At 40.6% G+C, this 60,948-nt stretch overlaps 1 protein-coding gene across 1 annotated transcript; it reads right to left on the bottom strand.

Annotated features, from left to right (window-relative positions):
- Positions 1-252: 252 nt before the first annotated feature.
- avpr2ab (arginine vasopressin receptor 2a, duplicate b) lies at positions 253-40,667 on the bottom strand. Its single transcript, XM_063016203.1, has 6 exons — positions 40,599-40,667; positions 22,976-23,320; positions 14,135-14,380; positions 12,593-12,739; positions 9,829-10,468; positions 253-455 (listed from the first exon to the last, which is right to left on the bottom strand). The coding sequence occupies exons 2-6, from the start codon at positions 23,309-23,311 to the stop codon at positions 253-255; spliced, it is 1,572 nt and encodes a 523-aa protein (XP_062872273.1). The 5' UTR covers positions 23,312-23,320; positions 40,599-40,667.
- Positions 40,668-60,948: the final 20,281 nt, after the last annotated feature.

The raw sequence follows: 60,948 nt of genomic DNA, 5'->3' as shown, positions 1-60,948 counted from the left end.
TACATTTAAGACAGTGTAAGCAGTATTCAGCTGTCCAACACTTAACACTTCTGCCCCACTGCTTGTTCATAATACTGAGCTCACAGCATTCCATCTTCACGATGTTCCCAAATGTACACACGGTCAATCATAAAACCGATATGCTTGCACTTTGCCAGAGTCTGCACATGTCAGCATATGTGCCAGGCTTTAGACAGTGCTGTTACAGATGATGGATTCAAATCTGTATCCGTGTCCTTGGGTCCGTGGTGGTCAGTAGATGCTGTCCTTGGTGGTGGTTGAGGTGTGAGTTGCGGTGGAGTCGTCGGGCAGTGAGCCTCGGCGTGGTGTGGGCACGTGGCAGCGCAGCAGGGCGAGAAGCTCGCGCGACACACTGCTGGAGAAGGCTGTGTAGATCCAGGGGTTGGTGCAGGAGTTCAGGCTGGCCAGCAGCATTAGGATGGTGAAGGCTACTCCTGAAATACACAATAAAATACACAATACACACATTTAAGGTTGTGGAAAAAAAATGTGTATTTCCTGACATTTTTTATGGATTAACAGAAGGTCACAATTATTTTATCTCCCAACAACTGTCCCAGTGTAAAAATGTTATTACCCACTAAACTTATTATTTAGCTGTCCCACCTTTATCCAAAACATCTGTGAACAAATGCATCCAATATCTAGATTTATTGTACTCCAGAAAAGAAAAATTTCAGTCCGTCTCACCCTTCTTCGCAGAATTGCCTTAATGTAGTTACATTAAAGGGCATTTGGGAAACATTGCTTCCAAAACCTTTCCCTTTCACCTTCATCAGCTTACGAAAAAGATCCCACAATGCTTGAGGGGTCATCGAGGTTTTATTTTACTTTTTACTAGTAGACCTTTAATCCACTGGTGTATTTTCTGACAGTTTAATGGAGTAAAGTCATATTTACCATCTGGTATTTATGAGCTTCCAATGACCACATGAATACAGCATAAGGCTCACATATTTTGGGCCTTGCAACACTGTTTTGGATTAAGCACAATATATTTACAGAGAAAGTACATTCCTCGGTCTGATGTTTTCTCCTAGATCATGTGGAGAGCCGGTAACATGTGCATCAAATAATATCTTAATAATTTCCATCAAATATTTTCCTTTTTGGATAAATAAAGTATCTGTCTGTCTGTCTGTCTGTCACCCAGTGTAAATGCACCAGGATGCACTGTAGGATAATCCACATCCACCATTCGGAAACTGAATCTGTCTGTCTGTCTGTCTATTACCCAGTGTAAATGCACCAGGATGCACTGTAGAATGATCCACATCCATCCTTCAGAAACTGAATATATCTATGTCTATCTGTATGTCTGTCTGTCTGTCTATCTATCTATCTGTCTGTCTGTCTGTCTGTCTATGCACTGTGGGATAATCCACATCCACCATTCAGAAACTGAATCTGTCTGTCTATCTATCTGTCTGTCTGTATGTCTGTCTATTACCCAGTGTAAATGCACCAGGATGCACTGTAGGATGATCCACATCCATCACTCATAAATTGAATATATCTATCTATCTATGTCTGTCTGTCTGTCTGTCTACCTATCGTTCTAGCTGTCTGTCTGTCTGTCTGTCACCCAGTGTAAATGCACCAGGATGCACTGTAGGATGATCCACATCCACCATTCGGAAATTGAATCTATCTATCTGTCTGTCTGTCTGTCTGTCTGTCTGATTGTCTGTCTGTCTGTCTATTACCCAGTGTAAATGCACCAGGAAGCACTGTAGGATGACTATCTATCCATCCATCCATCCATTTATCTAGTTGTCTGTCTGTCTGATCTATCTATCTGTCTGCCTATCTATCTATCTATCTATCTGTTTATCTATTACCCAGTGTAAATGCACCAGGATTATTTTCCTGGTACCAGATACCACAGAACACCGTTAAAGGTTTTATGGAATCTCAGCCTTGGTGTTTGACTGTGTATTAAATGGGTGGTTGTAATGTTTTGTCAGTGTAGATTTCTGTGTAATAAAAATAGTTGTTTTGAGGCATGTTGGCATGTGCTGGTTTCCTTATTTTGCATCCCAGTCTGTGGGTTTAGGGGGCCAAATGTGCCAGGACTGGCTCTGACTAGTATGCATCATACGACCAGTAAGACATTTTACAAGAAAGCTACTAATGCCTGACAAACGTATGCACTTAAGCATGTCAGTGTCCATAAAACAGGACAAAATGAACCAAATAAAACACAGTCATTAAATTATTATTATTTGAAAATGACCAAACTCTCTTGTGTTTCCAAAAAAGGATAACAAAATAAGACGAAGTAAAAAATGGGTATAACTAAAGTCATGATCAGAGGTCAGTTCACATCAATTGTAAAGTGAATAAGTGAGCAGATGGCCTATGCATACATACATACATATATTCACTTGTTTCTGTAAAACAAATAGATCAGGGTAACTAGAGCACATTAGGTTGTACACAAACACCACGTTACCCATCGAAATCCCACTGTAAGCCAAATCCGAACGTCGCCAAGCCTGATTTATTCTCTGCTTACATTACTCTCTGTTAGTAACCCCTCAGGATTTTTATTCTTCAGATTTATTCCATTCTGTGTTTACTAGTCTTGGAACATTATTTATTTACTCTAAATTGACCATGTCATCTGTTGCACATTATTGAACCAAAAATATTGTTCTGTCATATTAAAGACTATATTAGCTGATTTTTTGCAGAACAGGATTTTCTCTCCCCTGTTAGATCATTTTGGATTGGGCCTAGTGCTGTAAATAACTGGCTTACTGAGCTTTAAATTATTCAGATATGTTTAAAGTACCTAGAACTTCTATAGATAGACATTAACTGCACCGGGCCAGCTGCAGACGAGCTTTATCACCGATGAATTCAGAATAATAGGTCATTAGAGCTATTTAAGAGCTTGGCCATACGGTACCAGTCATGCTGCCAAATTACAGGCCATCTGTTTGGTGAGGCACTGGTTACTAAGTGACTAGCAGAGCAAACTGTGCAAAAAGCCCACTTTAATTTAAAGGTGTAAATAATGCCCAGAGCCAATGAGATCACAATGAACCCATGTGGGGTTTTATCTGCCCGTGTGTAATAATGTATCTGGTAGTTACAATAGAAAGTGTCTTTATAGGTCAATATTTCTATATCCAGTGTTGACCATATATACATTCACATATACAGTGTATCACAAAAGTGAGTACACCACTCACATTTCTGCAAATATTTTATTATATCTTTTCATGGGACAACACTATAGACATGAAACTTGGATATAACTTAGAGTAGTCAGTGCACAGCTTGTATAGCAGTGTAGATTTACTGTCTTCTGAAAATAACTCAACACACAGCCATTAATGTCTAAATAGCTGCAACATAAGTGAGTACACCCCACAGTGAACATGTACAAATTGTGCCCAAAGTGTCAATATTTTGTGTGACCACCATTATTATCCAGCACTGCCTTAACCCTCCTGGGCATGGAATTCACCAGAGCTGCACAGGTTGCTACTGGAATCCTCTTCCACTCCTCCATGATGACATCACGGAGCTGGTGGATGTTAGACACCTTGAACTCCTCCACCTTCCACTTGAGGATGCGCCACAGGTGCTCAATTGGGTTTAGTCCATCACCTTTACCTTCCTCAGCAAGGCAGTTGTCATCTTGGAGGTTGTGTTTGGGGTCGTTATCCTGTTGGAAAACTGCCATGAGGCCCAGTTTTCGAAGGGAGGGGATCATGCTCTGTTTCAGAATGTCACAGTACATGTTGGAATTCATGTTTCCCTCAATGAACTGCAGCTCCCCAGTGCCAGCAACACTCATGCAGCCCAAGACCATGATGCTACCACCACCATGCTTGACTGTAGGCAAGATACAGTTGTCTTGGTACTTCTCACCAGGGCGCCGCCACACATGCTGGACACCATCTGAGCCAAACAAGTTTATCTTCGTCTCGTCAGACCACAGGGCATTCCAGTAATCCATGTTCTTGGACTGCTTGTCTTCAGCAAACTGTTTGCGGGCTTTCTTGTGCGTCAGCTTCCTTCTGGGATGACGACCATGCAGACCGAGTTGATGCAGTGTGCGGCGTATGGTCTGAGCACTGACAGGCTGACCTCCCACGTCTTCAACCTCTGCAGCAATGCTGGCAGCACTCATGTGTCTATTTTTTAAAGCCAACCTCTGGATATGACGCCGAACACGTGGACTCAACTTCTTTGGTCGACCCTGGCGAAGCCTGTTCCGAGTGGAACCTGTCCTGGAAAACCGCTGTATGACCTTGGCCACCATGCTATAGCTCAGTTTCAGGGTGTTAGCAATCTTCTTATAGCCCAGGCCATCTTTGTGGAGAGCAACAATTCTATTTCTCACATCCTCAGAGAGTTCTTTGCCATGAGATGCCATGTTGAATATCCAGTGGCCAGTATGAGAGAATTGTACCCAAAACACCAAATTTAACAGCCCTGCTCCCCATTTACACCTGGGACCTTGACACATGACACCAGGGAGGGACAACGACACATTTGGGCACAATTTGGACATGTTCACTGTGGGGTGTACTCACTTATGTTGCCAGCTATTTAGACATTAATGGCTGTGTGTTGAGTTATTTTAAGAAGACAGTAAATCTACACTGTTATACAAGCTGTACACTGACTACTCTAAGTTATATCCAAGTTTCATGTCTATAGTGTTGTCCCATGAAAAGATATAATGAAATATTTGCAGAAATGTGAGGGGTGTACTCACTTTTGTGATACACTGTATGTTTCTACACTCACTGTCCATTTTATCAGCTCCACTTACCATATAGAAGCACTTTGTAGATCTACCATTACTGACTGTACTCCATCTGTTTCTCTACATGTCTTTTTAGCCTGCTTTCACTCTGTTCTCCAATGGTCAGCACCCCCACATGACCACCACAGAGTAGGTATTATTTAGGTGGTGGGTCATTCTCAGCACTGCAGTGACAATGACATGGTGGTGGTGTGTTAGTGTGTGTTGTGCTGGTATGAGTGGATCAGACACAGCAGTGCTGCTAAAGTTTTTAAATACCGTGTCCACTTACTGTCCACTCTATTAGACACTCCTACATAGTTGGTCCACCTTGTAGATGTAAAGTCAGAGATGATCGCACATCTATTGCTGCTGTTTGAGTTGGTCGTCTTCTAGACCTTCATCAGTGGTCACAGGATGCTGTTGGATGGATGTTTTTGGTTGGTGGACTATTCTCAGTCCAGCAGTGACAGTGAGGTGTTTAAAAACTCCATCAGCGCCACTGTGTCTGATCCACTCATACCAGCACAACACACACTAACACACCACCATGTCAGTGTCACTGCAGTCCTAAGAATGATCCACCACCCAATAATACTCTGTACTCTGTAGTGGTCCTGGGAGAGTCCTGACCATTGAAGAACAGCATGAAAGGGGGCTAACAAATCATGCAGAGAAACAGATGGACTACAGTCAGTAATTGTAGAACTACAAAGTGCTTCTATATGGTAAGTGGAGCTGATAAAATGGACAGTGAGTGTAGAAACAAAGAGGTGGTTTTAATGTTATGGCTGATTGGTGTATGTGGACATACACCTGATCAGCTTATTGAACATCTCATTTCAAAACTGTGTGCATAAACATGTTGTTTTCCTCTTTATATCGATAACAGCTCCATCTGGAAAAGCTTTTCACTTTCACAAGTTTTTTTTTTTTTTACAGTGAGTCAGTTCAGTTGGAAATTGTGCCCATTCAGTCAAAAGAGCATCGATGTTTGATAAGAAGGCCTGGCTCACAGTGAACATTCCAATTAATCCCATATGTGTTCACTAGGGTTCAAAATCAGGGCTCTTTGCAGGTCACTGGAGTTTCTCCAAACCACATTTATCAAAACATGGTTTTATAAACTTTGCTTGTGCAGAGGAGCACGGTCATGTAGAACATGGCCCTCTTAAAACTTTTGGGTAAAGTGGGTGTGGCTAAAACACCTGAAATCAATCAATGTCTTTGTGTGGTGCTTAAACTTTTTACCTTCTGATTGGCAGTCTAGCACCTTAACCACTAGGGCATCACTGTACATGAAGAATATTAACGGATAAACTGGGTGACTAAATTGTTTTTCATTTTTCAAGCTTTATGTTGGATGTTTTTAAGATTATTTTTGATATTAGGAAACATTACAAGAAGGTCATGCTTAAAAATGTAAGCATGGTGCCCAGTGGGATAATCTGGTAGCACACCAGAGTTGAGATTCTGAACTCCCTGAGTCAGCAGTGTATAACACTAAAACCACATCCTTGATTCTACACTCACTGGCCATTTTATCAGCTCCACTTACCATATAGAAGCACTTTGTAGTTCTACAATTACTGACTGTACTCCATCTGTTTCTCTACATGCTTTGTTAGCCCCCTTTCATTTGTGTTGTTCTGGTATGAGTGGATCAGACACAGCGGCACTGATGGAATTTTTAAACACCTCACTGTCACTGCTGGACTGAAAATAGTCCACCAACCAAAAATATCCAGCCAACAGCGCCCCATGGGCAGCGTCCTGTGACCACTGATGAAGGTCTAGAAGATGACCAACTCAAACAGCAGCAATAAATGAGCGATCGTCTCTGACTTTACATCTACAAGGTGGACCAACCAGGTAGGAGTGTCTAATAGAGTGGACAGTGAGTGGACACGGTATTTAAAAACTCCAGCAGCGCTGCTGTGTCTGATCTACTCATACCAGCACAACACACACTAACACACCACCACCATGTCAGTGTCACTGCAGTCCTAAGAATGATCCACCACCCAAATAATACCTGCTCTGTGGTGGTCCTGTGGGGGTCCTGAAAATGGAGCACAGTCAGTAATTGTAGAACTACAAAGTGCTTCTATATGGTAGGTGGGGCTGATAAAATGGACAGTGAGTGTAGAAACAAGGAGGTGGTTTTAATGTTATGGCTGATCAGTGTATATATAGTGTGTGCCAGTGTTAATTTCGTTGTCGAATGATTTTCGTCATAGTTTTCGTCAACGAACCTTTTTTAATGACGAAAACGAGACGATGACTAAATAAAAACGACAAAAAAAGATAAAAACTATGACGAAATGAATCGATACTTTCGTCAACAAATAAAAACGAGACGAAAATGTTTGGCAGGGACGACATCCAATCAGAACTGATTTAGTTTTGTGGAAGGTAGGGACAAGTTAGAAAGAGATCCAATCAGAACTACTTTAGCGTATGTGGAGGGGCGGGACAAGCCGGGTAGCCATCCAATCAGTACTAATCTTTTGCAGTACCGCGGCAGAGCCGCGTAGATAGAGATAGCTCTGTACCGCGGTGAGATAAGTTAATAAGTTATGCTCAATAAGCAGGGTCAGGTAAATAAAGATGTTTGAAATAAGTTAAATCTGTTTTTGTGTGTATTGCACATTCAAACATTAATAATATTCCATACCTGATTAAAAATGTTTCATTTTGTGTAAGTGTATATAATGACTTAAATAATTTAAGGGAAGTGATAAAAAAGCATTTACATTTTACACCCTTTATATGTATTTTAGGGCGGCACGGTGGCTAAGTGGGTAGTACTGTCGCCTCACAGCAAGAAGGTCCTGGGTTCGAACCCCAGGTGGGGCGGTCCGGGTCCTTTCTGTGTGGAGTTTGCATGTTCTCCCCGTGTCTGCGTGAGTTTCCTCCGTGTGCTCCGGTTTCCTCCCACAGTCCAAAGACGTGCAAGTGAGGTGAATTGGAGATACTAAATTGTCCGAGACTGTGTTCGATATAAACTTGTGCAATGATTAACTACCGTTCCTGTCATGAATGTAACCAATGTGTAAAAACATGACGTTAAAATCCTAATAAACAAACAAATATGTATTTTAGTCGACTGAATCGACTGTAGATTTAGTCGACTATATTCTTATGATAATTAGTCGACTAAAACTAGACTAAAACTAAAACAATTCAGATGACTAAATTATGACTAAAACTAAATTACATTTGAGTCAAAAGACTATGACTAAAACTAAATCAAAATTTGCTGTCAAAATTAACACTGGTGTGTGCTAATGTGTTCGGAATTCAGAAAGATAAAAAACGACCTCTCTTTCTGTCGTTCTTTTAGTCTCTGTGTGAGTTAAAACGTGAAGCGCACTGGCTGTTTACAGAACATTCGTGAGAGGTGAAAACAAACACCAGAAATGCAACCAAGCTATTTATTACAGGCCGTGACCTGCAACATGAGCTCAGCAGTAAAGAGAACGGATGAGCACCAGGAACAAATACACTTCTGCAGTTACTAGGAGAGAGAGCAGGTGGATCCAGTAACTATGTGAAATCAATTCAAGTGTAATACAGTCAGCTCTAAAATCTGCAGAACCCTTTTTAAAGATGGAGAAAATGCTATAAAAAATGTCTTTGTGGTTAATTCGCTCGATCTTATCTTAAAAATATGATCACATAAGTGTTGGTGAACTCTAAGCAGCCATCCATGACTTCTTGTTTTATTATAGTATAAAGGCAAGGTGATACTGGGGCTGAATTCCCTTTTGACCTTTATAAATCAGGGAATGGCTAAAAATATCTCTTATTCACTGTTGGAGCAATATTTAAGTAGTTTAAAACAGCTGGAGCTGGAATTATATTTTCTGGGAAAGAATGCCAATGTGGTTTGCCCCTTGTACAGAAGGAAGACAAAACAATCTCTACAGTTTTTCTCTACAAGTGCCAGGTTTGAGCCTCGCACCTTCAATGACTGAAATTGAAGCCGATTTGCAGGATGCTAAACCAAGGTAGAACAATACTATGGCTAAGAAAAAGTCACAAACAAAAAGAACAACAGGAAATTAAAAGCACAATAACAACTGAAAGACACAAAAACATCTGCAGCCCACAATAGAGAGAGTTGATAGAAAAGGGATAGTGCAGAAATGAAAACTGCTGGTTGTCGCAATATGGCAAGCTACTCAGAGCGCCTGTGACAGTCGAATTCTTGGAAAAAAGAGGAAAGAAAGGAAACCAAGAACAAGCCGAGTACGACAATGCATGTGCAACACTGTCCATTTTATCAGCTCCACTTACCATATAGAAGCACTTTGTAGTTCTACAATTACTGACTGTAGTCCATCTGTTTCTCTGCATGCTTTGTTAGCCCCCTTTCATGCTGTTCTTCAGTGGTCAGGACACCACAGGACCATTACAGAGCAGGTATTATTTAGGTGGTGGATCATTCTCAGCACTGCAGTGACACTGACATGGTGGTGGTGTGTTAGTGTGTGTTGTGCTGGTATGAGTGGATAAGACACAGCAGCACTGATTGAGTTTTTAAACACCTCACTGTCACTGCTGGACTGAGAATAGTCCACCAACCAAAAATATCCAGCCAACAGCGCCCCGTGGGCAGCGTCCTGTGACCACTGATGAAGGTCTAGAAGATGACCAACTCAAACAGCAGCAATAGATGATCGATCGTCTCTGACTTTACATCTACAGGGTGGACCAACTAAGTAGGAGTGTCTAATAGAGTGGACAGTGAGTGGACACACATTAACACACCACCACCATGTCAGTGTCACTGCAGTGATGAGAATGATCCACCACCTAAATAATACCTGCTCTGTGGGGGTCCTAACCATTAAAGAATGGGATGAAAACAGGCTAAAAAAGTATGCAGAGAAACAGATGGACTACAGTCAGTAATTGTAGAACTACAAATTGCTTCTATATGGTAAGTGGAGCTGATAAAATAGACAGTAAGTGTATTGAATTGAATTGACCACATTTTATTTTTTATCAGTGGTAAAAATAATACTGCTGACCTTGGTTGGGTGGGTTGGGATCCCAGGCTGCCCACAGCTGGACGATAAAGAAAGGAGACCAGCAGATGGTGTAGACCAACACTATTACCAAAGTCATCCTCACTGTCTTTGACATGGCCTTGGAAATGCCAGGGGGTGGTGGCGGGGGAGGATCCGGGAGCACATCTGGCCAGAGTTCAGGAGCTCCAGTGATTTGGCCAGCCAATGAGGACGAGGATCTGGACTGAAGACATGAGTTACTGGCTGGCAGGGTGTGCATGTGAGAGGGTTCAGGCAGATCAGGAGTGAATTTTTCTAACGGAGGTGTGGCAGAGGTGAAGATTTCCGAGGATGGCAGGGGTATGGAGCACGAGTCACAGGAGTCACAGGGGTTATAGGAGGAATTTCCACACGTCGGGGAGACAGACAGGTTGTCATATGAAATGTGAAGATCCACAGAGGCTGGGCTACTGCGCCGGGGCAGATGGATGTCAGTATGGTGATGGTGGCCGCACTGTATGTCTTTATCTCTCCCGGACCTCCCACGATGCCCTTCTCTCTTAGGAAAATGAAGCAGCACAGAGTTCTTCTTATATTCAGCGGACACCATTCTCTCCGATTTCAGGTAGATGTTGTTGTGGATCTCTCTGAAGATACGTACCTGAGATGGAGGGATGAACATGTAAGTTCAGTGAGAATTCACACCTATATATATATATATATATATATATACCAACACACACACACATATATATATATATATATATATACTGTATATATATATACCAACACACACACATATACTGTATATATATATATATACCAACACACACACATATATATATATGTGTGTGTGTGTGTGTATGTGTATATATATATATATATATATATATATATATATATATATATATATATATATATATATACCGATCAAGCATACCATTATGACCACCTTCCTAATATTGTGTTGGTCCCCCTTCATAAACTCCACTAGACCCCTGAAGGTGTGCTGTGGTATCTGGCACCAAGATGTTAGCAGCAGATCCTTTAACTCCTGTAAGTTGTGAGGTGGGGCCTCCATGGATCGGACTTGTTTGTCCAGCACATATCACAGATGCTCGATTGGATCGAGATCTGGGAAATTTGGAGTCCAAGTCAACACCTCAAACTCGTTGTTGTGCTCCTCAAACCATTCGTAAACCATTTCTGCTTTACGTGCATTATCCTGCTGAAAGATGCCACACCCATCAGGGAATACCGTTTCCATGAAAGGGTGTACATGGTCTGCAACAATGCTTAGGTAGGTGGTACGTGTCAAAGTAACATCCACGTGGATGGCAGGACCCAGGGTTTCCCAGCAGAACATTGCCCAAAGCATTACACTGCCTCTACCTGCTTGCCTTCTTCCCATAGTGCATCCTGGTGCCATGTGTTCCCCAGGTAAGCGACGCACACACACCCGACCATCCACGTGATGAAAAATAAAACGTGATTCATCAGACCAGGCCACCTTTTTCCATTGCTCCGTGGTCCAGTTCCGATGTTGTGCCCATCTCAAGTTTCAAGCAGTCTCTATGCAGCCCCATACGCAACAAACAGTGATGCACTGTGTATTCCGACACCTTTCTATCAGAACCAGCATTAACTTCTTCAGCAATTTGAGCCTTCGCTCCCCACGTACATCAATAGGCCTTCCAGGAGCCGTCCATGACCCTGTGGCCGGTTTACCACTGTTCCTTCCTTGGTCCACTTTTGATAGATACTGACCACTGCAGACCAGGAACACCCCACAAGAGCTGCAGTTTTGGAGATGATCTGACCCGTCATCTAGCCATCACAATTTGGCCCTTGTCAAACTCGCTCAAATCCTTACACTCGCCCATGTTTCCTGCTTCTAACATGTCAACTTTGAGGGTAAAATGTTCACTTGCTGCCTATTATATCCCACCCACTAACAGGTGCCGTGATGAGGAGATAATCAGTGTTATTCACTTTACCTGTCAGTGGTCATAATGTTATGCCTAGTCAGTATATATATATATATATATTACTGGTAAATATCTACCATGGACAAAAACAATTTCATGGTTTTGGCCATAAATGCCAATATAACATTTGACAAATATATATAAAAAAAATAAATAAACTACATTTTAATGCTATATTGGCATTTATGGCCAAAACTATAAAAAAAAAATCTACTTTAAGTATAGCAACCACTGCTATCTGATCTATCGCTTAACTTCCTCTGCTATATTAAAAATAAATGTTCTGATATCCATCTGAGTTCAATGAGTACATCTGATATGACAACGGATGACGCAAATGACCCCAAATGAGCAAGTCTCTGCTCAAGTGAGTAGATTTGTCTCAGACGCATTTCCTCTAGCAGTGATGGAGAAAAAGAGCTTTCAGTAGAGTAGACAGCTCCGACTGCAGCATGTAATTGCTGACACTGAAAATGTACAAAGATCAGATCTAGTCAGATCACCATGGTTTGGTAAATAACCCAATATGGTATCTGGAGTTTATTTTGACTTGAGGCTTTTGTTTGTTTTGGATACAAACACAAGCACATAAGGCAGTAGAGGATGGTCCTGTATTAATCCAGCCAATCTGGACTAACTGGCGCAGGGGAGAAGTAGTGACTGCAGACATTGCTTAGCAATGAGCAGAACAGCCTTGTTAGCCCACATACACCAGGACAGAAGAAGTCTAATGATGCCCCTTAGCAAGAAAAAGGCAAAGAAACACTATTAAAGTGGAAGAACAACAAGAAACTCACCTGACAAATAGTAATGATGAATGCTGGTAGGATAAAAACAGCGACAGTCATCCAGGTGACGTAGGCTTTAAGGCCCCATGGCTCAATAAAGTGTCCCCAGCACTCAAACTCCCCTGGGTTCACTTCTGACCGAGAGAAGATAAACACCTAGAAAAAAAAGAGCTTCATCAATGCCTTATTTAGACACATAGTCACAAACACGGTGGCTTGAAGAGTATACTTCATAGAGAAAAGGCTAAATCTTTTTTTTTATGCAATTGTGAGATTTAAAATCTATATTTTCTGTAACCATATGTCTAGCTTCAACTTCATGCAGTATATTTACCAACTTAACCAACAATCAACATTTAATCTGTCAAATCGTCTGGGCGCCCTCTAACAGACAAAATTGGCCTCCAGTCTGCTGGGTGAGAAAAGACCGGACTAATACCGGGGTGGGGTTATCAATGCTGGGTAAGGACCTTGGTTACCCAGGGCGCCTGTACAGAAGTGGAGAAGAACGGAGATAGCGGCGTGGCTTTCCGTTCATGAAGCCGATCTCACGCGCAAATCCACTGAGTTATGGGGGAATAAAAAGGAATTGGTGAACTGGACGCCGGCTCGGTCTCCTGCAGTGGATTAGCTATACTAAATTGGGAAAATGCATAAAAAGGCAAAAGAAGTCAGGGATCTATTCACAGATTAAAGCCCAATTATGGAGGACCACCTTGGAGGCAATAATATACATTGCTTTTTTGAGCTTTGTGTAAAATGTGAAGCTACAACCATATGTATGAGGTAAGACCAGGGCTCTTAACTAGAGGGGCATTTTGATAGAATGGTTATTGTGACGCTACCATTCTGACCCTAGGCTGCAATTTTGAGTTGCAATAGCCTTGACTAAAGATGATCCTAAATCAACAATATCCATGGTGTTATACCAAGCAGCCTTCAGAAATGACTTATCCTTTGTCACAAAGAATTTTGAGAAACATCACTTGGAAGTCTACACAGTCTACACACCTATTACATCAGGCAGGTAACACCATTTCCACTGTAAAATATGGTGGTGGGAGCATTATCATATAGTGATGCTTATTTTGGATACAATGATGTTACCCCTCACATAGAAAGCTTAAACTGTGAAGGACATCTAAGCACACTGCCAAAGCAATATGGACAGTGGTAGCTTGGTGTTTAAGGCTGCCAAGTTGTCACTGTTGGACCCCTGAGCAAGGTTCTAACCCTCAATTGCTTAAACTGTATATAGTGATAATTGTAAGTCGCTTTGGATAAAAAAGTGTCTGCTAAATGCCACACATGTAGATATGGAAGTGGTTTAAAATTGGTGTCCATTAGTGGCTCAGTCAGAATTCTCACTGAACTCCATTAAACAGCTATGGCACAACATCAAAACTGGTTGGTAAATAGAATCAGCTCTGTCAGATTATCCAGATTATTTGAAATGTTAATAAAATATAACATAAAAAAATGACACTGGCCTTTTTTCCAAGCAGTGTGGAAATGTAAACACAAAGATGCTGATCATGCTGCCATCCTCACCTGTGGTAAACTGAGTAGCAGGGCCAAGCCCCAGGCCACCATGATAGGTGTGTTCCAGCGTGAGAGTTTGCCTCCTCGGTATGCTTGCAGAGGGCAGCAGATGGCATAGTGCCGGTCCACGGTCATGGCCACAATCATGTAAGAGGAGGCAAACATTCCTACAATCTGCAGGTACTTGATGGCACGGCACAGGGCATCGGGGCCCTGGAAGCGCTCTGTGATGTCCCACAGCAGCTGTGGCAGCACCTGGGGGAAAAGGGTAATGACATGATAAATGCCAAAGGCTCTGAGCAGATTTACTGCCCATGTGTTCCAAACGTCTAGACTGGACACTAGGTACAACACATTACAAATAAGAGTGGGATAACATGACAGACAGGGGATGAGTTAAACATGAATTAGTTGTTATGCTGCACAATGTGTACTAATGGCCTTTATGGCTTTATGCCAAATAACATATTAATGTAAACTATATGGTCAAAAGTATGTGGACACCCCTCTAAATGAAGTTATTGTTTCACCCGTATTTGTGAATGACCCTCTCCAGTTCCATTATAAGTCAGATTTTGAATCTTCTTACAGTTGACTAAACCAATACCATCCATGCAAACTGGAAACTGGTAAATCCAGATGTGCAGAGCTTGTAGAGAAGACTTTACAAACAGCAAGGTGAGTGAAGAGCATTTTCATGTGATGATGATGTGAAAAGCAGTGGTTCATCAGTGGCTTTGCGCTCAACCAAAACAAATTTTTGCTGATGGCATTAAAAAGTGAATATGATGCTGGGAAAAATACATCGGAAGGTGACTATGTAGAAAAGTGATGCCATTTGTTTTTGAAATTCTTAATAAATGGAGTTTTAAAAGTGCAGAAACTTTTTGAAGGACCCTTGTATATTCAACATTTCTCCTAAAAACTAGAAACGCTAAATTGGAGATGTTAAAAAGGCCCTTAGATGTGTTCGTGTGTTTAGGTGTGTGTGTATGTGTTTAAGTGTGAATGTGTTTATGTGTCTGCCCTGTGATGGACTGGCGCGTTACTATGTGCCCTGTGCCCATTGAGAGCTGGGATAGGCTACAGCACCCTCTGCAACCCTGATTAGGGTAAGAGACTTAGAAAGTGATTAAATTAACTTTCATGTGGCATGTTCTTGCAAGCTGTAGCCTAGTGGTTAATGCACAGTGCTAGTAATCCGTAGGTTGCTGGTTCAAGCCCCACCACTGCTAGGTTGCTGCTGTTGGGCCCTTGAGCAAGGCCCTTAACCCTCAGTTGCTCGGACTGTATACTGTAACTGTACTGTAAGTCGCTTTGGATAAAGGCGTCTGCTAAATGCTGAAAATGTAAAATGTAAATGTTCTTCACCATTCTTATTGTTTTTGGGTCACTTTATAGCCCTCCTGGTGCATCCATACCTTGATTGACCTGGCTGTATGGTATGCAGCATTGTCCTACTGGAAAAAGCAATCCTTGTTTAAGTGATATTATATTCAGGACATCAGTAAGTAGAATGTAGAGATGCTAATTTAAAAATGTGAAGTGGTCTCATAGCTTTTTCCAGAGCGATATATTTTTGGAATTTTTTAACTATCAGTTATCAAATGCATTACAAGTGGGATCTTCCCTCACATTGCTTTCCCCCATTTTTATTACCCATAGGCTGCGTCCGAAATCACATACTCAAACAGTACGTACTAAATTTGAGGCGGTGCGCACTGCCTGGCCGGTAAAGCAGTAAGCGCTTTGCTTACGCAACTCTTTTGCTCTTTGCTTATGCACGCGACCACCTTGTACGTACTACGTCCACCATCCTACCAACGTCACGTGATGCATGACGTCTCATCGCCACAGTTTTCTGCCATCTTTCTTCTTCGCTTCGAACGCTTTTGCAGCGCCAGTTGAATTATGGGATAGATTATCGGACCTTAAGTGTGCATCATTTGCATACTCAAAAACGGCTGCCCAGGCAGAAGGTCATCCGGGTACTTTTTTCGCGTACTGTTTAATGTATACTACGTATTCGGACATACTAACCGCTCTCGCATACTGCTTCTGCGTACTGTTCAGTATAGAAGTATGCGATTTCGGATGCAGCCATAGTCTGTTTTTTAAAGTAGGTACTTTAACATTTTTGTCCCCTAACTATTACTGGCACTGACTTCCTTTTACGAAAAATCGATTCTGCAACAGCAGTAGCTGAGGCAGCCAACCTAATTTCACCAGACTTGTTTCACTTGTTTTAATTTTTCAAACTCCTCACTTCTGCCTCTTTTACACTATTCTTGGTGCCATTAGTTACTTCCTGTGCTGCATCATCAGAATCTTTTGCATCCAAACAAGAAGCTGCACTTGCATCTTCACTATTTATTATTGCTGCACTATCTCTGAAATGAACACTGCACAAAGTCTACAGCCCCCCAGTGAATGTATTATTATGTCCCGGTGCTGTATGACTTCCTGCAGGAAGGTTATTATTATTGGGGTAAAAATAGTCTATCGTTATCTATTTTTTAATTAAATTCAAATGAAATGGAATTTACAGCCAAGCAGGATTTTTTGTCACACAAGTTGTCTACACAGAGAATAAAAAAAAAAAGTATAAAGACGCCTTTACTTTTTGCACACTTTACTGTGTTGTGGATTTGATGCGGAATAGATATAATTGCCATTTTTACCCATCAGGTCACAAAAACATGTTTTTTTTAATGAATGAATTCAGAATCAAAAACTGAAATCTCTTATTCACAACAGTATTCAGACCCCTAATTTGATAGTTTGTAGAAGCCACTTTGGCAGCAATTACAGCTGCAAAAGCTTACACACCTGGATCTCTACATTTCTACATATCTTGCACACCTGGATCTCTACATTTCTACATATCTTGCACACCTGGATCTCTACATTTCTACATATCTTGCACACCTGGATCTCTACATTTCTACATATCTTGCACACCTGGATCTCTACATTTCTACATATCTTGCACACCTGGATCTCTACACTTCTACATATCTTGCACACCTGGATCTCTACACTTCTACATATCTTGCACACCTGGATCTCTACATTTCTACATATCTTGCACACCTGGATCTCTACATTTCTACATATCTTGCACACCTGGATCTCTACATTTCTACATATCTTGCACACCTGGATCTCTACACTTCTACATATCTTGCACACCTGGATCTCTACACTTCTACATATCTTGCACACCTGGATCTCTACATTTCTACATATCTTGCACACCTGGATCTCTACATTTCTACATATCTTGCACACCTGGATCTCTACACTTCTACATATCTTGCACACCTGGATCTCTACATTTCTACATATCTTGCACACCTGGATCTCTACACTTCTACATATCTTGCACACCTGGATCTCTACATTTCTACATATCTTGCACACCTGGATCTCTACATTTCTACATATCTTGCACACCTGGATCTCTACATTTCTACATATCTTGCACACCTGGATCTCTACATTTCTACATATCTTGCACACCTGGATCTCTACACTTCTACATATCTTGCACACCTGGATCTCTACATTTCTACATATCTTGCACACCTGGATCTCTACATTTCTACATATCTTGCACACCTGGATCTCTACACTTCTACATATCTTGCACACCTGGATCTCTACACTTCTACATATCTTGCACACCTGGATCTCTACACTTCTACATATCTTGCACACCTGGATCTCTACATTTCTACATATCTTGCACACCTGGATCTCTACATTTCTACATATCTTGCACACCTGGATCTCTACATTTCTACATATCTTGCACACCTGGATTTTTACATTTCTAAATATCTTGCACACCTGGATCTCTACACTTCTACATATCTTGCACACCTGGATCTCTACATTTCTACATATCTTGCACACCTGGATCTCTACATTTCTACATATCTTGCACACCTGGATTTTTACATTTCTACATATCTTGCACACCTGGATCTCTACATTTCTACATATCTTGCACACCTGGATCTCTACATTTCTACATATCTTGCACACCTGGATCTTTACATTTCTAAATATCTTGCACACCTGGATCTCTACACTTCTACATATCTTGCACACCTGGATCTCTACACTTCTACATATCTTGCACACCTGGATCTCTACACTTCTACATATCTTGCACACCTGGATCTCTACACTTCTACATATCTTGCACACCTGGATCTCTACATTTCTACATATCTTGCACACCTGGATCTCTACATTTCTACATATCTTGCACACCTGGATCTCTACATTTCTACATATCTTGCACACCTGGATCTCTACACTTCTACATATCTTGCACACCTGGATCTCTACATTTCTACATATCTTGCACACCTGGATCTCTACACTTCTACATATCTTGCACACCTGGATCTCTACATTTCTACATATCTTGCACACCTGGATCTCTACATTTCTACATATCTTGCACACCTGGATCTCTACACTTCTACATATCTTGCACACCTGGATCTCTACACTTCTACATATCTTGCACACCTGGATCTCTACACTTCTACATATCTTGCACACCTGGATCTCTACATTTCTACATATCTTGCACACCTGGATCTCTACATTTCTACATATCTTGCACACCTGGATCTCTACATTTCTACATATCTTGCACACCTGGATTTTTACATTTCTAAATATCTTGCACACCTGGATCTCTACACTTCTACATATCTTGCACACCTGGATCTCTACATTTCTACATATCTTGCACACCTGGATCTCTACATTTCTACATATCTTGCACACCTGGATTTTTACATTTCTACATATCTTGCACACCTGGATCTCTACATTTCTACATATCTTGCACACCTGGATCTCTACATTTCTACATATCTTGCACACCTGGATCTTTACATTTCTAAATATCTTGCACACCTGGATCTCTACACTTCTACATATCTTGCACACCTGGATCTCTACACTTCTACATATCTTGCACACCTGGATCTCTACACTTCTACATATCTTGCACACCTGGATCTCTACACTTCTACATATCTTGCACACCTGGATCTCTACATTTCTACATATCTTGCACACCTGGATCTCTACATTTCTACATATCTTGCACACCTGGATCTCTACATTTCTACATATCTTGCACACCTGGATCTCTACACTTCTACATATCTTGCACACCTGGATCTCTACATTTCTACATATCTTGCACACCTGGATCTCTACATTTCTACATATCTTGCACACCTGGATCTCTACACTTCTACATATCTTGCACACCTGGATCTCTACACTTCTACATATCTTGCACACCTGGATCTCTACACTTCTACATATCTTGCACACCTGGATCTCTACATTTCTACATATCTTGCACACCTGGATCTCTACATTTCTACATATCTTGCACACCTGGATTTTTACATTTCTAAATATCTTGCACACCTGGATCTCTACACTTCTACATATCTTGCACACCTGGATCTCTACATTTCTACATATCTTGCACACCTGGATCTCTACACTTCTACATATCTTGCACACCTGGATCTCTACACTTCTACATATCTTGCACACCTGGATCTCTACACTTCTACATATCTTGCACACCTGGATCTCTACACTTCTACATATCTTGCACACCTGGATCTCTACATTTCTACATATCTTGCACACCTGGATCTCTACATTTCTACATATCTTGCACACCTGGATCTCTACACTTCTACATATCTTGCACACCTGGATCTCTACATTTCTACATATCTTGCACACCTGGATCTCTACACTTCTACATATCTTGCACACCTGGATCTCTACATTTCTACATATCTTGCACACCTGGATCTCTACATTTCTACATATCTTGCACACCTGGATCTCTACACTTCTACATATCTTGCACACCTGGATCTCTACATTTCTACATATCTTGCACACCTGGATCTCTACATTTCTACATATCTTGCACACCTGGATCTCTACATTTCTACATATCTTGCACACCTGGATCTCTACATTTCTACATATCTTGCACACCTGGATCTCTACATTTCTACATATCTTGCACACCTGGATCTCTACATTTCTACATATCTTGCACACCTGGATCTCTACACTTCTACATATCTTGCACACCTGGATCTCTACATTTCTACATATCTTGCACACCTGGATCTCTACACTTCTACATATCTTGCACACCTGGATCTCTACATTTCTACATATCTTGCACACCTGGATCTCTACACTTCTACATATCTTGCACACCTGGATCTCTACATTTCTACATATCTTGCACACCTGGATCTCTACATTTCTACATATCTTGCACACCTGGATCTCTACATTTCTACATATCTTGCACACCTGGATTTTTACATTTCTAAATATCTTGCACACCTGGATCTCTACACTTCTACATATCTTGCACACCTGGATCTCTACACTTCTACATATCTTGCACACCTGGATCTCTACATTTCTACATATCTTGCACACCTGGATCTCTACATTTCTACATATCTTGCACACCTGGATTTTTACATTTCTAAATATCTTGCACACCTGGATCTCTACATTTCTACATATCTTGCACACCTGGATCTCTACATTTCTACATATCTTGCACACCTGGATCTCTACACTTCTACATATCTTGCACACCTGGATCTCTACACTTCTACATATCTTGCACACCTGGATCTCTACATTTCTACATATCTTGCACACCTGGATCTCTACACTTCTACATATCTTGCACACCTGGATCTCTACACTTCTACATATCTTGCACACCTGGATCTCTACACTTCTACATATCTTGCACACCTGGATCTCTACACTTCTACATATCTTGCACACCTGGATCTCTACATTTCTACATATCTTGCACACCTGGATCTTTACATTTCTAAATATCTTGCACACCTGGATCTCTACACTTCTACATATCTTGCACACCTGGATCTCTACATTTCTACATATCTTGCACACCTGGATCTCTACATTTCTACATATCTTGCACACCTGGATCTCTACATTTCTACATATCTTGCACACCTGGATTTTTACATTTCTAAATATCTTGCACACCTGGATCTCTACACTTCTACATATCTTGCACACCTGGATCTCTACACTTCTACATATCTTGCACACCTGGATCTCTACATTTCTACATATCTTGCACACCTGGATCTCTACATTTCTACATATCTTGCACACCTGGATCTCTACACTTCTACATATCTTGCACACCTGGATCTCTACACTTCTACATATCTTGCACACCTGGATCTCTACACTTCTACATATCTTGCACACCTGGATCTCTACATTTCTACATATCTTGCGCACCTGGATCTCTACATTTCTACATATCTTGCACACCTGGATCTCTACACTTCTACATATCTTGCACACCTGGATCTCTACATTTCTACATATCTTGCACACCTGGATCTCTACACTTCTACATATCTTGCACACCTGGATCTCTACACTTCTACATATCTTGCACACCTGGATTTTTACATTTCTACATATCTTGCACACCTGGATCTCTACATTTCTACATATCTTGCACACCTGGATCTCTACACTTCTACATATCTTGCACACCTGGATCTCTACACTTCTACATATCTTGCACACCTGGATCTCTACATTTCTACATATCTTGCACATCTGGATCTCTACACTTCTACATATCTTGCACACCTGGATCTCTACACTTCTACATATCTTGCACACCTGGATCTCTACACTTCTACATATCTTGCACACCTGGATCTCAACATTTTTACATCTCTTGCACAGCTGGATTTACCAGTTTAACCCCCAAAGCATTATGCTGCCACCACCATATTTCACAGCAGGGCTTATATTAGCCAGATAGTGTACAGTGCCTGTTTTACCTGGCATTGCACTATACATGACACATTTCCCATTTTGCTCTCAATCTAGTTTTCTCTCTATTTTTTTTTACTTATTGAAATCTTGCTGATGGCGTCGCATCTGCTCTGGCTGAGGAGGGCTGAGACTTTCAAGCACTCCCTTTCAACATGCCAGCTGTCCCCGGCCATGTTTTTCCACCTGCCAGTAGTAAACTAACAGAGAGCTTAATCACATCCTGAGAGGCACGTGATGCCCTCCAGACCAAGACTGACAGCTTAAACTCTTTTAAAAAAACTTCCAGTGTAAACTGGATTGATTATTTTATATTAGATTTTAGGAAAACTACACATTTTATACAGACACATCTTCCTACATAATCTTTTGCATCCTGGTCAGTGTTGGTGGGTCTGAAACTATTTGGAATTACTGGGCATAAGGCATGAATACACCCTGGGCAGGACACCGATCAAATTCAGGGCTTCTGTCACCCTTCCTTATTTTGTCAGTCTGTGTAGACGTCCAGCCGGCCAATAGCACAGCTGAGATTTGAACCCAGTGATGGGTTAGCGTAATTGACACTTCATGAAGTATTAAAGAAACTAGAGTATTTAACATTAGGTCTTTTGGATTTTTATTAGGTTTGGCCAATTGTCTACCATAGGGTACCTATGCATACCTGGGCATAGGGTGTTTACTTACTTGAAACCTTAGTTAAGCCAAAGGCCTGATTTCTAAAATGTATGTGAATTACACACTTAAAACTAATTAGATACTATAAAGGAGCATTGACAAGATGCTTCATGTGCCACCCTAAAATGGAAGGAAGCTATATATAAATGCAAACATCACAATTTCATTATATTTTACCACTTAGGATACCAGGGTACCATCCAGTCCCTGCCCTTTTAAACGTAAACACGTCCTTACCTGGAACAAGGCCACGACGAGGTCGGCCACGCACAGATTGATCATGAAGAGATGCATGGGTGCATGATGCTTTCTTCTCCGTAACAGCACCCACAGTACAAAACTGTTTCCCAGAGTGGTGAGCGCCAGCACAAAACCAAGCACCCCAATCTCTGCCCGCGCCAGATTCTGGTCCCGTACCTGCCCCGTGTGCGGGTGCGACGTCGGGCTGGATGAGTTGTGCTCGGTGGGTAGCAACCACAGGAAGGCCTCAGTGCTGCTTAAGCTGCTGCTTAGGTTGAACAGGGAACGATTGGACTGAGCCGAATCTACTTCCCAGGAGGCTGCTGCTGTCATGCCTGAGGCCTGGAAACACAAACACAAATAGAGCGCGTAGATAAAACATCAAAATATATAAAGCGGACACAAATAGGATTGAATATTTTGAAATCTTATTAGATTAAATACGTTTCGGTGTGTTTAATTCTGGTGGATTATTTTTATTTGGAGAGTGACGCAGAAAGCCAATAAGGAGGAAAAACAGATTACATAAATCTGCTGATCTTATTGAAAGGGCAGCTTCATCATGCTTAGCAGATTAACTGTACAGCCTTTGTTTTAGCCCCATTAAATAAAAGTGCTTACAGTTCCAAATAAATCTAATCTGTCTCTCCATGCATTACCCCCCACAAACCACAAATCAATGTAATAGAAAGAATGCAGAATTAAAATAGACAGTAATGCAGAATTAGCTTTTAGTAGCTGTTTGTTGCTTTGCTCATCTGTGAGTGACCACGTGATGCTCTGTCCTGTCTGTTCTTTCCCATGGATTTCATGGATTTAGATTTAATTATGCGACTGCATGGCAGTCTGCCAATATTTGTGCTGAATTATATAACCGATTACTGAGTTTGCCTGTTTAATTGATTATTTATTTACTTTCACTTTGGTTACATTCATGACAGCATCGGTATAGTTACTCATTACACAAGATTCATCAGTTCAAAGGTTTTAATGTCGAACACAGTCACGGACAGTTTTGAATCTTTAATTCACCTCACTTGCATGTCCTTGGACTGTGGGAGGAAACCGGAGCTCCCGGAGGAAACCCACGCGGACACGGGGAGGACATGCAAACTCCACACAGGGAGGACCCAGACCGCCCCACCTGGGGATCGAACCCAGGACCTTGTTGCTGTGAGACGACAGTTTGTGGCAACAGTTTGAAAAAGGCTGTATTCTCTTCTAGCTTGACATGAGATTGTTAAACAAGTTTGACGTAGAGGAAGTTCATCGGGGTGCACAGAGCCCTGTCCTCAACCCCATTCGTCTTCATCTTTAAATGGATCAGCTTTAATTGTGCTAGGCATTCTCATTCAACATGCGTGCATGGACAAATGCTTTTTATTTACTGAATAGGCTCAAATTTCCATAAACAAATTAGGGTGAGAAGGCAACTCTGTTTATTGTACAAAGAATTATGTTGCCAACGTTCAGTGAGAGCAAAAAAGTCCATGAGAAAAAACTAAACATGACACCAACTTCAACATCAATCTACTGTGGTCAGTGGTAGACTAGTGGGTAGAGCTCTGGGTTACCAACTAGAAGGTTGTTGATTTAAATCCCGACTCTGCCATGCAGCCTTGAGCAAAGCCCTTAGCTTTCTTGGCTCTGGGGGTGCGGTACAATTGTTGCCCCTGCGCTCTGACCCCAGCTTCCAAAGAAACTGGGATATGTGAGCAAAGTATTTAATATGTTTACATTTTTGGCATTTAGCAGATGTTTTTATTCAAAGCGACTTACAGTTGTGACAGTGTACAATCTAAGCAATTGAGGGTTAAGGGCCTTGCTCAAGGGCAACCTGGCAGTGGTGGAGCATGAACTGGCAACTTTATGATTACTGGTCAAGTACCCTAACCACTAGGCTACAACTGCCCCAACTGTATATGTACACCGATCAGCCATAACATTAAAACCAACATTGTTTCTACACACACTGTCCATTTTATCAATTTTATGTCCATATAGAAGCACTTTGTAGTTCTACAATTACTGACAGTAGTCCTTCTGTTTCTCTACATACTTTTTTAGCCTGCTTTCACCCTGTTCTTCACTGGTCAGGACCCCCACAGAGCAGATATTTGTCTAGGTGGTGGTGGATGATTCTCAGCACTGCAGTGACACTGACATGGTGGTGGTGTGTTAGTGTGTGTTGTGCTGGTATGAGTGGATCAGACACAGCAGTGCTGCTGGAGTTTTTAAATACCATGTCCACTCACTGTCCACTCTATTAGACACTCCTACCTAGTTGGTCCACCTTGTAGATGTAAAGTCAGAGACGTTCGCGCATCTATTGCTGCTGTTTGAGTTGGTCATCTTCTAGACCTTCATCAGTGGTCACAGGATGCTGCCTAGAGGCCGCTGTTGGCTGGATATATTTTTGGTTGGTGGACTATTCTCAGTCCAGCAGTGACAGTGATGTGTTTAAAACCTCCGTCAGCGCTGCTGTGTCTGATCCACTCGTACCAGCACAACACACACTAACACACCACCACCATGTGGGTGTTACTGCAGTGCTGAGAATGACCCACCACCCAAACAATACCTGCTGACCATTGAAGAACAGGGTGAAAGCAGGCTAAAAAAGTATGTAGAGAAATAGATGGACTACAGTCAGTAATTGTAGAACTACAAAGTGCTTCTATATGGTAAGTGGAGCTGATAAAATGGACAGTGAGTGTAGAAACAAGGAGGTGGTTTTAATGTTATGGCTGATCAGTGTATATATTACAAATGGGGGTTGCGGAGGGGGGGTTGCATCTTTTTTATATTGTATTAATTAAACATCATGCATTTTACATCATACAACTCAGCCTCCTAAAGCTGCTTCAACAATCACTTCTGAAACTGATGTACTGATCGTAAAAAACAGGTCATGAGGAACTCTGGACCTACATTAAAGGACGCAAGGTGCATTAGAGGCACTGATGTGGATTGGAAAGAGTTCAAGTAGGATATTTAAAGAAGCAATCAGGAAGTGCTGACGAATGCTGCAGCTGTGCCTAAAGCAAATCTTAGTTTACTAACAGAGTGCATGTTAAACAGTTCAACGGTTTGGGATCTTGCCATTGTTATGTAATTGAACAAGACCGAACGAGTGCCCTTTAGTCGCCGAGTCTTTTTTTATGGCTAAAACAATATTGACACCGGATCATAAGCTTGTTGAACATCTCAAACCTTGGGTGGCAATATGGAGTGCCTCACAATCCACACCCTTATTGTGGATCCAAGAGCCTCCACTGAAATCTTTGAAGTACGTCTGTGTAAATTGATGCAGAATTGTTATCATGATTTATGTACGTTTTTATCAGAAGCCAGCGTTGTGTGTTCTCGTTTATCTGCGCCGCTGCGTGGCCAACGTTCTTGGTAGTGTTATTCAATCTATAATTATTCTTGTTTACGAGTCTGGATGTACTTTCACCAGAAGGGAAGTACGCTATGTAATTGTGCGTGTGCCGTACAGTACATGATCGTAAATATCCGGACACCCGACTCGCAAAGATTACATCAATAATCATGGTCTTTACTATGGAATTAGATGTTTCCTTCTGTAACGTTCTCTTCAGTGCCATGTTGCAGGTCACATCTCTTCAGGACATTTCATTCTACTGCCGATTTTATCTGGACTGAATGATTTTATACACTTGTAGAGAGCAGCCTGGGCTATGTAAACAATAGATTTGAGATATTTGTATTCTCATTTGTTCCTGTAATTCATTCAAACCAGTTCCCTAATGTTCCCCTCTGACTCTCCATCAAACCCTAATGAACAGTCTCACCCTTGTCCTTTTGTCCTTCTCGTTTGGACTGGGCTAGGAACGGTCCCACAACTGTTGGGACATTAGCAGATCACATGAGTTCATGAACGTACTTTGGGAAATCAAGTTATCCAAAGCTGTGATTAAAGATGTGATTAGAACCCTATCACCTCTCCCAAACAGACATCATGTATTCCCTCGTGCCTGGACACTAATTCCCACCAGTCCTCCCAACACATACTTAGTGGGAACAGGAATAAAACTTTTTTTAGTTCTGTACTCCTGAGACATCAAATCTCCTCCTCGTTACCCCCTTTAGCCCCATACACATACACACAGTTAATATATACTCTGATCAGCCATAACATTAAAACCACCTCCTTGTTTGCCCATTTACTCACTGGCCACTTACCATATAGAAGCACTTTGTAGTTCTACAATTACTGACTGTAGTCCATCTGTTTCTCTGCATGCTTTGTTAGCCCCCTTTCATGCTGTTCTTCAATGGTCAGGCCTAGGACCACTACAGAGCAGGTATTATTTAGGTGGTGGATCATTCTCAGCACTGCAGTGACACTGACATGATGGTGGTGTGTTAGTGTGTGTTGTGCTGGTATGAGTGGATCAGACACAGCAGCGCTGCTGGAGTTTTTAAACACCGTGTCCACTCACTGTCCACTCTATTAGACACTCTTACCTAGTTGGTCCACCCTGTAGATGTAAAGTCAGAGATGATCGCTCATCTATTGCTGCTGTTTGAGTTGGTCATCTTCTAGACCTTCATCAGTGGTCACATGATGCTGCCCACGGGGCGCTGTTGGCTGGATGTTTTTGGTTGGTTGACTATTCTCAGTCCAGCAGTGACAGTGAGGTGTTTAAAAACTTTATCAGCATTGCTGTGTCTGATCCACTCATACCAGCACAACATACACTAACACACCACCACCATGTCAGTGTCACTGCAGTGCTGAGAATCATTCACCACCCAAATAATACCTGCTCTGTAGTGGTCCTGTGGGGGTCCTGACCATTGAAGAACAGCACGAAAGGGGGCTAACAAAGCATGCAGAGAAACAGATGGACTACATTAGTAGTACATTAGTAATTGTAGAACTACAAAGTGCTTCTATATGGTAAGTGGAGCTGATAAAATGGACAGTGAGTGTAGAAACAAGGAGGTGGTTTTAATGTTATGGTTGATCGGTGTATATATATTTCTAGAATTCATACAACTCCAAACCTAAGTGTATTGGGGATTTAATAAAAATATGCTCACATAACATGTGCACAATGTGATTTAGCTTTGTGGCATGATCTTCTCACATTAGACTCCAAATACCGACTCCTCTGCGCACATATAAATAAATTTCATTTGTCTGCACCTATTAAAAGTACAAGAGACAGTGGTCTCCTGCCAAGGTCTGTAATAAAACCCAAACAGTCAGCCTATGTTGAGAGGAAATGTGTCTAGATGCTCAGATGTAATCCAAGAACCGCCATAAACAGGTCTGCCATAAATTCTCCAATAATCCTGTTTTGTTTTTATCCATGTGGTGGGAAACCCAATACAGTCTGGCTTTAAGGATCTGCTTTGTTGTGTAGCAGCCTCTAAGCCAATGGCAGTATCAAGACTGGCCAGCTGTAGCCTAGTGGTTAAGGTACTGGACCAGTGATCAGAGGGTCACTGGTTCAAGCCCCACCACGGCCAGGTTGCTGCTGTTGGGGCCTTGAGCAAGGCCCTTAACCCTCAATTGCTGTCTTAAAGCTGAAAATGTGAATGTAAATGTAAAGACTGTTTAATTGTAGACTGTAACAGTTGTGTTTAATACATGGTTGACCAGTTCTTGGTGATTCTTGGGTGGTATTTGAATATTTAGACAAATTTCCTATCAGCTTAGTGTGAACATTAAGATTTATTTCTCACCTTGAAAAGAGACCACTGTGCCATGAACTGTTCAGAGGGTGCAGTTAAATTTGACGTCACCAGCTAGAGTTAATTATAATAATTAATAAGAAATTATTAGGCCATACAACAAAGTTAAATAGCTTTGAAAACCACAAAAATAGTTTGCAGAAATTATTACTTCCAAGACAGGCATGTCACATACAAAATTATGTATTGTTATTATATTATATGTATATATATATAATTTATACAAGTTGTCCATTGATGTCAATAATTATACACCGATCAGCCATGACATTAAAACCACCTCCTTGTTTCTACACTCACTGTCCATTTTATCAGCTTCACTTACCATATACTGTAGAAGCACTTTCTAGTTCTACAATTACTGACTGTAGTCCATACATTTCTCTGCATGTTTTATTTAACCTGCTTTCACCCTGTTTTTTAATGGTCAGGACCCCCACAGGACCACCACAGAGCAGGTATTATTTAGGTGGTGCATCATTCTCATCACTGCAGTGACACTGACATGGTGGTGGTGTGTTAGTGTGTGTTGTTCTGGTATGAGTGGATCAGACACAGCAGCGCTGCTGGAGATGTAAAGTCAGAGACGATCGCTCATCTATTGCTGCTGTTTGAGTTGGTCATCTTCTAGACCTTTGTTGGCTGAATGTTTTTGGTTGGCGGAATATTCTCAGTCCAGCGGTGACAGTGAGCAGCGCTGCTGTGTCTTATCCACTCGTACCAGCACAACACACACTAACACACCACCACCATGTCAGTGTCACTGCAGTGCTGAGAATCATCCACCACCTAAATAATACCTGCTCTGTGGTGGTCCATGAACAGCATGAAAGTGGGTTAACAAAGCATGCAGAGAAACAGATGGACTACAGTCAGTAATTGTAGAACTACAAAGTGCTTCTATATGGTAAGTGGAGCTGATAAAACGGACAGTGAGTGTAGAATCAAGGAGGTGGTTTTAATGTTATGCCTGATCGGTGTATATCATTACAAACTAAAAATTCTAAAATTCTATCAGCACTCATATCTCAGTACACAGAGCTTGTTTTTTCACTTTCTTGTTTACTTTTTCTTTCACGTTCTGTACGACCTCCAGAAGAACAGCATCAGCTGGTGATAAGCCTTAATATATTTTGAGATCCCTGTTGTGTTCCTCGAGGTCGAAGGGCCAACACAGATTGAGGAAGTGCGGTCAGACTTTGGAGACCAGCAGCGATCTCACATGCTGCTCGTTTCTTCTGTTGTTTTTCTACTTCACTTCCCTGCACTAAATTTACTTCTTGAACCTTTTTTACAGCAATGCTAATCTTACAAGGTACATAGTGTACACGACATTTTAGAACAATTTTATATCATTTGCTACGAATTAGGGTTTTTTTTGGCTGTTTTAGTCACATCAATTGCTAACGGGTGAATAATCAAGCATACAGCCTGACAATTTTTACTCTGGCAGTGGAAAAGGTCACCAAGATGCAACCAAGAAGCCAAATTCTGCTCTTTTAAGCTGTACTGGTCAGTGAGTGATTTTAAAATGTGAATGGTAAGCTCCCAGAAGAGGACCGCAATAGCAGGACATTTAAAAATGATCTGTCCTTGAGAAAAAAAAAAAAAAGAAAGTCACTTGAGTTCCGAACTAAATCTGGAATCGATATCCGTACACTGTAGGAAGCTTTAGGGTTCAGGTTTTAAGTTGCTCCACACAAGCAGGAGATGCGATGCTGGGCAATGAGTGCTATAAATCATGCCGAACTAAACACTTTACAATCTGCCTGCCTGACAAATGAACCTGTGTTCGGTTGGTACCGGGAGTATGGGTCTGTCTGGAAACCTAGTGAGCTGCCTTGCTTCCAGTGGCGGAGGGGAAGCTCATTGTCGGCTTACATCATAAAATTTGACAATTTATTCGCACATAAATTCTGCCCTCTGTTCCTTTTACAAGAAAATGGCCTGAAATGGGCTGCAGTTTGTCTTTCGACTTCACTCGCAAAATCCGCGATGGGACTGAAGCTCCCAGTGATTAAGTGACTAATGAAGTGTATTGCTTTGGCAATACGAATGTCCCTATTTGTCATGCCAATAAAGCTTCTTTTGAGTTTGAGTTTGAGAAGTGACGGTGTAGCGCTCAAAATAGCTGTCAATCAAAATGGGATTCAGCCTTTCCACTGATCCTCCAATCATCTTGCAGAAGCTCAGCGTCCAGACCCGCCCACAGCTCCGTTCACCCCCAGAGACGCTCAGCGTCCGGGGGCGGGACAAAGTCGAGGCATTTATCCAATGACCGGCGAGTTTCGGAGCATTAAAAAAAAAAACTCAACGCAGTCCCATAGAAGTGAAGAGACGCTCAGCTTCTGCGGGTAAATGCATTGACGCTACGGGAATGTATGAGTTGAGTTAAGAAAATCGAGTCGATCTGTGATAATTAGCTGATTCTGAACGAACTCGTCTTCGAGATATACGTGTTCTAACGCATTTGTAGTCAATGAAATGTTACACAACTGTACATATTTGATTATTTAATTTTGGACATTTTAGGGGAAGCTGAGCTTCCCTTGCAGTCTTAGAGAAATCGCCACTGCTTGCTTCCCACTGCCTACCTTGGTAGCTGCCTAAGTAGAGAGGGTTTTAATGAGACATCAAACTTACAAGGCAGAATATTCAGAGGCGATTACGTCTTTGCAGTTTTCACTTACTAATCTAACACAGTTAGTCTCAGGTCATTCAAAACAATGGGCTGAGGAGACATACCTAGCTAGCATGCCAGCTAACATCTCCCTATGTGTACTGAAAATGGTCAAATTGTCACTGACAAAAAGTCCAAATTTGCAAATAATTTACACTTGTACACCTTTACACAAATTAAAATCAATGAGAATTTATTTACATTTTAGATATACATGGACAGGTGAAGTGAATAACACAGATTATCTCTTCATCACGGCACCTGTTAGTAGGGGGGGATATATTACGCAGCAAGTGAACATTTTATCCTCAAAGTTGATGTTAAAAGCAGGAAAAATGGATGCGTAATGCGTAAGGATTTGAGTGAGTTTGACAAGGACCAAACTGTGATGGCTAGACGACTGGGTCAGAGCATCTCCAAAAGTGCAGCTCTTGTGGGGTGTTCCCAGTCTGATACAGGGTCAGTATCTATCAAAGTGGTCCAAGGAAGGAACCGGCGACAGGGTCATGGGCGGCCAAGGCTCGTTGATGCACGTGGGGAGCGAAGGCTGGCCCGTGTGGTCCGATCCAACAGACGAGCAACTGTAGCTCAAATTGCTGAAGAAGTTAATGCTGGTTCTGATAGAAAGGTGTCAGAATACACAGTGCATCTCAGTTGCAGGGCTGTTTTGGCAGCAAAAGGAGGACCAACACAATATTAAGAAGGTGGTCATAATGTTATGCCTGATTTGTGTATTTACAAAATTGTACTGCACTGAATTCTGGGATTGCCTTCACCGCTGAGAAAGCATTGAATGCGCCCTCATTATTCAGTCAGATTATCGCTCAGCATTAAGGCATCTCAGTAGGCAGCATTTTAAGGCATCTTAGAAAATAGACAGCCTCGTTCTCGAGAGCGCATAGAATGACAGAAAATGCCGTCTATGTAGAGAACTCACTAGGTTTTTAGTCAAACCCATAAAGAAATTGTTTGATGACGTTGCCAACCAGACTGCCCACAACTTGACTGCCCACGTAGTAAATGTGAAGGCTTGTACAGCATGAAAAGAAGGACTTACTTTGTATTAATGAGAGCTGCACCTTTAAATGGGGTGGGGACCCATGGAACGCATTAACAGGTTTCCCATACATCCTTATGGGAAAAAATACCTTGAAACTCAGCGTCTTTAAAACTCGATGCCACTCCCAGAACCAACTGACGTTGAGTTTCAAGGTACCATTGTATTAAAATTTTTCCTACTTTCCAGCTGTTGTGTTGAAAGAATAACATCTTACCCTTACACCCGTTATCTTTCCGCGTACATCATATGTTTATGACTCTCATTTAAAAAAGCTGAATAATAAACCTCTGTACACTTTCCATCTCTGAGCATCTGGTCAGCTCTTCTGTTTGCTGACCAGCTTACACACATTTGTTCCTTTACTGTTAAACCTGTCTGGTGGATTCAGTGACTCAAAATTGCTTTCACTAGAGATGCATCAATACCATTTTTTCCCAACCCAGTACAAGTACATGTATTTTTGTACTTGCCGATACCAATACCTATTTAGAATACCGTTTTTTTTTTAACAAAAACACACTTGAGAAGTGACGAGAAGTTTAATGATACCACGTCCAAAAATGCACGTCAACAAGTAGCGAGCGATCAAAGTGTTTGTGCGCTGATGTGATGAAATCAAGGAGGAAAAATAAATGAATCTGAGTGGATTTGGCAACACGAATAGCATGTATAGTATTCTGCGTTCTCATTGGCTGTTCGACATGTCACTCATTCCCAGTCGCACATCTCAGATCAGATATCTGACGTGCTAGAAAACTCGATCCGGTCGTCGAGCGCTCGGATCAAGCTGTTGGATAGTTCACACTTAGCGATCGAGAGCCGAGTTTTGATCGCCGAGCGAACGCCGAGTTGCTCCCGAGCCGGCAAATCTAGCGCCGACCAGTCGCCGAGCGAAAATCAGGGCAAAAGTCGTGTAGTGTGAACCAGGCATAACGCAGCAACGTGCACTAGGCACACGGTATCGGATGTTTAGTATCGGAGCCTCGTTTGCGAGTACGAGTACGAGTTAATGAGCGCGGTATCGGGCAAATACCCGATACCAGTATCGGTACTCATGCATCTCTAGCTTTTACTCCTATAGGCAGACACACCCTCACGTTTCTGAGAAACTCCACGTGTGCTTGGTTTAGCAACTAAAAAGCTTTATTTTTCTTGTAAAGTCTGAACAGATTTTCTGGGTTTCTGGGACGAAACATGGTGCTTAAATGGTATGCTTATGGGAAGAAAAAAATCTATAATTCTAAAAAAAACAAAAAAAAACAATTTCAATCGATATGGTATTTAACAAATCTCAGCCTGGCTCTTCTATGCTTCTCATTGATAAAACACTTTTGTCTAGCTTTGCATGACTTCAGCCCTGCCCCCTGATGCCCATTTCAAACCATCCTTACGGGGCACTTTACCCCAGCTGCGGTTTGCTATTCTTTTTGTAGGTCGCTTGATGCCATTCTACAATTTTCAAATGAGTTGGAGACCATCCAAGTCAACGGAGAGTCATTTTTGCCAGCCTGGAGCTTTGTTGTCCTCAATGTCTGCTGCCTTGGAAATTTAAAAGATGGAAGCAACCTGGCGCTCACTGTTTCCCCTCTGCCAGTATGATTTATGAACATACACACACACACACACACATTTACACTGCCTGGCCAAAAAAAAGGTCACCACCTGGATTTAACTAAGCAAATAGGTAAGAGCCTCCCATTGGATAATTACTGCATGGGTGCTTATGTTTCAGCTGGCAACAAGTTATTTAACCCTAACTGATGCAGTGAGTAGCTTCTCATTTGTTAAACAACCATGTCGAAAGACACATCCTGTGGTCGTGGAAAAGATGTTAATCTGTTTCAGAAGGGTCAAATTATTGGCATGCATCAAGCAGAGAAAACATCTAAGGAGATTGCTGAAACTACTAAAATCAGGTTAAGTACTGTCCAACGCATTATTAAAAAGTGGAAGGACAGTGGGGAAACATCATCTTCTAGGAAGGAATGTGGTCGGAAAAAAATCTTGAATGATACTCCAGTATAACTCAGGGAAATGTTTAATAGTGAAAGTAAGAGCATTTCCACACGCACAATGCGAAGGGAACTCAAGGGATTGGGACTAAACAGCTGTGTAGCCTTAAGAAAACCACTTGTCATTATCCCCTGTCTAATAATAGTGATTAAAGGCACCATCGATCAACCAGCAGAGGTCGTAATTGCATCGGTTATGAGAAATCCACTCTTGTATCCAACCCAACAGACGAGCCGATACAGATAATTGGCCGTATAGGCGCCCAGCCTGCCGGTAGCATAACTGAGTTTCGAACTCACAAGTTTGAAATGTCAGCTCTGGTGTGCGTGCTTTAGCGTGTTGCGCTTTAATAGGACCTTACAGTACATAGTAGCACATAATAGTAACTGATGTGATAAATGGTCCCAACTGCATTGCCTTTTTAAAGAATGTAGAGTTGAAGTTGCATAGGACTTCATTTAAGACTTTGTGTTTGTCTCGTTCAGCAGCAGTGCACTCATATAAACGGAAACGGAGTTTCAATCTTTAGAGTTTATCGATTGTTTATTGAGCATTTTAGCAACTTGCTATTTTAACCATTGTGTAGTGTTGCCTATCTATAAGCCACTATATTTTTGTAGTATCTAATCGCAGCTAGTTTAGTGAACCAAGGCAGCAAACGTGAGCTGTATTAGGTATTGTTGTACTTTAAACAGTAAATACTCATCTATTTTTGTTTTGGTTTAGCGTGTGCTCGAGGACACGTGCTTTCAGACCAACAAATTATCTCCAAAGCACCAAAGTAACTAACACTAACACACAGATAGGCTCTGCACATAGAATGATTCGATTAGCATTTCTTGCCCTGTCTGGTAGATGCTGAGCAAAATCAATCACCGTTTTTGATCTTTTTTTAGCTTTACTGGTTATTGTTTATAATGGGTTTTAAGAGAAGTAGCCAGCAGGTATAAATCAATGTGTTTGATTGGTTAATTATGTTTACGAGGAACATTAGGTGAAGACCATTGGCCTGAGCCAGAGTAGTGGGGTTTATGTTAATAGTTGGGCTATATCGTTAAGGTGTTATGACCCTTGGGTGGGTTGCGAGCCAAAAAAAAACGCCCCCATGTGGAGGCTTTACGTTACATCTTGTAAAGCACAGTGGGACCACATTGCCACTATTTTCATTAATTAAGTATATATAGTATATTAAGTATATTATAAGGTATATTGCTACACCAAAGTCCTGACACTATTTGCACTGTTGATCAGTAGTTGCTCTGTACTGGTTATAAATCCGTTTTTCATTTATTCCTTCTAATGTTCTGTCTCGTGTACCAAACCCTATATATATATATATATATAAAATAAAGCAATACTGTTTCTATTTTAGAACACTTCTGTTTAAAGTCTTGTGCATTTTATGTACCAGGTTTGTAGTAAACAATTACTGGCAGAGTGCCTGTGCGAATGGGGAACCTTTTTCTAGACCATTTACTAGAACAACATTTCTCAGTATTCCCTCGTCCTTTAAGTGAAACCTGACACAGATCCTTTTTTTGTAATGCACACAACACGGCATCCGGCTAGCGTTAGTGTGATATAGGTGAGCGGCGTCCAGTGTAAACAAAGCCATGCTTAGGCTAGTTAAAATCCTGAGATATAACGGAGGAGAGGCAACGTGCAAAGAATGTTGTAAAAAATTAGACACTGGATCAACCACATCAAACAACACAACCAGATAGGTTTGTTAATCATCTTACCCTGGCTTAACCTAAGGACTCGTGACTTGACTTAGACTGTAACCTAAAGACTCATGACTCGACTTTGACTCTAGCCTAAAGACTCATGACTTGACTGACTCTAGCCTCAAGACTTGTGACTTGACTTAGACTCTAGCCTTAAGACTCGTGACTTGACTTAGACTCTAGCCTAAGGACTCGTGACTTGACTTAGACTCTAACCTAAAGGCTCGTGACCTGACTTAGACTCTAACCTAGACTCGTGACTTGACTTGGACTGTAACTTAAGGACTCGTGACTTGACTTCAACTCTAACCTAGAGTAGTTGATTAGACTAGTTTAATTAGTTTAGTAATTAGTTTAAGTGGGGCAAGTTTAGATTAGATTAGTTGACTTAGACTCTAGCCTATGGACTCATTAGTTGACTTAGACTCTAGCCTAAGGACTTGTGACTTCACTCAGACTCTAACCTAAGGACTTGTAACTTGATTTTGACTCTAGCCTATGGACTCATGACTTGACTTAGACTCTAACCTAGACTTGTGACTTGACTTGGACTCTAACCTAAGGACTCATGACTTGACTTAGACTCTAGCCTAAAGACTTGTGACTTAACTTAGACTCTAACCTAAGGGCTCGTGACTTGACTTAGACTCTAGCCTAAGGGCTCATTAGTTGACTTAGACTCTAGCCTAAGGACTTGTGACTTCACTCAGACTCTAACCTAAGGACTTGTAACTTGACATTGACTCTAGCCTCAAGACTCCTGGCCTGACTTGGACTTGTATTTTGTGACTTGTGAATATCTCCCTGACCAAGACCCTTTTTGCCTAAATGCCCAATTTGGCTGCAAAGCAAACTCTTGGAAGGTTCAAGAACGTACGCTTCTTCCATTCAAAAATAATTGAGAACACTGCGGTCCTGGAAACAAAGCCTTGCCCTGATCTATCGGTTGCCAAAATTGGACTGCAGAGATCCACAGACAGTTCCCCGGGATAAATGGCCTGACAATGCAGTGTAAATTGTGACTCTCTACAGACCCAGATTTCCATTCTAAACTATGTCCAGTCATTCAAATTGCAACAGGACTTCCCACATCTCCAAATGAGTTCTAGACACATCTCAGGGATAAAGCAAAGCAAACAGAATGCACATGACCACAATTTGAAGCACCAACAAAAAGTCTGAATATGTTTCCGTTTTTGCAGTTTACATAGGTTTGGCAAGGGATGCATTTACACAAATGTTTAAAAAATAGACAATTGAGTTTTTAATAATTTTTATTTATTGGATGTTAAAGAGGATCTGTGGAATATTAGAGTCCAGGTTATCATGGAAAAAGTTCAGGCAAAAACACCCTTGTAAAATGTTTTTTTTTTTTTTTTTATTAACAGACCAAGTAAAAATCAAGTATAAAAGTAAACACTATGACTGATGAACTTCACAACCAAAAATACACTATATTGCCAAAAGTATTTGCTCGTCTGCCTTCACACGCATATCAACTTGAGTGACGTCCCATTCTTAGTCCATAGGGTTTAATATGATGTTGGCCCACCTTTTGCAGCTATAACAGCTTCAACTCTTCTGGGAAGGCTTTCCACAAGGTTTAGGAGTGTGTTTATGAGAATTTTTGACCATTCTTCCAGAAGCGCATTTGTGAGTTCAGACACTGATGTTGGACGAGAAGGCCTGGCTCACAGTCTCCGCTCTAATTCATCCCAAAGGTGTTCTATCGGGTTGAGGTCAGGACTCTGTGCAGGCCAGTCAAGTTCTTTAACACCAAACTCGCTCATCCATGTCTGTATGGAGCTTGCTTTGTGCACTGGTGTGCAGTCATGTTGGAACAGGAAAAGGCCATCCCCAAACTGTTCCCACAAAGTTGGGAGCATGAAATACAATCCTCATTTAGCTCTTTGATTACAGGATATATTTCACCAGATATATGTTTTAAAATTCTGACTTATATAACTAGATATAACTTTAAGCAATAATTAGACTGGAAGAACTCAAGCACAGCTCATGAAAACACAGAACAGCCATAACTGTAATATAAACAATCCAGTGTGTTGTACACTCGGTGATAACTACTCAATCAGTGTGGGGCTGTCTGAAGGAAACAGGTGTTTTCTTTCATCGTACAAAAAAAACTCTGAATGTCTTATCTATCACTAAGCACTGTGTTATGTCTCTTTCCTAAAATAAAATTACCTGGACTCAGAGCCAACTACATCTGTAAATCAGATTTACTTCAAAGGACTTCATGGTAATGAAAACAACAGTAACTGATCACTTTACTGAAGCAGAATTGTTATCTGTAAAATGCTAATGAAGCCAAAATAATACTTATTTCTTATTAATTAATTATGAGTTTAAGTAAAGTGATTTATTTAGGTTCTAATTCAGAACATTGGCAAAGCAAAATAAAGTAAACAAACAGTATCAATCAAAGCTTTCATTAAGTATATAATATGATACAAGACTGATATAAGCATGACTTATTGGTAACTTTAACAAAGCAGAATCAGTGTTAAGTCATTTATTTAATGATTATAATAAAATGTTAAAAGCAAAAAAGCAAAATTAGTAGTAAATAGGAATCAGAATAAATGCAGGACTTTTAAAAAGTAGAATAAGTAAAAGCAGGGTGTCTGATTTAACAAGCAAAACTATAAATTAGGGGCTTGATGAAGCTGAATAAGAATAAATTAAGATCTGAATTTTAAAAGCAGAATAAACCGAGAACTTTAATAAAGTACAACCAGTATAAACTAAGGTCTTTTATTAGTTAGTTTATTAGTTATTATTATATGGTCAAAAGGCAAAAGGTATTAATTAGAAGCTTAATGCTACAAAATAGGTACCAAGTAGAGTCTAAATCATGATGAATCACAATGAATCAGAAGTTTTTATGAAGTACAATTAAGTTACGGGGTTTGACAAAGCAGAACGTCAAGTAGAAAATTGATAAAGAAGAATAGTTGTTAATTAGGACTTTAATAAAGCAGAAACAGTATATTTAATCAAGCAAAATCAGGATTAAGACTTTGGATTCAGATTTATTCCCAACATTCTGTATTTGCTAAAGGAAATTTACACAAGCTGAGCCAACCAATCCTGTGAGATTACAGACATTGTATTCTATTCTATACTATTGTACGTATACTCTTGTTGTGTAATAGTATTCATAGTTATTATTCTATTGTATATTCTACTGTTATATTCACTTTTCTTATAATATGTATATATACATAGCCTGTGGTGTTGCTATGATTTATATATTAACAGTACAACTTTTATGACTCCATTTTTTTTACTCTGTTGAAATTATTTTTAGTATAAAGAAAAATAAAGATTAATGTGGCAGATATAACACAACTACTACAACCACTTCTAAAACTTCAACAGTATTAATACTACTACCACTATATATATAATTTATATATTATATTTTAGTATAAACTAAAACAAATGCAATTAATTGTAAAGATTAATGTGGCAGATATTACTAAAACCCCAACAGTATATATATATATATATATATATATATATATATATATATATATATATATATATATATATATATTTAATATTTTATATATTATATATTTAGTATAAAGAAAAACAATTGCAATTAATAGCAAAGATATTACACAACTACTACTACTAAATTTGATAACCGTAACACTACAACACTATTAATACTAATGTATATATATATATATATATATATATATATATATATATATATATATATATATATATATATATATATATATATATATATATATATATATATATATATACAGTATATGTGTGTGTGTGTATGTATATATATATATATATATATATATATATATATATTTATATATTGTATTAATATTACTATTAGTATATATATATATATATATATATGTGTGTGTGTGTATATGTATATATATATATATATATATATATATATATATATATATAGATATTGTATTAATATTACTATTAGTGTATATATATGTGTATACTACTAGTGTAAATATACAGTATATATATATATATATATATATATATCTGTATTTATAATTTTTAAAGTATATATAATTAAAATATTAATTTTATGAGAGATGAATTTGTAATATGAATTACAATTGATAAAAAAATATAATGCTTCATATATTACACAACTACTACTTCTATAACCCCAATGGTGTTAATATTACTACTACTACTACAACTACTCCTACTACTACCACTAATAATAATAATAATAATAATAATAATAATAATAATAATAATAATAATAGAGATGATGGTGTAAGTGGGCAGTTTGTATATACTACAGTTTTCTGATGACAGAATACACACATTTGAAGATAAATAAGCAGTTAGTGGTTAGTAAATCTGAGTGAACAGTGTAAGTTTACTGACCTTATTCCTGTCAGGACCGGTGCAGCTCAGTCCCCGCTCTCACCGCTGCAGATTAATCCACACTGCTAATAACAGTCCTAATAATCACACAGTCTCTTCTCTCCACTATCAGCACCGACATTATCAGTACGATTATTATTAATCCCGCTTCTTCTCCACTGACTGTTCATCTCGCCATGAACCTGCTACCTGTGCAACTTTCACCAGCACTTGTACTGGAGTGTGTGACGGGCGCGAGATGCGAGTTCATTCTAGTTGTGAGCGCGCGCGTGAGGTAACGGCTGTAAATAGACTGTATTCTTCCACAGAGCTGCTGAATGTATTTACTTCATTATTTTAACGTGAGTGAGGTAAAAAAAAGAAAACAGGAGCACATGTGCACTGAAACAGCGATTCTTCACCAGTAACACTCTCTATTTATGTGCGTCCTGCCTAACATGAACCAATAGTTCCCTCAACTGATCTCCCTCCCTCATGTTACCTCTCTCTCTCTCTCTCTCTCTCTCTGTGTGTGTGTGTGTGTGTGTGTGTGTGTGTGTGTGTGTGTGTGTATTAAATCCACCATGTTATGTATTTTGGTCTTTTTTTGGCCAAACCAAAGAAGTTTTTTCCATCTGCGCTAAAAATACCTCATGATGCCACCCTGCTGCTAGCTAAGTATGCCACCTAACCATTATCTGTTTTGTGTATGGACAGGAGATGAGGAGATGAGGCCTCCTCCAAGCGTGTTGATCTGCCTAATGATTTAGAACATACAAGGCCAGATCCATGAACTGAACATATGGGGAACCAAATCGACTGGAAGTGTGTGTACGTGAGGGAGGAGAGGGGTCCTGCTGTTCTAAAACATTCCTGTCATATCAACAACTGATGGGAACACTGATAGTTCATAACAACATGCAAAGATAAAGCTAGTTAGTGGAATATGTTTATTTATAGGGTGTGTTCGAAAACCTAGTGAACTCTTCACATAGACGGCATTCTACAAGCTCCTGAGAAAAAGGCTGTTCAAATTCTTAGATACCTAAAATGCTGTCTAGTAAGGTACTTTAAATTCGAACGGTATTTTGACTGAATAACGAGCGGTGAAGGCAATCCCAGCATTCAGTGTGGCACAACTTTTGTCACAAAAAAATTACACATTACACACGAAAGCAGATCAACAAACTATTACTATTTAAATGTAAATAAATTATTATTAATTTTTAATTTGTATAAGCGTGTACAAGTGTAATTTATTTGCAAATTTAGGCTAGTCAGGGACAATTTGACTGTTTTCGGTACACAGAGGGAGATGTTAGTTGACATGCTAGCGCGTTGTGCCACCTCATCACATTGGTTTGAATGGCATGAGCCTAACTGTGTTAGCTTAGTAAGCAAAAAGTGATGTAATCGCTGTCTAAGTAGTGAGTCCGAATAACAGGACTTATAAATCGATGACTTATTAGAATCCTCTCTACTTAGGCAGATGCCAGATGGGGAGCTCCGGTTTCCTCTCACAGTCCAAAAACTTGCAGTCAGGTCAATTGGAGACACTGAAATTGCCCTATAGGTGAATGGGTGTGTGTATGTGTGCGTCTGCCCTGCGATGGACTGGTGCCCCGTCCAGGGTGTTACTGTGTGCCTTGCGCCCATTAAAAAGCTGGGATAGGCTCCAGCACCCCCCCCCGCGCGACCCTAATTGGATAAGCGGTTAAGAAAGTGAGTGAGTGGTTTTATTTGCAAATGCTAATTCTTGAAGAAACTAATAAGGAAACATAAAGCAGTTGTAGCCTACCAATTAAGGTACTGGACTAGTAAGTACAAGGTTGCTGGTTCAAACCCCACTCCTTGAGCAAGGCCCTTAACCCTCAGTTGACTAGACTGTGTACTGTAAGTCGCTTTGGATATCATTATATTTTATTTTGTTTCATAACACATAGAGCAGTCTCTAAGTTTATTTTATTTTATTTTTTGAATTTTAAATTTTTCCCACTTTTCCCCCCCAATTTTCTTCCCTAATCTAGTCATGTCCAATTACCCTGATTGCATCCTCTATACTGATTTGACCCTTCACCGCTGACTAAGGACGCCTCTCAACTGATATACGCCCCCTTCACAGTCCCCTTGTACAGTCAGTACAGACTGCATTTTTCACCTGCACGAGTCAAGTTCATACACCAACGGGCACTGTGTACGGAGGGCCACACCCCCGTCAGCATTATTCCTCAGCCTTGTGCAGGCACCATTAGTCAGCCAGCAGGGGCTGCAATTGCACCAGTTATGAGGACCTATGATCCGACTTTTTTTACCTCTAGCCCTACGAACAACAGCCAATCGTTGTTCATGCAGCCGCCCAGCCCAGTGGGAAGGCAGAGCTGAGGTTCGATACGATGTATTCAAAAACCAAACTTAATTAATAAATAATATTCTTCAATAAGAAAAAGGCATAGTTAACATTCTGTGGAACATGCAACACGTGGCAGCATTTTACTGAAGTAAAAAAAGGTCTATTGGGTGAAGGGTCGGGCTGTAGTGAAGTCATGAAAATGTTGCACCCCTAAAAAGAACTTTAGTCCAACTAATGACACTTTTATAATGTATTACCTAATGGGTTTGTGGAAAGAGTACCTGAAGTAAATCCGGGCTAAATACACACTCTCTTACCTCTACCTCACCTCTGCCTCTTACAGTATTTATTAATTTAAAGATTGGTCAATGCTCGGAATTTAGCGTGTATACTGCCTAGAAAGATTACTGACTGTAGCAATTAACCAGCCTGAGGAAGGATCAGACTACAGAGCTCAATCTTAGTTACAGAAGAACTGAACACATTACTTCTGACAGTTTTATTTGGCAGAAGAATTAATCAGATTCTACAGAATAGTGAACATATGGCAACACTTGGATCTGTAACCTGAATACACAAACATCACCCCTATTCTGTTTCTGAGCATGTTTTAAACACCTGCTCGCCTGACAAAGCACGATGAAAGAGTAGAAACAAATTCACCAGCTGTATTTTTGCTTCGAGTTATGTGAGTTTGAAACACCTTCTTTGAACCATGCTTAGTTTCTCAGCCAAGAAAAACTCTACGATTTCCACCCAGCTCCGTTATCCATCCCAGTAGGTCGCTGTAATCTCACTGTCTAGAGAAGAGATCAATGACTAAAGGAAACAAATGGGAAAAGAGCAGCATTGTTCTGAATGTTGCAACTGTGTTGTACTGGATTGGGAAACCATGAGCTGTGGGTGAGTGGGAGATCTGGGGTGTCCATGTATGCTGGATTTATTGTGATCTTTGCACCCTCTTACTCAGACCACAGAGGCACTGGTGCAGTTTGGCTCATCCCATGCATGCAGCCTACTGTCTAATGTCAGTGTGAAACAGACTGCTCTTACACTTCAAAGGCTGAATGGTTATGATTTACCCCCCATCTCTCAGATCAGCTTGTTATTAAGTATTATTTATGTCAGAGTAGATTCTATGCCTCTTGAAATAGATTGTGCAGGTCTCTGGAACTGTACTGAATGAATGGAACACTATTCTTACAAAGAATACTCCCACAGTCGTTGTTTTGATGATTGAGGTAGATAATGTCAGTGCAAAATCTCCTACTGAGATGAGATCTGGCAACTATGAAGGTTTTAGAATTTTTATCATTTACTTATTCTTAAAAAAACATTTCCCTTGTTCCCTGCACCTGAAGGCATTGTAATCCTAATAAAGAGTTCTCTAAAAAATCTAAATGTACAACCCCAAATCAGAAAAAGTTGGGACAGTATGGAAAATGCAAATGCAGTTTCTTACATTTACTTCGCCTTTTATTTGATTGCAGACAGGATGAACCTGAGATATTACATGTTCTGTCTGCTCAACTTTATTTCATTTATTAATAAACATCCATTCCTGCATTTCAGGTCTGCAACACATTCCAAAAAAAGTTGGGACAGTAAAGCATTTACCACTTTGTAATGTTGCAATTCCTTTTCACCACACTTAAAAGACGTTTTGGCACCGAGGAGACCAAGTGATTTAGTGTTTCAGCTTTTATTTTGTCCCATTCTTCCTGCAAACATGTCTTAAGATGTGCAACAGTCCGGGGTCGTCTTTGTCACATTTTTCATTTCGAAATACTCCACACATTCTGTATTGAGGACAGGCCAGGACTGCAGGCAGGCCAGTCCAGTACCCGTACCCTCTTCTTCTGCAGCCATGCCTTTGTAATGTGTGCAGCATGTGGTTTCGCATCGTCTTGTTGAAAAAAGGCATGAATGTCCCTGGAAAAGATGATGTCTTGAAGGCAGCAGATGTTGCTCTAAGATCTAAATGTACTTTTCTGCATGAATGCTGCCATCACAGAAGTGTAAATGACCTTCACCAAGGGCACTGACACAGTTCCATACCATGACAGACTCTGGCTTTTGGACTTGTTGCTGATAACATTCTGGATGGTCCTTTTCGTCTTTGGTCCGGATCACACAGCGTCTATTTTTCAAAAAAGACCTGGAATGCTGATTCATCTGATCACAATACACATTTCCACTGTGTGATGGTCCATCCTAGATGCCTCCAAGCCCAGAGAAGTCAACGCCGCTTCTGGACATGGTTAACTTAAGGCTTCTTTTTTGCACAGTAAAGTTTTAAGTGGTATTTGTACATGTAACTCTGTATTGTAGTGCTTAACAAAGGTTTGTCAAAGTAATCCCTCACCCATGTGGTTATATCAGCTATTGTTGAGTGGCGGTTCTTTAGGCAGTACCATCTGAGGGATCGAAGATCACGGGCGTTCAGCTGAAGCTTGCGCCCTTGGCCTTTATGCACTGAAATTCCTCTTGATTCCTTGAATTGTTTAATGATAATTATGCACTGTAGGGGAAGAATATGCAAATCCCTTCCAATTTTTCTTTGAGGTACATTGTACATTGATCCTCTGGCCATCTTTGCTCATCAAAGACTCAGCCTTTCCTGGATGCTGCTTTTGTACCAAACCATGATTACAATCACCTGTTGATATCACCTGTTTGGAATCACATCATTATTTAGTTTTTTCACCTCATTACTAGCCCTAAATTGCCCCCGTCCCAACTTTCTTGGAATGTGTTGCAGGCCTAAAATGCAGGAATGGGGGTATATTAACAAATGAAATTAAGTTGAGCAGATAAAACATCTTGTGTTCAAACTGTCTGCAATCAAATAAAAGTCAAAGTAAATGTAAGGAACACTACATTTTTATTTTATTTGCATTTTCCATACTGTCCCAACTTTTTCTGATTTAGGGTTGTATTTTTTAATTATATTTATCTTCACCAACTGCTTTATCCTAGTTACAGTCACAGTGTGTTTGGCTTCCCAAAAAACACTACATCAAGGACGATTTTGTGCAGACACACATTTGGTGCCCATATGGTTTGACCTTATGTAAATCAGATAACAAATGAGCGACTCCCCGAGTATGCTTACATTGTTGGCCTCATAATAACTCTTCTCCGGTAGGAAGCCGCGTCTGTCTTTGACATTAACCGATCCCAAAAAAAGCTGTTCTCAGTGTGGGACATTTTCCAAATGCTCCTCTGACCTTCTCTACATTATGAGGTGTGTGTTCAGGATGCTAGCTTTATTATATTCTGTTTATCTTTCTTTACACTGAACTTGTCAGAGCGTGTCTTTATGGACCTTGCTTTGTTTACATGGGACACGATTATGCTGAAACAGGAAAGGGCCTCATCCAAACTGTTTCCTCAAAGCTAAAAGCATATTATTTAGTTTATAAGCTAAATCTTATAGATATGTCAGTAAAGGATGTGTGGGTGTGACTTAAACTTAAGGAAAAAGACAGGTGTTCACATAAATTTGGCCATATAGCAACAATGCATGAAGAACATAACAATAAAATTAATTTTTACCTCAATTTTTCTTTCTGTAAAGAAATTACAGCACTTTAAGACATATTTGCCGTTTCCTAAGGCCTAAACAAAGTTTGTTTCATTACTAAAGTGTATCATTATCACGTAAGCAAAATTCAAGAAAGGATCTTGAGACCTTCATCTAGGATACTTAGCAAGCTAGTTGCTAACCTATCTTTAATTAAATACCTAGGGTCGGAGTACTAGTAATACCATACAGTCATGTGAAAAAGTTAGGACACCCCATGAGAACCTTTGTCTTTTTGAACATATTTAAACATATGGACATTTGAGCTTCATCTGAACAGTATCAAGAGATGGAGCTTATATCATTAAACAAATAAAACTGAAACAATTACTTTTAAACACAAGTTGTAAAATGTAATGAACAAAAATGGAAATTTATTGTGAGAAAAAAGTTAGGACCCCCTATGCCTTAATAGCTGGTATTTCCCCCTTTGGCTAAAATAACCTCAATTAGACGTTTCCTATAACCATCTACCAGTCTCTGACATCGACTGCGAGAAAGTTTTTCCCACTCCTCCATGCAGAATTTCTTCAGCTGTGTGAGGTTTGAGGGGTTTCTTGCATGCACAGCCCGTTTCAAATCACCCCACAGCATCTCAATAGGATTAAGATCCAGGCTTTGACTTGGCCATTCCAGAACTCTCCATTTCTTTCTTTTGAGCCATTCCTTGGTGGATTTACTGGAATGTTTTGGGTCGTTGTCACGCTGCATGGTCCACCTCCGCTTCAGTTTTTGGACAGACGGTCTTACATTTTCCTCAAGCACCCTCTGATACAGTGAAGAATATTGCGCTCTGCTCTTGGGCTGAACTTGCTAGGACGACCTGACCTGGCCACGTTGGCAGTTGTTTTAAATGTTTACCACTTGTAAATTATTTTCCGGACAGTGGAACGGCTGATTTCTAATTGTTTTGAGATCTTTTCAAATCCCTTCCCAGACTCATATGCATCTACAACCTTCTTTCTGAAGGCCTCAGAGAGCTCTTTAGATCTCACCATGGTGATAAGACTCACTTCAACAATCAAGAGCAAACCAAACTAATGTCTGAGGTTTAAATAAAACTCCAATGTCCTCTAACGATGGTCTAATCATTGCAGTTGATGTGGTGCACTGCAATCTAATTTTAGACATTTTAAGTAGTAATAAATGTGGGGGTGTCCTAACTTTTTTTTTGTTCATTACAGTTTACAACTTGTGTTTAAAAGTAATTTTTAACATTTTTGTTGTTTAGTTATATAAGCTCCATCTCTCAGTACTGTTCAAACAAAGCTCAAATGTCCATATGTTTAAATATGTTCAAAAAGACAAAGGGTTTCATGGGGTGTCCTAACTTTTTCACATGAGTGTAAGTAGTAAACTAATCTAACATACCATTCAGTTGTGTTATGTGGTTCGGAATCAAGCCGAAGGGGTGAATGCTGTGCCTTATGTTTTAGGCAGTTTATGCATTTTAGGCATTACTTTGCAACTAATTCTTAACATTATAATTTTAAAAGCATTCCAAACTGAACATGTTTGGTTCAAATAAACTTGGGAGCAATCTCAAATCTTTTTGCAGAAGTGTACATTATGTTCGAGCAGACCTATAGACCTGCCACGGCTTGTATAAAAGAGTGTCTGTTATGTAAATGATAAATAATGACAGGTCATTGCATTGCAGTGAGGTCTGGTTTCTTAGAGGAAACAGAGGTAGGGAGTTCTGGGAGTTCTAGAAGCAGAAATATGAGCTGAGTGCCAACTGAAACGTTTATCCCTAGTCATGCCCCAGGCTATGTTTACATTGACATTTTATATGAAATCTTATATAAGCCAATAATAGATCCATTCATTTGATCATCCTTAAAAGTGCTATTTCATTTCTACCTTTTCTCCACTTACTCTAATATATGTTTGGATATGCATCAAAATTATGTATTTATGTTTAATATTTCATATTACTAAGATAACCTTCTGTCATATTAAGATATTCTATACATTCCATAGATGTGAAGATTTGTTTCAAATTGTCCTCTCAGCTAAACACAAATGAACTATGTTGTGATTTTAAACTACATAGGCAAAACCTTGGACACCTAAAGCTTGAGGAATACTTGCAGACCTATAGACATTAATTTGCCTCTATTAAGCCCCAAAAAGCAAATGCACACCAATAGGAGATAAGATCTGCCAATTACTGACTGTAGTCCATCTGTTTCTCTGCATGCTTTGTTAGCCCCCTTTCATGCTGTTTTTCAATGGTCAGGACTCTCCCAGGACCACTACAGAGCAGGTATTATTTAGGTGGTGGATCATTCTCAGCACTGCAGTGACACTGACATGGTGGTGGTGTGTTAGTGTGTGTTGTGCTGGTATGAATAGATCAGACACACCAGCGCTGCTGGAGTTTAAATACCGTGTCCACTCACTGTCCACTCTATTAGACACTCCTACCTAGTTGGTCCACCTTGTAGATGTAAAGTCAGAGATGATCGCTCATCTATTGCTGCTGTTTGAGTTGGTCATCTTCTAGACCTTCATCAGTGGTCACAGGACGCTGCCCACGGGGCGCTGTTGGCTGGATATTTTTGGTTGGTGGACTATTCTCAGTCCAGCAGTGACAGTGATGTGTTTAAAAACTCAATCAGTGCTGCTGTGTCTTATCCACTCATACCAGCACAACACACACTAACACACCACCACCATGTCAGTGTCAATGCAGTGCTGAGAATGATCCACCACCCAAATAATACCTACTCTCTAGTGGTCCTGTGGAGGTCCTGACCATTGAAGAACAGCATGAAAGGGGGCTAACAAAGCATGCAGAGAAACAGATGGAGTACAGTCAGTAATTGTAGAACTACGAAGTGACAGTGAGTGTAGAAACAATATATATCGGTGTATACAATATATACATTATGGTGTAAATAGTGCAATAGTGCCATGTGTGAATTTGCCAATACTGATGTGTGCTTTGACAGTTGAGTATAAATATTCTTCAAAAATAGGTTTTACTGACCTCAGATCAAGTTTAACAGTGATTATTAAAAGTTATTCTTCACATGGTACATGTACAAGAAACAAATCCATGATGCATTAATGTTTGATATATGTGAATACGCACACATACTTTTGTTTACTAAATGCCCAGATGTAAGGGGACGTCTGTCAATCACATCCATATATGCTTATATGCAAAACTTGGTCACTAACATAGAGTCAGAACCCTCTATGCATATATAACTGCTTTTACATTTTGTATGTGGTTAAGAGCAGGTCTTTGTTAAGGTCAGTCAATTTCTTTCACATATGGGTATTGTCACATTCAACCTGAAAAAGGCTTTCTTAAACTTTCTGACCTGCTACAAATCTAAAATTACACAATTCCCCAGCATGCACTTGTATAATAGGATGATCATTTAATAGAACTAACAGGCCCGGCCTGAACCTGTAGAATTCCCAGTGCAACAGTTCTTCTCAAGCAAACCTAAAAGTAAGCACAGACGGTAGAGAATGACTGTTTCTCTGCTCAAGTGTCCAATACTGGTGTGTTTTACACCACTTTAGACCACATGCTTGGCATCAGTCATGGCGACATGGTGATCTTTGGCTTGTGTGTGACTCCATGAGAACTAGATTTTTTTTTTCTTTTACTCAGATTTCCCCCCAAATTTTCTCCCCTAATCTAGTCGTATCCAATTACCCTGGCTGCGTTACGCTTCACCTCTACCGATACAACCCTCCACTGCTGACTGAGGAGCTTCGCAACTGACACACGCCCCCTCCGACACGTGTGCAGTACCACCTGCATATTTTCACCTGCACAAGGCGAGTTCATATGTGGATCAACCTTGTGCATGGAGAGCCACATCCTGATCAGCATTATTCACCATCAATCAGCCAGCAGAGGTCGTAATTACATTTATATTTTCAGCATGTAGCAGACGCTTTTATCCAAAGCGACTTACAGTACTGAGACAGTATACTGTATTTATTGTCTAAGCAATTGAGGGTTAAGGGCCTTGCTCAAGGGCCCAACAGTGGCAACCTGGCAGTGGTGGGGCTTGAACCAGCGGCCTTTCGATTACTAGTCCAGTACTTTAACCACTAGGCTACAACTGCCCTGTTATGGCCACTAGTCTAATTGCACAAGTTATGAGGAATCCTGGTCCGGCTTTCCCATCCCTGCACAACAGCCACTCGTTGTTCATGTGGCCACCCAGCCCAGCTGTATGGCAGAGCTGAGATTCGATACAAAGTATTCGAAATCCCAGCTCTGGTGTGCTAGCGTGTTTTATTGCCGCGCCACCTGAGCGGCCGAGAACTCGATTGTTTAAACTCCTGATGTCTTTGTTTTGACATTGTTTTTGCTAGATGTATGATGCTAAAGAGGTGGAATGCGAAACTACACAATCTGCAAACAGCATCTGGCACTGGTGGTTAATTTTCTGAAGCTGTATCTTCTAAATCACACAAATTGCACCTAAAATGCCTTTTAATTGCACTCTGCTTACGGTGCAGAGATGAAAAGCTGTTGTGAAATGGTGAAAGTGGTGAACCGTAGAACTGGAGAGATACAAAACACAGTTGATGAATGTAATCGTTTTGAATGAAAGTAATATTGTCAGGACTAGGAAACAGTTTTGATGGAACATGACTAAATTTAATGCAAATTAAACTTTTTTATCCTGATGAAAACATTGCCTCTGTAGTACTGTATACAAAAAAACACATTTAGTCATATCTTTAATAAATAATTATCATTTATTTCATTTTAGTTATTGGGTTATTGAATGTTCTTTGGAAAACTGACAATTTAAAACCACAGCTTTTACTTCATGTTTAAAGTACTGGGCCAGGGTTGCCAGAAACGAGAGACATAAGCTCTACAAAAAGCAGTACAATAAGCAAAGTAAAAACACATTTTCCCTAAATAGTTTCAGTGTTATTGTATAATTACTTCTACTAAATAGTACTTGCCTAGTACTAAATACTTTAATAAATAAAAATGATCTACAAGGATAATCAGTTCAGTGGGGGATTTGGGACCTGGGAACCACTCGCAGCAACACAGCTGTAGCTGAATTGTATTTGTTTTTAAATAGCAAAAGAATTAGGCGAATTATTTCTTTATTTAATTTTAAGCTCTCTCCTTCATCATGGTGATTATAAGAGAATATGCTGCCAATATGTCTAACAATGTGCACAAGTGGCTAATTACACAGATCCTTCAATGTCAATAGCTGGACATAGAAACATAGAATGACACATAAGGGGAAAAAAAACGTAATACACTTTTTTTCCCTATTTTTCCACCAATTTTCTCCCCTAATCTAGTCGTATCCAATTACCCTGACTGTGCTACACTTCACCTCTACCGATACAACCCTCCACTGCTGACTGAGGAGCTTCGCAACTGACACACGCCCCCTCCGACACGTGCGCAGTACCAACTGTATCTTTTCACCTTCACGAGGCGAGTTCATATGCGGATCAGCCTTGTGCACGGAGAGCCACACCCTGATCAGCATTATTCCCCAACTCTGCACAGGTGCCATCAATCAGCCAGCAGAGGTCATAATTGCACCAGTAATGAGGAGCCCTGGTCCGGCTTATCCCACCCTGTGAACAACAGCCAATCGTTGTTCATGTAGCTGCCCAGCCCAGCCGGATGGCAGAGCTGAGATTCTATACGATGTATTCGAAATCCCAGCTCTGGTGTGCTAGCGTATTTTACCGCTGCCCCACCTGAACGGCTACTTAACACACTTTTAAAAAGAAATGAAGTCTTCTGGAAACTTCAACTGTGTTTATATAATAATCAGCATAATATTTCATTTTATTAATGATCTTGAAACATCACCACACTTTACACGCCAAGAACACTACTGCTTCACTAAATATAAGATGGTTTGTTGGTTTGATTGGCAAAATAAGAGTGGAAGGTGCGAAGCAGAGCCACACACAACTGATGGTGCACTGAGAAGAACAAAAAACACATCAAGTAGATCAACCTTTTAAATTTGTGTGGCCTATTACATGGCAAGCTGAGCTGTTATTGCTGCTAGACTTTTCTATTCGATAAAAACAATTACAGTTTGGACGCCCAGGTGGCGCAGCAGGATATTCCACTAGCACAGTGGTCCAGTGGTTTTTTGCACCATGGACCAGTTTCATATAAGATATAATTTTACAGACTGGCGGGGTGGGAGAATTTAAAATAGAATAACTGTAGAATGGAAAATCAATGTGAAGCCTGAGCTTTTTTCGTTGCAACGAGATGCTGCTCCCACCTAGTGGTGATAAGCAACAATAACACCCAAAGAGAAATTTGGTTTTGAAATTTAATTGCTCTTGTAGCGATCTCTAATCATTTATTCTTTCTGTGCGGCCCAGTTATAAACGACCCATGGACCAGTACCGGTCCACGGCTCGGTGGTTGGGGATCACTGCACTAGCACACCAGTTGTCGGTCGGCTGAGCGCCATCTAGCGGGCACAATTGACAGTGCCTGCAGCAGACACAAATTGGCCACTGTGTCTGCTGGGTGGGGTCTTCAAACGCTGTGCAAGGACCCTGTTAGCAGACCGAGGCGCCTGTGCAGAAGCACGAGGCATCATACCTTGTTATACACCAAGCTCAGTCTTTAGTATGACCTTATGCCAGTGTTTTGTGTGGTTGTATGCTTTATTTAATTTGTGCCATAGCTATAGCCTGTAAATATTTGGCCCTGTTGTGTATCTGTGTACTCTGTGTCCTCTACCACCCCCTCATCTCTCTTCATACACACACACACCATTAAACACTCTTACTCTATTAATAACGCATCTCAGTGAATGGCTTTCAATCCACTTCATTAGTCGTGATTTAATTAATATGTTGTGCCTTAATTAAAGAGGAAGTGGGAATACAAGAGCAAGTCATAAAGCTTTTTGTCTCAGCATCTTTATCTTATTTCCTCCTCCAGAGTTTAGCTTAATAAAGACAATTTCTCATTGTCATCTTTTAATAACTAAACTAAAAATAACCTCCTGAGGATGATCATACAAAAGAATATACAATACAGCATAGATGTACATTTCCGATCAATATGAGTCCCTGGCATGACATAACAACACAGAATGTTTGTGGTTGCCCTGTTAGCCCTTAGATCTGCACTATTTTTCTGTAAAGCAGGCATGCGTTGGAATATGTGCCTGTGAGGTTCTACAAAAAATCCCAGGAAGCTATGCTCTTTCTAGGAAATGTACAGGAATGCACTATGACAATATACTATATCCAGTGGAGTACAGCATGTCATGGGAGTTAAAGACAAGTCATAATTACTCTGCATGATTACTCTACTGGGAAAAGACAGCCCATGTGGACAAACTGTGAACAAGCCTAATGCCACGTCGGTAGGGCCCTACTAACAGTTGAATGTAAACCTAGAACATTCAGTGACAGTGCGGGTGTGTTTGAAAACCTAGTGAGCTCCTTACATAGGCTGTTTAAATTCCTAGATGCCTTAAAATGCTGCCTACTAAATCTGAACGTTATTTTGAGTAACATGGGAACATCCGATGCTTCCTTAAAGGTGAAGGCAATCCCAGCATTCAGTGCAGCACAACTTTTCTCACAAAAAAGTGACGTAATTGCGGGCGGTGTGAAGAAGCAGACAGAGTTATTTTAATGAATTTGAATGTAAATTATCATTGATTTTTATAACCTGACCTATAAGTCAATGACTTATTAGAATCCTCTCTACTTAGGCAGCTGCCGATGTAGGCAGTAAGACAGCAAGGCAGCTCACTAGGTTTTCGAACACACCCTCAGTCTCAAATACAAAAATTCTCGTCCGTGTTTTGACCCCCCCAAAACACGGACGACCCCCCCCCCCACATCCACAGAACTGGTTGGGAGTTTTCCAAATTCACTTACCCGAGTCGTGTTTTAGCTTCTTTAGAATTCTTAGACATTTTGACTAACCGATTGCTAACTGAATTGCTGTAGGATTGCTAGGACCGCCTCATAGTGCAAATTAACCAGTAAACATGACGCACTTGAACGCTACACAAATGAAAAATGTTAAATTGCTAAACACAAACCTTAAATTTTGAATTTAACAGCAAATTGCATATTACACGGGAAACAGCTAATTTGAAGGTTAGGTAGACAAATTAGGTAGGTCCTTATACATAGGCATTAACCACAGGGGATGGTCAAGAAAATTAAGCTATTTTAGCACCAACACTACCTGCTGCACCACCATGTCACCTGGATATAGTGAGTGTAAAGTAATACAAACTGTGCACATTCAAAATGCAAAAATTAGCATCCAGTTTTTCCCTAATATTAGTCATTGTCAATGTACACTCATATGTTTTATGTAGGTATTTCTATAAGGTTGTCGCAGTGGTGAAGTGAAGCACAGAATATGGTTGATTATGGTGTATTAGTCCAATTTTTTCATCCCAATCTATTCATGTCCAATCACCTGATTGTATTTTCTCCGTACTGGTGCTAACCTCCACTCCTGACTGAGGAGAGCCGTGGCTAACACACGCCCCTCCGACACGTGTTCCGTAGCCCACTGCATTTTCTCACCTGCACGAGACGAGTTCATATAGGGCTGAGTCTCGTACATTGAGAGTCACACACTGATCCCCGTTATCCCCCGACTCTGTGCAGGTGCCATCGATCAGCCAGCAGAGGTCGTAATTGCATCAATTATGTCGAATCTCTTCCAGCATCCAACCCAACGGACGAGCCAATCATCGTCAGTGTAGGAGGCCAGCCGGCCGGTAGCAGAGCTGAGATTCTAACTCATAAGAGAGATGTCAGCTGTGAATAGGTTTTAACCCATAGAACTGTAAATGATAGTCACTGGATGTATTAATGTTGGGGAAATGTAATATCTTAAATTACTCTTAGCTAATTGATTTGCTAAAGAAATGTGAAGCAAAATCCATGATGCAAAAAAAGCAAACACACGCTCTGGTAGCTAGTGTATTGGACCTTTAAGTCACCCTGACCATAGATATAAAACATTTTAGGTATGATTTATTCTTTTTTTTTTTAAACAATGACCTACTTTACTAGTGAATTCTGTGCCACCTATGTTTAGATGCCGCACAGACAGTTTGTCCTGGTGTAAATCTTATGCATTGTAGATTTTAGGGTTGCCACCTGTCCCAGTTTTCCCAGGTTTGCCCTTTCTGTACAAAAAGTCAGTCCCAGAATATTGTAGATCCCTCCCAGGACATTTAATGTCCCGGTTTTCTGTGGGCTAGAGTTTCTGTTGCATCTCATTGTTGCTTCTTATCAGGCAGTCAGTCAGTCAGCTACCTGTGGGTTCTTGTGGAGCAAGGAGTTGGGCATTAAAGTGGCAGTTAAAGATAGCTAATTGCGCTAGATCTACTAACTGATGGTGACGTTACTCTTGAGGAAAGGTCATTAACATGGGTGGCAGGATGGAAGACAAAGATGAGGCCGGTCATAAAGAAATGAGATGCTTATCGTACTTTAATAATGATTGGCGGGCACCCAGGTGGAGCAGCGGGATATTCCACTAGCACACCACTCCTCGGTTCGATTCACCAGTCGACTGGGCGCCATCTAGCGAGCATAATTGGCAGTACCTGCAGCAGACACTAATTGGCCACCGTGTCTGCTAGGGCGGGATGACCGGACTATGTGGGTGGGGTCTTCAAACGCTATGCAAGGACCCTAATTAGCAGATAGAGGTGCCTGCGCACAGGTCGGAGGAGGCGTGAGCAGAAAATATACCCTCTTCGAATCTAATGCTATCAGGATCCCCAGCAGCGGAAGACAAATTGACTACGCTAAATCAGGAGAAAAATGGGAAAAAAGCCAACCCTGGACGATCTGCATTCTGCTACCTGTTCCATGTGCTCAGTTAATTTTTTTTATTAAACACGAGGGCAAAACAGCAAAAGTAGTCTGTCGGTCATTAATATGACAGTGTTCAGGTTTTTTGTCATACATACGTATGTGGCAACCCTAGTAGCTTTAAGTAGGTCACCTGTCAGTTTGCATGTGCGGCGGTGCTTAAATTGCTCACCTGTAATTAAGACATTGGTGGGGAGGCAGATGGTGTACTCTGCAGGCACGTGGATTGAGAGACACATAAGGGCAGCTAAGCAGGGAGCCAGAAAGACGGATGGAGATGATCATGATGGATAGTGAAACAGGACAGAAAAGTGACCTCTCAGCATGCATTGCACTCAGGAGAAGAAAATAACCTTCAAATCAGCCCATTTTTCAAAAAATAAAAAAAGGTTGCATTTAGAGCATTAGGTAAGAGACTTTTGCAAAGCACCAAAGACTCATATCTCTCGAGTCCTCTGGGTGGGATGTGGCCCTAATATCTCCTGATAGGGGTAATTAATGAGCCTTCAGTTAGCATCATTAGCTTCAATCAGTATGGGTGGAGGTACATTCTAATCATTCAGTTCTCTGAAAGCCTTTGGAGGTTTCAGTGAATGACCCAGCCTGCGCACGCTGTTGTTTACGTGTGAAGCTGGGCGCCGTGTGAGATTGGGTTGAGTGAAGCATCGAAAGTGTTTCATTAGCAGAGTCCGCTGTTTGCATTCGTGGCATTCATTGAAAACGGACTCAGTGATTTCCTTCATTTCCTTCGTTTTGTTTCTATCCGTCCTGATTGCTGTCTGTTAGCGGCGACTCTGCGGTCCGCGACTCTAAGTGCAGATCTGCACCCGAATAAGGGAGAGGCTATGCTGTAACATTTTCATCCACCGGGTCGCAAGAGCTCTGTCAATTAATCAGTTCCACTTTCACCCCACCTAATGCCTAGTAATGTTGTCTTGGCAACCTGATATGCAAGCTGGGATACAAGAGAATACATGTAAGGTGGTAATCTAGAGATAGCAGCACTTTTAAAGGAGAGGATTTAAGCCGCTTTGTGTCTGGATCAAAGAAGATTTTCAAAATCCTGTGAAATCAGATCAGCCTGGATGCTTTTTTAAGCAGACCTGTTTGTAGTAGCAGACGCCCTAATGTGCCCCTGAATGTGTGATGTCATTCATTCATTTATTTATTAGGATTTTATTGTCATATTTTACACACTTTGGTTACATTCATGACAGAACAGGTAGTTACTGATTACACAAGATTCATCAGTTTAAGTCTTTAATATCAAACACAGTCATGGACAATTTCACAATCATCTCCAATTCACGGGGAGAACATGCAAACTCCACAGAGAAAAGACCCGGACCGCTCCACCTGGGAATCGAATCCAGGACCTTCTTGCTGTGAGGCAACAGTGTTACCCACTGAGCCACTGTGATGCCCACAAACGTGTTATTTTAAATCATAAAATATGACTAATAAGTTTAACACTGATTCTCTGAGTGAAGACCAAAAACACCAGCTCCTCGGTTCAAAACTCGGTGTTGCCACCGGTCGGCTGGGCGCCATCTAGTGGGCATGATTATCAGTGCCTGCAGCAGATACTAATTGGCCACCGTATCTGCAGGGTGGGGACCAGACTATGTGTGGGTGAGTGGGTGGGTCTTCATACGCCGTGTAAGGACCCTGATTGGCGGAAGAGACGCCTGTTCAGAATGCAGGGGCGAGAAAAGGAGGGCTGTGCACGTGTCGGAAGAGGCGTGTACAGCGGCGTGCTCTCCACGGATGCAATCGGGTACCCCTGAGCAGCGGAAGACAAAATTGAGTGCACTAAATCGGGAGGAAAATGGGGGGAAAAAACAATATATGGCCGAAAGTATTTGGACACCTGATCATGAGCTTGTTGGACATCCCATTTCAAAAACTAATGGTATTAACATAGAGGGACCTTGCTGGTGAAAAGATGCAGTCGGCTACTGCACACGTGTCGGAGGGGATGTGTCAGTCAAGGCTCTCCTCAGTCAGAGTAGAGTTCAACAGCAGTAGAGAGAAAGCATATCCAATCGGGTAATTGGATATGACTTAATTTGGAGGTGAATTGGGGGGAATATCATATTTTGGTTCATGTTTTTGATTATCAGATGTAACCTGCTCTTCAAAGAACATGAAGCCATGTTGAATATAAATAAACTGCCCAACAGTGGACACTAAAAATAAAATCTAGTCCTTTTCTAGTCATGCCAAACAATCAACTTTGAGAAAATGAGATTTGATGTGTTTGTGTATAGTAATAGGTTATGGTAAAAGCTTGACCTATCCGGCTGGCCCATGCTGCAGTTGGCAGTTGGGTTACTATTGTGCCCTGGGGAGCCATTTATAAATTGCTGCCTTGTTTTTTCAAGCATGCTGTATTTAGCTGTGATTCACTTAGGAAAAATGAGCATCCTTTAAAACTAGTTTTTCCTCAGATGTGGTTGTATGTTTACTGTCAATATTTTAAGGTTATAAATAAAACCTTTGATGTTTTAACCTGGTAAATGCAATCAGGAAATCACCAAGCACCTACTGGATTGATGTTCTACAGCCCAGTAAAACCACACCATCTTAAAAGTACAGCATCAATGTTTGAGTGGTCTATAACAAGTCATCATTGGTCTTTAAGCTCTTCAACCTGATTGAGTCATAAATTTAGGTGTAATTTATGTTCATTTACACAATCGGCATGGTAGAACAAGTGTATGGAAATTAGATGTGAGTTTACATGTTAGGGACAATGTACTTGAAACCTAGTTACACCGATCAGCCATAACATTAAAACCACCTCCTTGTTTCTACACTCTATTTTATCAGCTCCACTTACCATATAGAAGCACTTTGTAGTTCTACAATTACTGACTGTTTCTCTGCATGCTTTGTTACCCCCTTTCATACCTACAGAGCAGGTATTATTTAGGTGTTGGATCATTCTCAGCACTGCAGTGACACTGACATGGTGGTGGTGTGTTAGTGTGTGTTGTGCTGGTATGAGTGGATAAGACACAGCAGCGCTGCTGGAGTTTGTAAACACCTCACTGTCACTGCTGGACTGAGAATAGTCCACCAACCAAAAATATATCCAGCCAACAGTGCTCAATAAGCAGCGTCCTGTGACCACTGATGAAGGTCTAGAAGATGACCAACTCAAACAGCAGCAATAGATGAGCGATCGTCTCTGACTTTACATCTACAAGGTGGATCAACTATGTAGGAGTGTCTAATAGAGTGAACAGTAAGTGGACACGGTATTTCAAAACTCCAGCAGCGCTGCTGTGTCTGATCCACTCATACCAGCACAACACACACTAACACACCATCACCATGTCAGTGTCAATGCAGTGCTGAGAATGATCCACCACCTAAATAATACCTGCTCTGTGGTGGTCCTGACCATTGAAGAACAAAGCATGCAGAGAAATAGATGGACTACAGTCAGTAATTGTAGAAGTGATTCCATATAGTAAGTGGAGCTGATAAAATGGACAGTGAGTGTAAAAGCAAGGAGGTGCTTTAAATGTTATGGCTGACCGGTGTATGTTAGCATTGACAACCTGCTACAATTAGAAATTTAGAGCAGACTGGATGATTAATTATTGATTGATGCTGTTCATTGGGTTATGATTTACTTTTAATCTGGCATGCCGCCCTGTTGTTGATTATTGCCCACACAAGCAAGCACCTGTGTACTTTAGTTCTGATGTATCTGCTTGGTTCATTCCAAACATTTAATCTGTAATTTATGAACTAATTTACACTACACGGGCAAAAAAAATTTGGACTTTGGGTATTTTAGCCATACCCATTACTTAGAGGTGTTTAAAAGCTATATCAAATATAATATGCTCCCTTCTTTATTCCAGCGTGAGGTTGAGATATCGTTTGAAATATTTGCTATAGAAGAACTCCAGTGACCTGCTGAGAACCCTGATCTCAACCCTATTGAATATCTTTGGAAATAATTTAAACGTTCATTCTATCAATTGCAGGCCAGGTTTTCCAGTCCAACATATGTGCTTGGCTCACAAATGGCCACAGACAACCCACAACATGTGGAACACCTTCCAAGAACAGTTAGGGCTATTATATCTGCATGGAGGAACTTTAACTAGTTCTCATACTTTTGAAATGGTATGTCCTGCATTCCATTAAGCCATTTTCAGTCATTTCAACCTGATCACGGTCATGATCTGTGCAAGAAACTCCTAATGCAAAGCATAAAAACCTAGAAAGGGCACCAATCGAATCCAGCACATCACCCATTCACACCTGGAGGTAATTTAGAGAAGCCAGTGAGTCAGGAGTATTTTTAAGGTGAAAGAAAACTAAAGTACCTTTAAAGTAAACCCAAACAAAGATAAGAGGAACATGGCCAATTCTGTAAACCTGGAGCAATTTGGTGTATGTTTCATATCATAGGCATTTCTCATCATGGCCATTGGGTCTTCAACTGGACCAAACTTCTGGAAGCCAGAGAGAATTCATATGGTGGTCTTACACCATTCTTATACTCTGTAGCCCTACATGTATTAATCAGATTTGAAAGCTGGCTG

This window comes from Trichomycterus rosablanca, chromosome 19, assembly GCF_030014385.1.
Source record: "Trichomycterus rosablanca isolate fTriRos1 chromosome 19, fTriRos1.hap1, whole genome shotgun sequence".
NCBI classification, from domain to species: Eukaryota; Metazoa; Chordata; class Actinopteri; order Siluriformes; family Trichomycteridae; genus Trichomycterus; species Trichomycterus rosablanca.
This window is presented reverse-complemented; position numbering and strand designations above follow the sequence as displayed.

What these genes read in the sequence shown, in the direction of transcription:
- avpr2ab (XM_063016203.1), bottom strand. Translation starts at nt 23,311, where the DNA reads ATGACAGCAGCAGCCTCCTGGGAAGTAGATTCGGCTCAGTCCAATCGT. An exon ending in TGCTACTCAGTTTACCACAG is followed by an intron (nt 12,740 to 14,134) that starts GTGAGGATGGCA and finishes TTTTTTTTCTAG; the next exon opens with GTGTTTATCTTCTCTCGGTC. An exon ending in TCCCAACCCACCCAACCAAG is followed by an intron (nt 456 to 9,828) that starts GTCAGCAGTATT and finishes TGTGTATTTCAG; the next exon opens with GAGTAGCCTTCACCATCCTA.